The following is a 72,089-nucleotide window of genomic DNA, read 5'->3' on the forward strand; positions in this document are numbered from 1 at the left end:
TGGAAAAAGAGGAGGAGTTGGAGGAAGAGGAGGAGGAGAAGGAGGAGGAGGAGGGAAATAGGAGAAGGAGGAGAACCAAAAAAGGGGAAGGAGGGGGAAGAGGAGAAGAAAAAAGAATTAATGAGCAACAAAGGAATTCTCTTCCTCCTCCTTTTTCCCCTTTTTCCTCTCCTTCTTCTCTGTCCTCTTCATCCTCCTCCTCCTCTTCCTTCTCCTCATCTTCCTCTCCTCCTCCTCCTCTTCTTCTTCTTCTCCTTCTTCTTCTTCTTCTCCTTCTTCTTCTTCTTCTTCTTCTTCTTCTTCTTCTTCTTCTTCTCTTCCTCCTCCTCCTCCTCCTACTCTTCCTCTTCTCCTTCTTCTTCTTCCCTCTTCTCCTTCTCCTTCTTCTTCCCTCTCCTTCTCCTTCTTCTTCCCTCTTCTTCTCCTTCTTCTTCTTCTTCTTCTTCTTCTTCTTCTTCTTCTTCTTCTTCTTCTTCTTCTTCTTCTTCTCCTTGTCCTCCTCCTCTTCTCCTTCTCCTTCTCCTCTTCTTCTTCCTCTTCTTCTTCCTCCCTCTTTTCCTCCTCCTCCTTCTTCTTCCCTCTTCTTCTTCTTTTTCCTCCTCCTCTTCTTCTTCTTCCCTCTTCTCCTTCTTCTTCCTCTTCCCTCTTCTCCTTCTTCCCTCTTCTCCTTCTTCTTCCTCTTCTTCTTCCCTCTTCTTCTTCTTCTTCTCCTTCTTCTTCTCCTTCTTCTTCTCCTTCTTCTTCTTCTTCTTCTTCTTCTTCTTCTTCTTCTTCTTCTTCTTCTTCTTCTTCTTCTTCTTCTTCCTTCTTCTTCTTCTTCTTCTCCTTGTCCTCCTCCTCTTCTCCTTCTCCTCCTCCTTCTCCTCTTCTTCTTCCTCCCTCTTTTCCTCCTCCTCCTTCTTCTTCCCTCTTCTTCTTTTTCCTCCTCCTCTTCTTCTTCTTCCCTCTTCTCCTTCTTCTTCCTCTTCTTCTTCCCTCTTCTCCTTCTTCTTCCTCTTCTTCTTCCCTCTTCTTCTTCTTCTTCTCCTTCTTCTTCTCCTTCTTCTTCTTCTTCTTCTTCTTCTTCTTCTTCTTCTTCTTCTTCTTCTTCTTCTTCTTCTTCTTCTTCTTCCCTCTTTTCCTCCTCCTCCTTCTTCTTCCCTCTTCTTCTTTTTCCTCCTCCTCTTCTTCTTCTTCCCTCTTCTCCTTCTTCTTCCTCTTCTTCTTCCCTCTTCTCCTTCTCCTCCTTCTCCTCCTCCTCCTCCTCCTTCTCCTCCTCCTCCTCCTCCTCCTCCTCCTCCTCCTCCTTCTTCTTCTTCTTCTTCTTCTTCTTCTTCTTCTTCTTCTTCTTCTTCTTCTTCTTCTTCTTCTTCTTCTTCTTCTTCTTCTTCTGCTTCTTCTGCTTCTTCTCTTTTTACATTATTATTATTGCCCAACCGCTCCTCACCTTATGTCCCCTACTCAGATAAAAACCCTTCCCTTTAATAAAATACAAGTGTGAATAACCTGAATATAGTCAAGCAAAACAAATTCATAAATTGGTCATGTCTGAGAATAGATGCCTCATCCTGCACTTCTATTCCATTATTCTACTCCCAAGAGGTGGAAAACATAATTTATCTTCAGTCTTAGGAAGCTGAGATTTGTGATTGCTTTGATTGGCATTGTTAAGTTTAATCATCACATAAATTGCTCCTGTTAAATCTCTATCAGTTCACAAAAAGTATTTCTAGTTTTATTTGAATCCGTACCTTTCATTCCTCATGGAGCAATAATATCTCATTAAATTCACATACCATAATTTGTTTAGCCATTCATCAATTGCTAGACAAATGCATTGTTTGGATTTTTTACTAGAACAAGTGTTATTGTAAATATTTTTGGTAAATATGTGTTCTGTCGCCCTGTCTTTTACTCTTTTGGAATGCATTCCTAGAAGTAGTATTGCTGTTTCAAAAGGTGTGCATAGTTGAATGACTTTTTGGACATAATTACAAATTGCTTTCTAGAATGGTTTAACAAATAAGCCCACAAACACTTCATGACTATGCCTATGTTTCTGCGTCCTTTCCAACAATTGTCATTTTTTTGCCATCTGTGCCAATTTAATTGGTTTGACATGGAACTTCAGGTGTTTTCATTTCCATTTTTTGTTATTAGTGATGTTTAACTTTTTTCCCATTAGTGCTGGCAGCTCTCTTCTCCTTTTGAGAATTATCCATCCATATTTTTAAAACATTTTTCAATTAGAGACTTCTTTCATACAACTATACATTTGTATAAATTCCCGATATGTCTGAGATACTAGACCTTTATCAGAGAAACTTGTTGCAAAGATTTTCCCCAGTTAATTGTTTTTCTTCAAATTCTAATTGCATTAATTTTGTCTGAACAAAACTTTTTCAATCACATACAATTAAAATGGCCTATTTTAATTTTTGCCATAATTTTCCTCTTGATTCTTCAAAAGAAGGATCACTCTATCCATTATTGTAAAAAAAAAGTATAGCATTCTTTTTTCCTCTCATTTGTTTATAATATGACTTTTTATGCATGAGCCATATTTCCATTTGTGACTTATTGTGTTGTATGGTATGAAATGTCTGTCTAATGCTAATTTCTACCAAACTACTTTCCAATCTTTTCAGTGCTTTTGTTAAAGTTTCTCCAATAATAGGCAACCTTTGGCTTATGGAACACTGTGCTATACACTGTTTTATTACTATGCCTCCTCCCTAACAAATAAAAAGATAGTATAAGAAAAAAGGTATATGATTAATATTAGCAAGCTATCGTGCAATTGTTCCGATTCCACTCTGTTCCTGATTTCTTCACACATCTCACACTCTGATCACTGATTCTCATACTTGCCCTTTAGCCCACCTTCTAATATGTATAGATTTAAATCTTGTTTTGCTTATGATTACTCTATACCCCCTCCCTCCGTCCCTCCATTGAAATGTCTGTGTGTGTGTGTGTATGTGTGTGTGTGTGTGTGTGTGTGTATGTGTGTGTGTGTGTTCAACTCTTCTTTTTTCTGGTTCAAATAACTGAGGATTATTAGATGCCTTCTTTCCCTACCGCTCTTCCATGTTTGTCTATTCTGCTATGCCCCAAGACTAAAAAAATGATTCCATCTCCTTTTCCTCATTTTCCTGTAGTATATGCCAGTTCTCATCCATTTTCTTTTCTTTCTAAATCTAATACATAAAACAAAACCACCATGAGTCTCCATATTTGTTTTTTTTTTCTTTATTCTATCATTTACCTATGAAAATAATTCTCTTTTCTCTCTTTATAGGAATATAAACATTTCATCAACATGTAGCTTTTTTTCAGTTGCTGAAATGTATTTACTTTTCTAGGTTACTCTTTTCTATTGTGTTTGTGTTTCAAAATTCTATTCAGTTTTTGGTGTTTTCATTAAGAATGTTTGAAAGTCTCCGTTCTCTTAATGATTCATTTCCCCCCTACAATTTTTCAGGGCAAGTTATTAATATGGCAAGCTTTTTTCTCCTTTTTCTTTCTTTTTTTTTCTTTTGGAGTGTTATATTCTAATATTTCTGTACCTTCATAGTATTTTCAGCAGAGTGTTAGGTGTTCTTTGTTAATATTTCATGGAATTCAAACTTTGTTTAACTTCCTACACTATTTTTTCTTTGTCCTAAAATCTCCGGATGTTGGCTCTGACTGAATTTTTCCCCTTCAGGGTTTCAGGAAGTAACTGGTGGATTCTTTCTGAGTTAATTTTTTCTCTCTCCGGTTCTAATAGATCTGAGCAATTATCTTGAAATATGACATTCAAGTTTTGTTTGAACATGGTTTTCAGGGAATCCTATGATTCTTACGTTATCTTTCCCTGACTCATTTTACAGTTTGGTTGTTTTGATAGTAGATACACGTATTCTTGTGGTTTCTAATTTTTGTCTTCTGATTTTGTTTACATATTTTTTCCCTCATGATATCATTAAAATCTCTTTGCTCCATTCAGTTTTTTTTTTTTGAGAGTTCACTGCTCGGGGGAGATTTTTTTACTTTCTTTTTTAAAACTGTTTTCTTTCCAATTTTTTTCTCTGCAGCTAAAAACTCATAACATTTTTTAACCTTTTGTTTGATTTTTTGAGTCATACAAGCTTTTACTATCTCTAAACATCTATATGTACATATTATGGAGGTAGTCTCTTCTGAGTTTATTTAGGATCGTACAATCACAGATTTAGAGTTAGAGATTTCAGAGGCAATCAGGTCCAGCTCTCTAATTTTATAGGTGAGGAAATTGAGACTTAGGCAAAGTTAGAGATGTGACTAGGGTTACACAGTTAATAAGTATCTGAGGTAGAATTTTAACTCAGGTTTTTGACTCAGTGTCTAATGCTTTATCCATTACGTCACATAGTTGTCAACATTTTGTTTCTGTTAACCCATAGTTTTCTTTGTTGTATCTGGCAATTTTTTGTTTGTCTGTTTGGCCAAATCTTTGACTTCAGTTCCTAGATTAGGACTTTTGTCAGGGCAATGTTCTTCTCTCTCCCACACTCTTGAAGAGGTCAGAAGATCCTAATTTTTCTGTCCTTTCTTTTTTCTGTATGTTGCTTTTGCTGGAATTCTTTAGTAGAATAGCTAGGACACAGTTCTCAACCTCTGCCATAGTCACTGACTGCTACCTTTCTTTCCTGGTAGTACAACTTGTGTGTTGGATTTAGTCCTGCTTCCACCTAATTCTTGAACAATCCCTATTTGGAAGTTGAGTCCATCTCCTACCATGGCCCTGTCAAGCCATAGTCAGATATGAGAAATCTTGTTACTTGCAGGCTTAGTGCTGGGCTGTCCCTATTTCTTACTGTGATTTTGACAAGAACCCTGGTTTTAGGACTTTTGACAACACTGGGCCCTCTTTCTTTTAAGTGACCTATTGGACTCTGACTCACTGCTCCTTATGCAAGTCCAAGATCTCATTGGCTCTAGGACTGTCAGGAACTAGCTTCCACCTTTCCTGATAATTTCCTCTTTCATAGTGGTAATCCTTCTGGCCTTCTTGTGAGTCGTAGACTAGTTGGAGTCTCTCATTGCTATTTGTCTTTGTCTTGATCATTTTTATTTCCAGTGTCATTTAAATCTCTGCTGGGGTGTTTGTGGAAGAACTGGGATCCTCTTGGACTTTTTATGTCACCATCTTAACCAGAAGTGGCCCTTATTAATATATCTATATCTGAATTGGCTTCTCATTCCTTTTTCTCTTACAGATAGAGGACAACTTTGCTGTTCAGGGGTCCTAATTACCAATTTGGGCTCCTAAAGTGTCAGAAGACCTAAAGATTCTTGTTTCACTTTCTTCCTTTTGCTTTTCGATCATATCCTTTGGTTTTACATCTCTGGCACTTTGTGCCTCCAAACCACTCAAAAACATACGCCTTCTGTCTTTCATTATTTATTTTCAATCTGCCTTAGATCACTTCACCAGAGGCCTTCCTTCATCTGTCTTTTACTGCTGAAATGTGCACTCTGTATTCCCTCATATGGCACTCACAACTCATTCTTCACTTAAATGAGACAAAAGTACAACTGATGTCTTTCATCTTAAAAAGGCAAGATGCCATTCTGTTTGCCCTTCTTGCCTTTGCCATCTGAAACAGCTGATACTTCATATGGGTGGGTGTCTTATAGGAAGGGCAGATTTAAATGCCCAAATGAAAACATATAAGAATTTTGGCTAGCACAACTTCGAACAGTTAACGATCTCTAGTTGTCCATATGCTGGGAACACTGGCTTGTCCAAAGATAAAATTGATCATGTGTCTTGCACATTTCTTTGGTTCATCTGCTCCTTGGTCACTGCTTGCCTCATCATTCAATTGTGTAGGAAACAATACATATGTTTCATCAATCAGGACAGAGTCTTGTGGGGGAAAGATAGCTGAGGAGGCCTAGTTTAAATGTCAACTCTGACACTTTTTAGTTTTTTCAGATACATGCTATACACTTACTTAACCTGTCAGAGTCTCTATTTGCTTCTCTGTAAAATGAGGATAATTATAAATATATTACCAACCTCACAAGGAAGCTAGGTGGCTCAGTGGTTAGAGTGCTGGACTTAGAGTCAGGTAAACCTGAGTTCAAATGCTGTCTTACTTCCTAGCTATCTGACTTATGCACATGCATGATGTAACCTCTGTCTGCTGTAGTTTTTTCATCTGTAACATAGGAGTAATCATAACTCCTACCTCCCATGATTGATGGAAATATTAAATGAAAAATATTTCATGCAATTTGCAAACTATAAGTTCTATGTCAGAGTTAGTGATTGTTATGATTACGATGCTGATTACTGTAGAGCTGTCAGGGAGTGATGTTGCAAACATTAGTACATGGGCTCCATTGGGGTCCAAAGGTGTGTTATTGAAACACAATGTCTGCCACTTACTACTCGTGTCACCCTGGGCAAATTGAGACATCTATCTGGGCCTGGTTTCCTCATTGGTAAAATGGGAGAGAATTGGCCCAGAGCTTGCTAGGTGGCACAGTGGATTCAGAGTACGGGAATTGGTCTTAGGAACACCTGAGTTCAAAATCTACCTTAAATACTTACTAGCTATGTGACCCTAGGCAAATTATTTAACCTCTGTCAGCTTCAGTTTCATTATCTGCAAAATAGGAGAGCTAATAACACCTTTCTCCCGAGGATGCTGAGCAGCTAGTTGACACAACTTATAGAGTGCCAGGCCTGGAGTCACAAGTTAAAATCCAGCCTCAGACGCTTACTAGCTTTGTGACCCTGAGTAAGTCACTCAACTCTGTTTGCCTCGGTTTACTCATATCTAAAATAAGCTGGAGAAGGAAGTAGCAAATCATTCCAGTATTTCAGCCAAGAAAAGCCCAAATGTGGTCAAGGAGTTGGACACAACTGAAGTGACTGGACGACAGCAACCATACTAACCCAAGGGTGCTGGGAGGATCAAATGTGATAATATAAATGAAAATACTTTGCAAACCTTAAAGTTATATATAAATGCTAGCTATTATTAGCCGTTAAATGGCTTCTAAGTTCCCATCTAGTTTTAAATCTAGAGTGCTATGTTACTGTTTGCTTACTGAGTTGTTTCAGTCATGTCTGACTCTGTGACTCCATTGGGGTTTTCTTGGCAAAGATACTGGAGTGACTTGCCATTTCCTTCTCCAATTCATTTTACATATGAGGAAGTTGAGGCAAAGAAGGTTAAGAGACTTGTTCAAGGTCATACAACTACTAAGCGGCTGAGGCTGGAACTTTATCCACTGTGCTATATAGCTGCCCTATATTAGTGTAAGTTACTAATATCCAAACTACACTTAGGTCTGCTCTAAGAGTAAATATGTTTTAGGGAACATGACTACAACATAGGACCTGATCACCTTCCATTTTTCTTCCTATGTGCTTTTTGGTGGCATGTTGTTGTATTATGTATAATGGGACTCTTTCTGAAACTGTTTGTTTCTACTTTATCCAGTGTAAGTATACACACACACACACACACACACACACACACACACACACACACAATGTTTCCTTAGGCACTTCATTTATTTCATAGTTTAATGCCATGCTATCAAGACTATGGTCATACAAGAATCAACTTTGTGGGTAGAGAAGATTTGACTTTTGGTCTAATACAATGTCTAGCTGTGTTTGCATCCTTGGGTCTGTAAGAAACCACTTGGATGAGCATTAGAAAAGTAAGCAGAGATGTATACCCAAATCAGACAGAATTTCAGTTAGAATCCTTGTTCCCAGATCAACCAATACTATTGCAGAATAGAGTCCTCAGTCCTTTTTTTGAATTACTTTACTAAATATATTTCACCATTGTATTTTAGGGCCCAGAAAAGTACCTCTTGGAGTCAATTTTTATGCTAAAATTTGCTTTTTTGTGCAAATTATAAACATGGTTTAGTTTTCATTGTTTTCTGGTCTTAGTTGCTTTCATGAAATGCAATAAGCTTAGCTTTAATTAGGTGAAATAAGGCATTTCTGGATCAATGATATACGCACATTTAAAATTCATAAGGAGTTGTATTGGTGCTAATTCGTTAAATTGTCATGGAAATTTCCCACATCTGCAATAGTGTTTTTATTTTAGGTTGGAGTTTGCATAAGACTCCTGCTGTAAACCATTTTCTCTTCCTATTGTTCTCTTCTCCCAGTCCTGAATCCTAGAAATCCTCCCCACTCCCCCCATATAAGAATTTTCCTAATGCCAGGGTTGTTCAAACCTTAGCAGTGCTGGGGTTAATAATATGAGACTATTCCTGAGCCACACACATTTGTAATCCATCTTCACACTGGATTATTTCCTCTTGAGTGGTTTTTCCACTATGGTTTTAAATTTTATTATTATTAATTAGTATGCCATCTTAAGTCACTCCTTCCCCTTAATCATTTTTATTGCTCTCCTTTGACTTCCTGCCATGTAGTCTTATCTATCTGGTTAACTGAATTAAAGAGACCAAAACCCCAAAGATGTGGGCTCATAAAGTTTCCTGTTGGGCTACCTACCTGCCATCTTCTGCAATAGGTTTTTCCTGGTCTCTGTTCTCCCTCCCACAAACTGCTAGTGTGTTTCCTGTTTGGTCACCTACCAGCACCCTTGTATGTATATTCTTCTTTGTATATTGTCTCCTGCAATAAAATGTAGACCTTCTTGAGGGCAGTGTTTTTGTATCTATAGAGTTTAGAATGCTATCTGGCCTATCAGGAAGGCTGCATAAATACTTAGTGATTGATTGACCAATATATGACCTTTTTTTGCTCTTGTTTGGTTAATAATATGCTATATTCATACTTCTTCGCACATTTTCCATTGGGGCGACACAGAAACCTGGGGATTTTTGCAAATTCACAATTCTTTGTATAGACTCTGACACCATCTCTTACCAGGTGAAAGCACCATTAATTTAATTTTCTCGTTTGTATTTTAACACTGATCTTTCTTTTTTCCTAATACCCCATTCCCATTCTCCATGTAAAAAAAAAACATTTCCCAATTCCTGAATAAAAGGCCCCAACCTCCACCTCAATCAAAACATGATTTCTTCAGGTCGGCTATCAGGTATAGAACTCTTGGTAAACCGGAGTTTTTTATGCACTATGGTACAATTGAGGTAATAAGCCAGAGAGTGTAGGGAGCATTTTTCTCTCAATCACAAGAAGTGGTGGCCCTTGTTGGGGTATAACACCCCCACCCCCCAGAAAGACTTTCAACAATTCTCCTTTATTTCTACAGAGGAGAATGGACTTTGTTGTTGTCACAGGATAGCATATGGCTGTGGGATGGGGAGATGAGCTGGCATTTAGCTGCCAAGTGTACACAAGGGCATTGAAAACATACACACAAATAAATGAGCAAAATGAGCAGAAACAGTGTAGTTGGGGAAATGTTAGTTTGGCTGTTGAGGTAACAGCAGCTTGTTGCGCAGTTGGGAAATGAAATATGTGCCCAATGTGCATAAACATGGCTTTTTAAAAAGCCAAAGTAAAAGGAGGAATCATTTCTTCTCTTCTTGGTTATCTTCTATTTTTCTTTCTTCTTAAAGTATATCTTCATTAACTTTGGGTTAATGTAATGTGACTCTGTGGTCAGTGCCCCCTGTGGTAGTGTAATGGAATGAAAATTGGATGTGTCCCTTGTGTGACTGGCCAATAGGGGGTAGTGAACTGCTAAGCCTGCCCTCAGGCTGAATCAAGTATCCTAGCACAGAAAAAAGCTCTCATTTAAAATATACAGGTTCACAAGTCAGAGAGTTTCCTGTTTTTTCTTGAAAACTGGCAATTCATATAGCAGTTCTTATGTCATTGGCTGTGCCAGATACTTGAAGCAACTCCATCATTCAAGACCACTAAGTTGGGATTATGAACCTTTCTTCTTACTGCCAAAGCTGCTCTCTAGGGTGTGATACAGAAAAGGTACACATTGTCACAAGGGATTTAATTTGGTTCCTTTGAATAAATGGCCTATTGTCCTTCCTGGAGTTAGGAAGGACATGGATTTTTGTCCATTGCCCAACAGAGAACTTAGGGATAGATGAAGGTAGTGATGGCATGTATAACACTCTAGCCTCTGAGAGTTGGAAAGAACCTTAGAGGTCATTGAGTCTAGATCTTTCATTTTATGGATAAAGAAAATGAGGCTCAGATTAAAGAAAAAGCAAATATCTATTGCAGAAATTGAATCCAAGTCTTCTTAACACAAGTCAAGAGCTCTAACCACTATATCACACTACCAAAACATTTTAGGGCTGATGGTTAAGGAAGGTATTAGCTCTCCAGATCACCAAGGTTGGGATGAATCAGGAGAATGGGCTGGCCAATACACAGCTAGAATTAATATCCACATTTACTCGAGGAGTCCTTACCAAAGAAATGTGATCCAGCTGAAGAGATGTATTTCATATGGAGTAGAAACATCAGCTTCTGAGTTGGAAAGCCATGAAATGCAAAGCTACTGGTGCCTGATTCAGACGTGTTTAGGGATTAGAGAAGTCAGTTGTTAATAAAGTATTGAGGTATAAGGGACAACAAGAAACCAAGTCCAAGGTCAGCCTAGAGTTCAAAGAAACCGGAGGCTGTTCAAACAGATTTAAGCTTTAAGCTAAGAGAGTTCATGCACCATTTATCATTATCAACGAAGTGAGTGAACTCTTAAGTTCTCATGTGTGATGCTGACCCTGCCTTCCTTATTTAACGGAACAATTTTCAGCTGTAGACATCTGGCAAGTTAGCACTTTTGATAGGTCTTCCTAATGGATGGTGACAAATTTGAGTGAATGAACCAAAAGATGTAGGAGGCACATTTCTCTAAGTCAGGTTGATTGATGAGTCAGAAGAAACTGTATAACCTGTTGGAAAAGCCTTTTGTGGATGTAAAAGGAGATTGTTGGTATATTCAATCTTTTATTCTTACAATTCTTCCCACCCTTAACATGCTGCAGGTAGGTGGCCTAGTGAATTGAGTGTTGAACCTGGAGTCAGCAAGAACTGAGTTCAAATCCTGACTTAAACACTCACCATGTGACTCTGGGTGAGTCACAACCTCTCTCTATCTCAGTTTCCTCACCCGTAAAATGGAGATAATATCACCAACTTTGCTGGGTTACAATAAAGTTCAAATGAGATAACATGTATATAGTTCTTTGCCAAACTTACAATGCCATATAAATGCCAGTTGGTATCCTTAAGCAGTTTTTCCAGTGACTCATTTCTTCTAATTTCTATGTTCATTTGTATTTGTCATTGCCCTTTACAAAGGAGCTTATGGCCATGGATGGGAGACTATGGGGAAAGGTTTGGGCCTTGCTTTATTTACTAGATTGAAGACATGGGTACTTAGATGTTCTATAGCTTTCCGCAGAGTATATCACCTCTTTGAGGTTCAGGGCTGGACAATACAATTGGAGTCCCAACATCATCCATTCTCTCAAAAAGCTTTCACCTAGGAGGAATGAATAAATCCCCAGATTCTAAGAAATTAAAGCCTCCAGGGAGAGCCAAACTATTCTCTCCCTGCCCCAGAGTCGGGGCTCAAACTTTCTGCCTTTAGTTGTCCATTCCAAGTTTTATTTTTCATAGTTCTCAATTGGCCTATGTTAGACGGATAGCCCAACTCCTTTGCTCAGCCTAACCCCCAGAAAATTGTGACCATGACATCTCTCTTCTATCATCACTCCACCCCCAAACCTCATAAGGCATAAACTCTTCCCTCTCCAGTCTTTCCTGCCTCAGTTGGACTTCTACTCAGTTGTCTCTTGCCCCCATCCCTCAGTTGTTTTTGTCCCAAGCAAATGGATACCTAGTTATAATTCTTGTTACAGGAAAGCTTCCTCTCAAATGCTTCCCTTGAAAACCTGAACCTCCTTTAGCAAGAGACAAAGCCTTTTGCCTCATAATTCTAAATAAGGCTTAAATGCAGTTACTCCTGGGAGAAGCACCACATAGATTTAAAGTGTGACTGACTGATATTGGATCCTTTCCCAATAGCAAGTCATTGGGGAGGTAAAGCCTAGAGAGAACTCTAGGTCATTTAATGACTGAAAGCCAGAAGAGGGGAGGGGGTTGGAAATGGAAACAAAAAGCTGAGGGCACCTTAAACTGTACTTCTTTCATACTTTTCCTAGTCAGGCCCCTGACTGATGTGACTCCCCAGGAAGGCTGGTTTGTTCATCATTGCCATTTCTTACCAGTCTATACTTGCCCAAAGCTATGTTTTCAACATTTCTTTTGTTCATCTGTTCCTTGCTTACTGCTTTAACAACACATCATTGATTTCCGTGGGTGCTGGCTCTAGGGAAGACAGGTTGAGTCAGCATGATTATAATCTTGGTGACTTGGTTGTTTTCCAAGTTTCACTATGGATAGTTTTCCCTTAACTTCTGGTATGTAACATGTAGGTGGCCCAGGTCTGCCCAGTAAAATATGTCCAATAGTTGGACCAAGGAGTAGTCATATAAAAGTTTCTTTAGATGCCACATTTGTTTTGGAGTTTGATGCCATGTTGGGGCTGGAATCAAACAAGAAGCCCAAGGCATTCACAGGTATTTTTGTTTCAGTGTCAGTCAGTTTATTATATCACATGCTAGAGCAGCAAAATAGGGGGCAATTTCTCATTTTAGCCTAATAAAGGTGTAAGGGAGAGGCCATAGATATCATAATAGGAAAAATAAGGGCTCGAAGTCAGAACATCTGAGTTCAAACCCTGGTTCTGCTCTACTTAGTACTGATGTGGCTTTTGGCAAATTACTTCATTTCCATGAACCTCAATTTACTTATCTGTAAAGTGTGAGGGTTGAACCAGATGATATCAAAGGATGAAAATAAATCCCCTTGTTATGTCATTGGTTGTAGTTATGAAGTATAGAGTTGGTTAGCCATTAATCATCTTTCCTACTTCTTACTTCATGGATAGAAGTGGAGATAAACCATTCTTAGGCATTAACATCCCTCATTTTGTGGGATAGTTAAGAGTGTGATTGTTTCTTTGGACAACATCCTCCTCTCTCCATTCCACTTTTCCCTGGAGATTTAATAAGACACTTGGTTAGAAAAAAAAAAGTAGCTTACTCTTTAGCCTAGGGGAAATAAGCTGATTCTCAGATCCAAATGGTCCTCCCCTCTTGGTGTTTTATGGCATTTATACCAGAAAAAAGTTAACAGTATAATTATAATAGCTCAGAGCCCCCACTTAGGAAAATTCCTGACATTCAGACAGATGTGTAGTTCTTTGTCTTAATTTGAGTTTTTGTGTATCTCCAGCTAACTAAGTATTCTGGAAACATTTAGGTAAAACACAAGAACAGAATACATGATAGTATCTGTTTTTGGATGAGCACAATGATGGGAAGTTGAGGAAAGGGCAAAATTGTAACTTTTCAGTCGTTGAAGAGATGGATACACCTGGGGAGCTTCAATCCAACTCTTCCCTTTTGATATGCCTGTAGAGGTCTAATGATTCAACTAGCTTTCTCTTTTCTCTCCTGCAGCTCTTCTGTCCTTTCTGTTTCTCCCAATTTCTTCCTTTGAAAGGTGTTTTTTTTTTTTCTGTCAGTTGTTGTACTTCTCCTGCTGATAGCTATTAAGTCATTGTTGGGCTGGGAATGCTGTCTTCTTGCTCTTCCTGCTAGTTTACTCTCTTCCAGACTATATATGTCCTCTTTGAAAACATATCGTCCTGATTTGAGCCCAAACTCTTCCTCCCCTCTTTCCTTTTCTGCCTCACAGTTAGCAATACTTCAAATTGCTTTCCAGGCTCTGAGGAAATATTTTTTTTCCTCTGAACTTACAAATCCTAGGATGCTAATAAGTACCTTGTCATTTAAGAAACATGGTGAGTTAGGAGAGGGCCTGGAAGGTAGATTAATCAGCAGTAGTATTTGGCTATGAGAAAATTATAACCAGTACTTTGAATGGGAAAGAATATTGAAGTATAGTACCACTTTCAATTCCTTTTCCCTATTACTTGAAGTGCTGGGATAAATAATCATACTTCTGTATTCTCTGATCTGACCAGAGTGATCCACCACCTAATACAATTCTAATACAACTCCTTTTCATCCCATGTACCTTATGTAATTTATCCAGGGAAGTTCAGTAGCTACTTTTCTGCATGATATTTCTGTTAATAACAAAGTAACTTTACTTGGTTTGGTCCAGTATAATCCAAAAAGCATTCATTAGATGACCACTAGGAGTATGGTATTGGTCAGGCACCAGGAATACAAAGACAAAACATGAAAAAGTGCCTGACCTCAAAGAGCTTCATGTCACTGCTATAAGGGAAAACCATTAAGAACTAAGTATTAAAGATGCCTTACTTCATATACTCTGTTACTCGGATGCATACATAAGTATTGAAAACTGTACTAAGCAATACTCATTGAGTTTACTACCATCTCACCATTTTCTTCTGCCTTTGGATTGTCCTTGACACTTACTCTATAAGAAGACATCAACTTGCTATAGCTTATCATTTTGGATTAACCCTTGGCACCTGTGACCTTTGTGAATGATTACCTCTCCATTGCTCTGGGGCCTAATTGGGAGTTGATGTTGCAAAGAAAATGACTTTCTAAGAATCACAGAAATGGAAGGGACTTTAAAGGGCATTTGCAACCAAAAATGTGGATTATCTAAAGTTCTGTCATCAAAAGGAAAAGACGTTTGATTTGTTACATGTCCACCAACGGCAGAACTATGATCAATATGTGGCGGTTACAAACAGATGTTGGTTCTGACACATCTATGACAATTATTTATGAAAGCTATACTTAAAGACATTCAGTGACAGAAAATTCTGTCAGCTAGGTGGCACAGTAGACAGAACCCTGGGTCTGGAGTCAGGAAGACTTGAGTTCAAGCCCCACCTCAAACTTGATAGCCATGTGATCCTAGACAAGTCACTCAACTCCTTTGCTTCAGTTTCCTCATTTGTAAAAAGAGCTGGAGAAGGTAATGGCAAACCACTTTGGTATCTTCTCCAGGAAAACTCCAAATGGGGTCACTAAGAATGGATAAGATTGAAATAACTGAACAACAATGGTAGCCATCCCATTTTCTGATGGCTATGAACTTCTTACTCTTCGGCCACACTGGAATGAGTATGCCATTCAGTGCAGGTCACAATCCTTGTGTACCTTCTCATCGAATGTAATTCTTGCCCACATTTTCTTTCATAAAACCTCCAAAGATTAGATTTTCAATTCACTAAAGACTTTCCTTTTATTCTTTTAGGACTATCTACATATCATCTGAGTTGTTCCTTTACTTTCTCACATGAACGGCTCACTTTACTTTCTGTTTGTATACATCTCCTTCTATACATTGAGGAAGCAGTGTCGTACGGTAGACAGGATTTGGGCTTGAGAGTCAGTAAGATCTAAGCTTGAATCCTACATCAGACACTTACTAAGCTTGGTTTCTCCAGCTGAAAAATGGGAATGATAAAGGCATCATAGGGTTGTTGTAAGGATCAAATGACAAAATATGTAAATTTATAACATGTCAAGTCCTTTGAGAACCTTCAAATGCTAAGTAAATGCTTAGTATTATATTATCGTATAGTTTTTTGCATGCATGTTGGTAACAAATCATAACCTCTTCATGACCATCATAGATCTTTATTATTTTAAGTCTTCAGTTATTATGCTTTTTCATTTGTTTAAAAAAATTTAAGGGAGAATTCACGTCTGGCCCTTAAGTTTTCTCTTTTCTACCTTAAGTACCTCCAATTCTTTTAACGCATCCTCATATGACGTGGTTTTGAATATCGTCATCCTAGTCTCCCTTCTTTGTGTTCCAGTCCCTTCATATTCCTCCTGAAATGTGCCACTGAGAGCTGAATATAATATTCCCAATGTGTTCTGGCCAGGGCAGAGTACAATGCAGCTATCACTTCCTTCGTTCTGGACACATTCTGCTTCTAATAGCACAGCCTAGGATCCCATCAGCTTTTTGGGTTGCCATGTCATACCGATGACACACCTTGAACTTGTAGTTCTCTCAAATGCTCAGACCTCTTTCATGTGACTTGTCTTGCCATATCACCCATATCTTGTACTTTTTTCATTTCAAGAGACACAAATATAGAACTTTATGCTTATCTCTATATAGTTTCATCCTATTGGATTTGACCTGACTATAAACCCTGCCAAAATATTTTGGATCCCTAGTCTGTCTTTTAACATAGTTATATCCTCCTTTCAATTTCATACAGCCAACAGATTACATCAATTCATAAATCTACATTTATTAAGCATCTACTATATGCACCTACCATATGTTTGCTAAACACTGATAAAAAGAATTGATGTCTTCATCAAGGTCATGGATAAAAAATACAGAAAGCATGAACCGACACTCTCTTGATTCAGCAATTTAACCAATTCCAAATCCATCTACTTTTATCCAGTTGTCTTTTCCATGTAAAAATGTAATGAGAACTTCTGCCAAGAGTCTTCCTGCAATCCAGTTATACTATGTCTGAGGCCTTTCCCTCATCTACCAGATGACTTCATTCTTGTCATGGAAGACTTCACAAAGGAAGTGTGCTTTCTATCATCCCAGAGAATTGCTAAAAACTTATTAAGATGAACTTCAATACTGTTTGAATCTCTGAGCTCTTAAATGCTCTGCAAGTGAGGCAAGCAAAAGCTGTGAGACATCCATCAGGCTGGAAAGTTTCAAGTTCAAATTCAGTGACAGACTATGTCTGTCATCTGAGGACCAGCCAAGCTAAGTTCAGAGAGGCTCCTCACCAGAATGCTGGCCATCTGGAGATAATTTCTTTTAATTACATCAGCACATGAAGATCACTTACTAAGAAGCTAAAGAGTTGCAATCTGCATTAGTGGAGTACATATCCATATCTATGCAACTACTGACCTCTTATCAAAGTAAGCATCAAATAAAAATATACAGCTGCCTTTGTCATAGGAGAGGCAGCATGACATAGTGGTTAGAAAGCCAGCCTCACAACCAGATTTGAAGACCTGGTTTCAAATCTGCATCTCAAAAAAGCTACATTACCCCGGGCAAAGTCACAGCCCCTCAATGCTCTGAGAAAGGCTCTAAGACTATAAATTGCAGAAAAGATTCTTGCCTGCCTTGATAGGAGGATTATCCTCGTCTGAGAGTTCACAATACCAAGAAAATCACAGATCCAGTTCCTATCTAGCCACAGGTAGGATAAATATGGTCTCCACTCATTTGTGCAGGTATGTGGGAAAGGGTTTCTCCGTACTAATAAGCATTGTGGTTATCATGTCTTTTCAGTCATACCTGACTCTTTGTGACCCCATTTGGGGTTTTCTTGGCAAAGATACTGAAGTGGCTTGCCAGTTCCTTCTCCAGGTCATTTTACAGATGAGGAAACTGAGGAAAGCAGGGTTAAATGACTTGCCCAGGGTCACATAGCTAATAAGTATCTGAGGCTGGATTTGAACTCAGGAAGATGAATCTTCCTCACTCTAGGACCAGCACTCTGTCTATTGTTCCACCTGTCCCACCTCTCTCCAAAGTCCATTTAGCAGCTTCTCCTTTTAGGCTATCTTGATTCCCCATCCCTACAGCACCCTGGAACCAATTGAAAAAAATTTCAGGAATCAAGAGATCAAAGAAAGATGAAAAGGAACCATAGGTGGTAGCACAGGATTGGAAACTGAGGGGACACTTATCAATTGAGGAATGGCTGAATAAATTATGGCATATGAATGTAATGAAATACTATTTTGCTGTGAGAAATGATGAAGGGGATTATTTCAGAAAAGTCTGGGAAAATATGTGCAAATTGATGCAAAATGAAGTGAAGAGAGCCAGGAGAACAATTTATACAGTAACAGCAATATTGTAAAGATTCTTAACTTTGAAACTTAGTAACTCTGATCAACACAAGGACTAACCATAAATCCAAAGGCCTGAAGAAGAAACATGTTATCCATCTCCAGATAGTGATTCAGAGGGCAGATTAAAGTATATTTCCTATTCTTCCTTTCTTCCTTCCCTCCTTCCTTCCTTCCCTCATTCCTTCCCTCCTTCCTTGCCTCCTTCCTTCCTTTCTTCCTTGCTCCCTTCCCTCCTTCCCTCCTTCCTTCCCTGCTTCCTTCCTTCCTTCCTCCCTTCCTCCCTTCCCCCCTTCCTTACCTCCTCCCTCCTTCCCTTCCTTCCCTCCTTCCTTCCTTCCTTCTTTCCTTCCTTCCTTCCTTCCTTCCTTCCTTCCTCCCTTCCCTCCTTTCTTCCTTCCTTCCTTCTTTCCCTCCTTCATTCCTTCCTTCCTTCTTTCCTTCCCCTCTTCCTTCCTCCCTTCCTTCCTTTCCTTCCTTTCTTTCTTCCTAAGATGGATAATTCAGAAATTTGATTTGCATGATTATACATACTTGTAATGGGTTTTGTTTTTGTTGCCTTCTCAATGGGTAAGGGAGGGGGTCAGGAAAGGGAGATAATTTGGAAGTTAAAATTAAATTGAATTACAAAAAGAAAGAGAGAATAAGGAAGTTAATTTTGAACATTTTGAGATTGAGATACTTATGGGAAACCCAAGATACCATCTCTAGAAGATTGTTGGCAATTGAAGAATGGAGGTCAGAGGAAAGATTGGGGCTAGATATACAATATTTGGAAATTATTTCCAGTGATACTTGAAGCCACGAGATTAGATAAAATCACTAAGAAAAAATTAACATACGGAAAAAAACCAAAACCTAACAGGGAGTTTGGGATACACCCATGTGTAAATGGAAGAAAAAGAAAACAAACAAGGGAAGAACACTTAGAATGACAAATACCATGTAAATCAGGATGGGCTAACCTTACTGAAATTAAAGGCACCGAAAAACAATTTCTGCAAGTAAGGCATTTTTAGCCAACAGCAAATACCGAAGAAAAGTCAAGAAGTACAAAAGCCATTGGATTTGGAAATTAAGAGGTAGATGATGTTTCTTAGACAAACTAGGTAAAGGAGTTCTTTAATGACAGAAGTTATCTCCCTTTGGAAAATGGCCTGATGGAAGTATTCCCTTGCTATTCATGTTAGTCATTATTAATTGAAAACCCACTTTGCTGTATCTGCCAGTCCCTGGGGTCACACTTACAGAGTCCTATATGTGCTAGATTAGATCTATTCTCAACTGAGTAATGATTCTTCTAAGTTGTAAGTAAGAGAATCTGTCCTTCAAACCATGTCAGAACAGGAATCGCCTCTATTCACCTCACCAGGCTTCTGTCCTGGCTGGGCTATCACCTCAGGGTGAATGTTATCCTAAAGGAATTGTTGCAGTATAGATGTTTTCCATTATCTCTCTGCTTTACTTTCTTGCTTTTTTTCATCCATATTTTCAAGTTTACGACTTCGTTTTATGTGTTCAGTTCTTTGGAATATGAACACCCATATACTGGCTCTCTTGTTTATTCCTGGAGAGAAGATTTCAATATCTAATTAAATAGCTATAATAAGGACTGCAAAAACTATTTTCTATCAAAGCTGCCATAAGATTCTTACTTTTACTCCTAAATATGGGGATGCTTGGCCTGTTCCCACTGTGCTTTGTCGCCAGATGCCCTTTCTTTCCATGCCCTGTAGGTCCCCCAGCCTTGTGAGAAAGGCTATAAGCATAGCCCTGACTCCAGAAGGTTCCTCCACTAATTTCGCCTGGATACTTTCTGACCTAGACACTTTTGTCTGATACCTTTTCCAAGAGAATCAAGGAAATAGGCAGAGAGTTACATAGATAAATGTTTACTACAAGCTTATTTATCTAACATAGCAATATATGCATCCTAAGAAGTCAATTATTTATTAAGCACCTACTATGTGCCAAGTACTGTGCCAAACTCTGGATATACAAAGCAACTAAATAAATAAACAAACAAAAAATAGTGCTTGATATTAAAGAGCTCACATTCTAAGAGGGAGGCAACATACAAACAACTGTGTACAAGTAAGATACATACAGAATAAATTGGAGATAATTTCAGAGGGAAATCACTAGAATTTAGAAGGACTGGGAAAGACATTTTGCAGAAGGTGAGATCTGAGCTGAGCATTGAAGGAATCCAGGGAAGCCAGGAGGTGGAGAAGGAGAGAATTCTAGGCACAGGGGGAAGTCAGTAAAAATTCACCAGATGTATCTACGTTCAACATTTGAACGTACGCAAAAGAGCATAGAGAACTCCTTCCACCAATGAAAATCCACCATACATGACTTAGTACATAAGTTCTAGGCACTTGCTTGAAGCAAATAGATGTTATGCCATATGAAGCAACAATCTGCTAGCAGCTACTGTAGGGGAGTAAGACCCACCAACAACCAGCACACAGAAAGCTGCCAACACAGGTTCTTTGATCTGCTTTTCTAAAGAAAGCAACTTTAAGGGGTTAACAATCTCAGTTTAATCAAACACACAAATGTCATTCATTTAGTTCAGGGGAAAAAGCCAGCACCCTGAACTTCAGAGCAAATACAAACAGAAATTACAAACATCAACAGACAGACCTTGTCTGATTCAAATCACAATTCATAGTTACCAGAGAAGAACCAACATCTGGGTTGTAAAGCTGGGGGGCAGTTGCAGCTTACCCAGAGTCTCAACACTCCTTCCATGAGTGTGCCCCAAAAGTCAAATGCCAAGCTGTTCTCAATTATATCCTGTTTAGAGCCCTGAGGGATCTGATCTCACCCAGGCTGGGTATGGGAAAGTTCCCCATCCCCAGTATCATATCATATGCAAATCAATGACTCCCAATTGTCTCAAGGCTGAAAAATACTCCAAGACAAAAAGATCCCACTTTATCTACCCCATTCAAACAAAGGCCAGAATCATTAAAGGCACTTAAGAGAAGAACAGCAAAAACTCCCACCTTAATTACTACTACACAGAGTCCTGCAACTAGTAGGTGTCCAAGGCCAAATTTGAACTCTTTTCCCAAACTCTAGGTCTAACAATGCCATACTAGCTCTATGTTCACTCAATATTCAACAAATAATTATTGAACCTCTACCATATACAAAGAACTGTTCTAGGGAGTAAGAGAAATAAAAAAAAATTAATAAGATACAGCTCCTGTCCTCAAGAAGTCCCAGATCTAGTAAGGAAAGTAGGAAGAATGCAAAAATAACTGTGAAATTAAATAAAACATGATAATAATTATGGAAGTCTATGGCATTTATATGGTTGTTTGAAGTTGCCAATATACATCACATACATTATATTCACAAGCAATCTATTTAGTTATTAAAGGTATTACTGACCTATTTTATAAATAAGGAAATTGAAACTTAGAAAGATATTAACTGAAATGGATTACAGGAGCCATGTAGTGAAGCTCCTTAATTATATACATAAGGAAACAGAGGCCTGGAGAGATTAAGCCTGACCAACATCACACAGGTAGTTAGTGGTAGAGCTCTGAACCCAGGATCTCTGATTCCAAGTCTTATTGGTCACATGGCTGGTGTCATAGGCAAGATTCAAATCCAGTACACTATCCAGTATGCCACAGTGCTATAAGAGAGAATCAGAGAATGAGAGATTCAGAGACAGAAGAGAGAGAGAGAAAGAGAGACAGAGAGAGAAGATAGAGACAGAGAGAAAGACAGATAGAAGAGAGAGACAAGAAAGACAGAAAGAGAGAGAGACAGAGAGAGAAGATAGGGACAGAGAGAAAGAAAGAGACAGACAGAGAGTAGAGAGAGTAGAAACAGAGAGAGAGAGAGAGAGAGAGAAGTATTATTTTAGTTGGGTCTTATGGAGGGGAAGAAAAATGTTAATTTGAGAAAAAGACTTCTAGGTTGAGGGAATATGTTGAAAGCAAAAAATAATGGCAAATGAACAGCAAACAGAATTCTGCTGAAGCATAGAATCCCTGAAGCTGGACAGGAGGATAGGGCAAACTAACAGAGAAAAAGCAGGTTGGGCCAGATTATGAAAGTTATTAAATGTCAAGATAAAAAGACTGAACTTAATTTCATATGTAATAGAAAGTCATTGAAGATTTGGGTTCAGTAAAGTGACACATTTGGAATTATGCTCTAAGAAGATTTATTTGGTATAAATGTGAAGAATGGTTTAGACGTAGGAGAGAGTCTAAAGGCCAGAAGATCTATAACCCTTAAGTCAGGAACTGTTTCATTTTTGCCATTGTATACCTGGTACCTAGCATAGTATCTTAAATGGACCATCTATTTGCCCCTCTGGTCTCCTTACCTTAGAACATCCATGAGACATGTTGGCCCCCTTCTCCCACTGAAGATTTCCTTTCAGAGCCTCCACTTTGAAAAGGAGTGGCCAACTGTTCCTCCTAGCTATTCTAACTTTCTGGCTTGAGTACTGTGTTCCCAAGAAGGTCCCTTTATTATGTCCTACTTCTTATACAGTTTTTGGCTCCCTTTTGTCTGTTGTCTTCCCCCATCAGAATGTAAACTCCTCCAGGGGAAGGAGTGTCTTCTTTTTGCTCGTTTTTGTATCACCAGTGCTTAGCACAGTGCCAGGAATCTGATTAAGAAATGCCCCTTGATTTACTTTGCTTTGTAGAATTGAATTGAAGTAATGCTCCAGACAAGAGTCAATGTTGGCATAAAATAGAGTGGGTGGTAGCAGGATCTGAAAGGAGGGTATCCATGGTTAGCTGATCTTTCTAAATGTAAGCTTTAGAGTAGGTGGGGCACTTAAATGACTCACTGAAAGTAAGTGCCATTTAAAAAAATGATTATTTTCAGAAATTACTTCATTATACTAACTACCATGTATTAACTGGGAAACTTCTTCCCCAGAGGTGCCACTTTCCAAACCCAGAGGGCTCCTAACAATAATGGTGTTAACTGCTTTACCATTCTTTGGGGAAAGGTTCAAATATTGATTTTGCTGTGATTTATTTTTGGTCTCCATATAGGGCTTCCTGGAGAGGTCTTCTTCTGAAGAGATCATTTTACTATAGGCTTAACTTCAATGTTGTCCTTTTCTGGATCAGCCCATTCACATCGAAATGTTAGTCTGCACAGATCCATAAATAAAAGTAGCAAGTAAAATATAGTGAACGTCATTGAATGATGATGATGACGATGGTGATGGTGATGATGATGACGATGACGATGATGATGGTGATGATGATGATGATGATACCTAGCATCTATATTGTACCTATTATGTTTCAGGCACTGTGCTAAGCCCTTCATAGATATTATCTCTTTTCGGCACTATTATGATCCCCATTTTACAGTTGAGGAAATGAAGACAAACAGATTTTTAAATGACTCGACCAAGCGCACACAACTATCAGGTATCTGTGGCTGGAGTGGTGTATTTAGATCTTCTATTCACTGTGCCTTCTAGCTTCCTTTCCTGCTGGAGGAGAGAGAATAATGGAGTTATGAAAGGGGTCAAGGTTTTCTCTCTTTTTTTGAAAAACAGATTTTAAAAAGAGCATAGAGCATCTTTATTTCTGGGTTGCAATACCATTTATTGTAAATTAGAATTAAAGAAATTCAAGAAGAAGACAATACCATCATTTTAATAGGAAAATGATCACCAAAATAAATGTTTTCCTGGTGTATTTGTGAGGGTATAGGTTATCAAACATTTCAGTACTAGCTAAATCTACTTAGCAAAATTTCAATAAAGAAGAATGAAGATTTTTTTCACTTATGAAATTATTCACATCTTCATCATTCAATATAGCATTCTATTTGGTAGAGAAATGCAACAAATTATTTTAATATCTACCTATTTGTTTAGGAGAAAGAAGGCTCTTTGTTACCCTGACTCCTTCTACTAAAATTAAGAGAAGTGGACAGATAAAGTTCTTATCTGGGTAATTCAGATAAAATTTTACTCTTGAGAGAAGTGTTAGGGGTTAGGCTGTCCAGATGGTATGACTTCTGTGATGAAATTCACCAGGTAACTCCATTTTCCAGGCCACTTTTCTGTGTTGACACAGGTTTAAAGGCAGTCTTTTCACTGTTCACTTACCTGAAATTCAATATTTTCTTTCTTAATAGACTGCTTGTTAAAACATACTAGAAGTCACTTAGTCATTCACCTGATAGATCATCTCTCAAAATATGTATTTTTCATAAAATGGACTACCAGTTTTCTACAAATTGGCTATTGCATGCTTTCTGAAATATCCCTCTTATTGGAAAAGATGCTTGAAAGCTATTGAGATTTTATCGGTTTCTGGCTGAGAAAAAAATACCTTGGGTTAGTCATGAATGGAATGGGCCAATAACTTAGATAATCATCAGGTAATAAGCGAACCCTTAAGACTGCTTTTGAGATATGATAAAACATGTCAAGGTATGAAGGCAACTTATCTTTGTAACCTTGGAGTATTAGTTTGGGGAAGATTAAGTTTAATAGATTTTGGAATCAATTTATGCCATTATCACTCACAATAAAATGGTAAGGAACTCCTTTCAGCTCTATTTATACTCTGCAAAGGTTAACTTTGGAAATTGATGTGTGATTATCTTGGGCTTTGGGAAGTTGTCAGCTCTTTTCTGAGACTAGAAAACAGATTGGCCTTTGAGATTTCATTTCTTTATTCCCCCAGAAAGTTCATATTTAAACATCAAGGCAACTTTCATGTATAAAAAATGAAAAGAATTTTGTAGTGAACCCAGAATATCTTATTTTTTTAAGGTACATAAGATGAAAATGGGTCCAGGTTAAAAAAGTAGGAGGAAGACTAAGTCTTAAGAGATGTTGGGCTTTACTCAGAGTACCGATCAGATCTTAAACCGCATTCATTGATTAATTTTAAATAGAGGATTTTTAAACTTAGAAACATGTAGAAAAGATTTCCATGGACTCATTTTCATGAATCTTCTTGACTTCAGCATGCATGTTTTATGCATGAACATGCACATCAGAGAGCAGAAATGACTTATTGGAATGGATGTATTTTGTGTAAGCACCTGAGCATTTGGGTGATCGATGCTTCGATACAGAACTAGCTTAACTAGATGTGAGAAGGTTGGACATTTGGGGATGTGGGGTTATTAGCATAATGTGGGTCCTTGTGAATGGAGCAAATGTAGCATGTAGGCTCAAACTGATTAAGATTGCCAGACAGCTGCTTACCAAATCCAGTGATATCTTTTCTAAAAAATTATTATTACTTAGGCCATATTGATTGAATGATTTTGTTTTAAAGAATGTAAATTCACTATATACAATTATAGCGGGCAAATGATCATTGCTAAGGAAGATTTGCCACTGCATAGACTACATAGACTACCCAGTGAATGTTTGTATATTTCAAACTCATGCAATTAAGACACCAAAATAAGCCTCTTTAAAAAATCTCTCCCAGCACAGTATGAAGTCAATCTTCTTAGTTCATCAAATTACTTTCTGAGCAACGATCCTTTGCTTAATGGCAGTGGCTTGTAAACATTGCCCTCTTGATGTTGAGAGGGACTAGGGGAAGAATATGGTGACCTCAGGCATTATTTGTGAATTTTTCTCTTAGGAAACTTTTACAGTTAATAAATAGGCCTAATTATAACTCACCCAAAGTAAATTGTGACAATGGAGAGTTGATGATTGCTACCACTCAGCAGGTTTACAATGTTTTCTCTAAGCTATTTTGGGCTACTTTATGAAGGGAGAGAAACAAAGATCAGTCAATCAAACCAGGGTGGCATTCATTTGTGAGCATTTGAGAAGAATAGAGACGTGGTTTAAGAGTACTGTTCAATTATAAAACTGATTCAGGGAAAATGATGTGGGCTTGCCTATTCATTCTCACTCCACGTCTGCTTGATCAGTCCAAGTTGTTTGAAATTTCAAGTATTACTAATTTTTTTAACAGGCCTCTGAAAACTCCAGCTGCACATTTTTGCCTTCTGATATCATCAGGAAAAAAAAAAATCTGTGGACATTTGGGTCCTATCCCTGCTTCGAGGAAAGATGCAAGCATACCATCCCAGATAGTAATGGGTTTCCCATTTTTAAGCTTCAGAGAGAATGAGAGAAAGTAGCATAATGGATATAAAATCAGCATTAAATTTAGGAAGTCCTAGGAACAAGTCCTCTCTCTGGTTCAGATCAGCTGATGGATCTTGGGTAAATTACTTAATTTCCCAGTGCCCCCAGGAAACTCTCTTTGTGTAGAAGTTACAGAGTAGTTGCCGATATGCTTTGAAGGAGGTCATTTTCACCCTGAGAGTTTCACACACTGATGAAATTGCTGTTCTGGAAAGCATACCAAAACAAGAAGCAAACTTGGGAATAAAGTTCCCTAGTGCCCCCAAGTATGAGTATTCTAGTATTTCTTAAGGAGTCAAAGAGTTCTTCCTTCGATCTAATCTAGGTCTCTCTTGCTGTAATCTAAGTTGAGGTTCTCCTTTTCTGTCTTGTGTGGAGGGAGGGAGAAGATCAACATCATACTCTAACATAATGTAATACTTCATCTACATAAAGTGTCTTGTTAATCATCCCATAGTCTTCTTGTCTCCAGGCTAAAAAATCCCAATTCCTTTAACCTTTCCTCATAGGTCCTCATTTCCAACTTTTAATCATTTTCATTGCTCTATGCTGGACCCATTCCAAGTTCTCCACTCTTCTCTCAAGTTGTGGAGTCACAAGCACTAGCAGCCGTTTTCTTATGAACAAAGCTGAATGGAATCTCACTTTTCCCCTCCCTTTGCTGCATCAGTTCTGTGTTACTGTCAAGGAGAAAATAAATATTTGTTACTTTGGGTAATGAAAAAAAGATGTGACTCAGCAACACATGGGGAGCAGATGTGTTGAGTAAGGGCCTACTCCTGTGCATCAGACCTATCAATGATATAAATAGATGAAAGTTTCATGGAGAAGAATCAGGGCACAACTCCTGACTCTGCTCAAGTATATTCTAAGTGTAAATGCTACAACTTGGTCTTGGGAAACCGGAGTGTCTGCGCTCTGTGTAGGTGCTGGTGAGCACATGCTAAGTGAGCTGTGCTTCTAGACTGCTCTCCTGAAGGCGTTGGAACTTGGAGCTGTAGGGACCATGCAGAAGCCTAGATATGAGCCAACATATGCGTGAATATCTCCTGCAGAAAAAAAAAAAACAAACAAGAAAAATTAACCTTCATGAATTGGCATTTCTGTCCCACTTTCTGCACTTAATCAGGAAGAGTAGCTAATTTGAGGTCATTTTGTACCCCATTTGGTGGAACTGGAGTTTAATTGATGCTTCTCATAGCAGAAGGATGGTGAATTCCTAGGTGACAAGCTGACAGCTGACAGACTAGCCATTCCAGGATAGAAAAGAAATCTATTTCCTCTCAAAACTTGTTTCTCTAAGTTATAATCTTTAAGTGTCTTAAGAAATACCAGTGGGAAAAAAGACAAGGAAAAAAATCTGAGGCCCTTTTGGTGTCCTAGCCAATCCCCATCCTTGAGGGTTTGGATATAGAACTATGGAATATGAAGGGTATGCCACTTTTGCCCATGACTCCGTCATCTGCCCAGATAGTCCCTGTTTGTAGTTCTTTAGACCTCTAAGAGCAAGTGACTTGGTGAATGGACTCCAACAATTTTGTGACCATAACAGTGCATTGAGGCATATTCCATAATACTAGTTTGTAAATTTCCGTGGAAGAATTCTGCCTCACAATGCAAAGGGAGATAGAGGAAATTCATCTTAAGCTATGTTTAGGGAGACCCAAGAAGTTTCATTAAATTCTCTACTCAACTTTAAGCTTCTTGAAGGCAGGGATATATCTACAGAGGTTCCCAAACTTACTTGGCCTCCCACCCTTTAAAAAAAAAAAACAAAAAACAAAACTCAGTGCACACCTGGAAATCTACTTTCTTTAACCCTTTAATTTTTTTTTAAATTTTGCATCATTTCAAAAAATAAAAATATTCTTTCAATGACACATCTTAAATTTAATAATTTAATGTTAATTTGTGGGTTTTTTCCTGCATTAAAATTTTGATAATGCAACATTGCATTATGTAACCGTATGGCACTGTATTGTAAACAAATCATTACATGCACATATTCCTGTCAATTCATGCTGGACTTCCTGACAATGTGCAACAGGCTCACCTGCCAACACTTTCTTGTTAAGAACTGTCATGGATTTGACCACTGGTCAGTTATAACTTGCATTTTGCATGTTTATTTGAAAAAAATAATGTAATCGCTATGACTTTAACTCTGTTACACAACAGCTGAAACATGTAGAAACTTTTTTTCAAAATTTTCTCACCTTCTCTTCTTTCCTGATGATTCTACTGCCTCCTTCTTTTTATTCAATGCTCCCCCCTCCAAATGCAACGAAGGCTACTACCACCCCTCTGGATCATTCCAGTGCCTCCCCAGGGGCAGTATTGCCCACTTTGAGAGCTTATAGTGGGTGATACTACCCCCTGGAGGGCGCTGAAATGGGGAGGGTGCAATAGTAGCCTTGTTTGTGTGTGTGTGTGTGTGTGTGTTTCCCTTATAAGTCCTTATAGATTGTTTCACATCTAGTGGGTACTCAAGAAATAGTTTCTGGATTGTTTAGTTGAATGATCCAGAAGATCATAGAAACACATCTAAATGGCACTTCAGATGCCATCTAGCCCAATCCTCCCTACAAAAAGAAAGGAAAATCTTTCCTTAGGTGTAAGGAAACTGAGACCCAGAGAGATTTGCTTAAGGTCACACAAGTAGTTAGTCGACAGAGATAGAATTTGAATCTTGTCTTTTGACTCCAAAGATAATGATCTTAACGTACTATCTCAGTGCCTCTAGATCAGAGATTCTTAAATTTTCTATGTATTAAGGACCCATTTGGCAGTCTGGTGAAGCCTATAGATTCCTTCTCAGAAGGATGATGTTTAATGCATAAAATAAAATAAAATTCATAGCATTATGGAGGAAATACATTATATTTGAATATAGTTATATATATGTATGTGTATATATACATATATAATATATGTGGCTATATATGCATGCATATATACATACATACACATACACATGTGTTTATATGTGTATGTACATATATAGAGAGAGACAGATAGAAAGATAGAGGTATAGATATAAAAGTTCACAGACCCCAGGGTAAGAGCCCTTCTGCCAGTTAGTGCTGGAGTCAGGATTACAAACTAAGCCTTCTCCTATATGGTCTGGAGGACATTTAGCTTCTTTTTCTAAGCAAGCTGTGTTTAGTTATTAGGACAAATACTAAAATAATTTATTATTGACTTAGAAAAAATCTGAATGTAAGAGACTCAGATGAGATATTCATTCTACTTAATGAAACACAGATTTGAGGAGGTGATGCTTATAATGCATCTTCTAAAGCTGCATTTCCAGTCCTAGTCCTTGATATCACCAAGCATATTGAGGTGACTTCATTTTAGAATGAGAAAGTATGGGTGGCTATCTGGTCCAGGGATATAGGCCTGGGCTTCAAGTGCGGTAGATGTGCGGTTGAAGTGCGGTTCAAATATGGCCTCAGACACCGAATGTGCTGTGCGGCCCTAGGGAAGTCACAGAATCTCTATTTGTCTCAGTTTCCTCATCTGTCAAAACAGAATAGTAATTGGATCTACCTTGCAGGGATAAAAAGAGATAATATTTGTGGAGTGCTTTGCCAACCTTAGAGTGCTGTATAATGGCTAGCTATTATCATTTTGTTTGTTATTTCCACCTCCATGAGGTAGTTAGGGAGAAAATACTATGGAGATTTTCATTGCAGAAACCAGTCTAAAAGCAGAAAAAGCTTTGGTGCTTGTACTAAAAAAGAGTGACTGAGGACCTCTGCAGCTTGGTGTCCTTCCCATGTATTCTGACAATGTATAGGGCAGAGTCATTTCTTTAAGGAACAATTGATAATCTCCATTTTGATTTTCATATTTGTATCTAACACCTGATTGCAACGAATGCTTATACAATGAACAAAAGTAGCAGTTTGGGGTAAAATATCATTAATAGAGAAACACTTGTCCCAGGGAGCCATCTTTATTTTTTTGGAGGGGAAGGCAGGGTAATTGCGGTTAAGTGATGCACCCAAGGTCACACAGCCAGTAAGTGTGTCAAGTGTCTGAGGCTGGATTTGAACTCAGGTCCTCCTGACTCCAGGGCCTGTGCTCTACTCACTGTGCCACCTAGCTGCCCCAGGGAGCTATCTTTAACTCTGTAATCTTCAGCATTGCTTTCAATGACTTATCAGAGGTGGGGTACCTGCAGCCTTTAGGCCACAGGTTTCCCACCCCTGACTTAGATGAAGGCATAGCTGATATGTTTATATGTTCCAATGACATAAAGTTGAGAGTAGCAATTAGCTGACACTCAGGATATTGGTCTCTACAGGTTAGTATGTGTGGTTGAATCAAATAAGATGAGATTTACTAGGAATGGGCACGATCATCTACATTTATGTAAACACACACACAATTCACAAGTGCAAGGTTCAGGAGGAATGGGTACACACTGATTCCTATGAAAAAGATCTGGGAGTTTTAGCAAAAGCACAATATGAGTTACTAGTTTGATAAGAATTCCAAAAGAATTGATGTGATCTCAGGCTACATGAAGAGATATAGTGGCCAGAACAAATAAGGTAATTATCTTGATATGCTCTGCCTTAGTCAGTTTTTGTGCTGCTTTGGGAAGTTCTGGGCATTGAATTTTAGGAAAGACACTGAGAAGCTGGTGAACCTTCAAAGGAAAATGGCCACAATGATGAAAATTTCAAGACTGTGCTACAAACAAGTACTGGTTGGAGAAAATACAGATATTTATGTGAGAAAAGAGGAGACACAGGTGTGACACTATAGCTGCCTTCAATTATTTGAAGGCTTGTCATGTGCAAGAGTCATCACTTATTCTTAGAAGATCAAATTAGGAGTAATGGGTAGAAGTGGTAGATGTGCAGATTTCTTCTCTAATATATGGAAAAAACAAACACCTACCACAGTTAAATAAAAATGTTCGACATTAATACTGGGCCACCCATTGCAAGATATTATTAAGCAAGTGCTCAATGACCATTTGAGGGGGGATCTTTTAATGGTCATTATTAAATAATAATGGTGGTACAGTGGAGAGAGTGCTGGGCCTGGACACAGGAAGACTTATCTTCCTGAGATCAAATCAGTGCTTAGATACTTGCTAGCTGGGTCACCCTGGGCAAGTCAATTGACTCTGCCTCAGTTTTTTCATCTGTAAAATAAGCTGGAGAAGGAAATGGCAAACCACTTGAATAACTTTGCTAAGAAAACCCCCCATATGGTCACGCAGACTCGGACACAAATAAATGACTGAACAATAACAACAAAACTTTTTTAATCCTTGTGTAGATGGCATGTCCCCTGAGATCCATTCTAATTCTTAGACTTTGTGATTTAGGAGAAAAAAATGAAAACTAAATATTACCCAGTGGATCTTACTTCAGGAATACTTGGTATGTCATCTGGCAGTCAATGTTTATGAATATTTATGAAAACTACGTTGTTTTCCTATGATGTGAATCATGTACAAAGGTCATCAACAGTTTCATATCACAGTACTGCAGTAATGTCAAGATTAGCAGATTCTCAGAATCCAAACTAAACTATTTTCCTATATAAAAATAGGGAGAGATTCCTCTTTACTTCAAGTGCAGTATAAAAACTAACTTCTTATATTCAGTATTGGCTAGCATCCTTAACACATTGGCCCAGAATTGAATTTTGCTTCACTAAGTTTTATTAACAGATTCTTCTTTTAAACCATCCATCTCATACACCCTCCCCTACATCAGTTCTATCACCTTCCCCTTCCTTCTATCCATTGCCCATCATTTTAGCCCACCATATCCTGCTCCCCTTCACTCACTTATTCTACTACTTGTCCTGCCTATGATTTCTTAACCCTTTCTTTTGACATAAAATGTACATACATATATTACATTTACATATATATTAGTTTGTTAAGATGCATCTAATAGATCATGTAGTATGCATATAGGTTGCATATTATATACATATGCATAGGTGTTTATAGAAATATGTGCTACATAATAGTTTATTCATTATATACAATATACACACAAACACATATATACACAATGATGTTGCTTGTATCAAGAGAAACAGTTCAGAAATCTTGGGCAGGATAAGGAATAGTACCAGCAAATGAAGGGGAGTGTGTCACAGAGGGATAAAAATGATAGGAAATGGATAGGACCACAGAAGGATAGGAAATAGACAGAGGGACAAAGGATTAAATATATATTACATTCACATGCATGTATATACATATATGTATATGTGTTATACATACATACAGAGAGAGAGAAGGAGGGAGAGTCAGGGAGGGAGAGATGTATTTAACAATGACTATCAATTGAATGAGTTATCTGGGAAGGCTGCCTCCCCTCTCCTCAATTAAGGTCTTCAAGAAGAAATCATTTGTTGCAGTATTGTAGGAAGGATCCCAATTCTGGTAGGGATCAATTAAGATGACTGATAAAGTCTAATTTTGGTACTCTCATTCTTTTCTGTTAAATATATGCATATATAGTCTAGATGCTTTTTTTGCTCTTTTGGGAAAAGCCAATATATGTCAGAAGTGGCAGTAGAAAAATGAAAAGCTCATGTAAAACTGTCCACAGAATTAGGAAGACCTAGTTGCAAGACTTCCTCCTTACACATAATGGTCATTTTCTAAAACAATGAAACCACAGGTTCTTAAAACCACTTAAGAAAGATTGCGTCCATGTTTTTTTTTTCCCCTACCGTGTCAATCTTTTTGTCTCAAGAGCTCATAGCCCACTCAAATTCCCAGGAATTTGTTTTCACACGAACTAGCCACAATGACCATGAAATTTCAGTATGTATTTAGCAATTAGTTAAAGACAGTGGGAAAGCAATGGCACTGAAGCTCTTGTTGCCGTTGCTGTTGTGGGTGTTGTTGTTGTTGTTGTTGGTTTAAAAGAGCAGATGGCAGCTGGAAGTTTTATTTGAAACTCCTCCCACTTCCATTCCCTCTTTCCTCCCCATCTTGTCTCACCCTTCCCAACCAGAAGATGCTTTATGTCCTGCCTGACCACTCCTAGGTTGATTCTGTTTCTAGAGATTTGTGGCTTAGCTTGTTCTGTTGTGTGTATGTGCATGTGCATGTGTGTATGAGTGCGCATGTGTGCTTTTGTCTTTTTGCTGCAGTTCTCTCTGCTGCAGAAATTTGTAAGAACAAGTTCCCATCTGTCATCTTGCTTGTCCCAACCCTGGCCCCAGTCATGCTAAAAATTCTGTAGCAGCCATCATCTTCTAAATGTCATGACATTCACGGATCGATAAAATCCTTTCCTCAGAAGAGCTCAGGAAATATCTGAAGTCAGCTTCTAAAATTTAGAAGTGTTTTTTTTTTAAGTCTGGAAAATGGCTAAGACATGGGTGGGGGGAAGGTTGTGTGTAGCACAATTGGGGGTTGGGAGGGGAGTGAGATCTTAGCCCATGGATAAGCCAGTTCAGGATGCCTGGAGGACTCCCTTGAGCAATTGATTCTCAGCCTACAGATTATTTCCCTTACAGGGGTGCGAATGAAGGGGATGAAGGATTCTAGGGTTCATAACACAGATGTTTGACAGTTATCATCCAAAGCACACTCTAGCAGACCACACCAAGTTCTAATGAGGCACTATGTATGCACCCTGGGATAGAGGGAATCAGCCCACCAGCTCAAATTCTCCTGAATGCCTTATTCAGGCATAGTTCTATATAACTTATGGGGATATGAGGGAGTCAGGAAATAGCCCTGTGTGTCCAAGGAAGAGGAGGAATGTGCATTTTGATGTCCATACTCTCAATGTCACCCTGGAGCAAATAAGGCTTGAGAAATGAAGGGGCAAAGCTGTGACATCAGAAGGATGAGCAAAGTAATTTGAGAGTTACAGGAGGAAAATCATTAAAGCCTGCCATTTAAGAGGCTGCTGGAATGAAGAAGGTAAGCAGAATGTCAAGGTCCTTTATGGAGCTGGAAGATTAAAATACAAATCAAAGGGGCTGCCAACTCCTTTAACACATACAGGAAAGAGATCGTGTTGAGGCAACAGGCTGGGTTGCTTTCTTCCCTTCCTTTGAATGCAAACCAAAACCAAAAAAAAAAAAACCATAAATTAAAATCCCACCATTAACCGCATTTGCTTTTTTCGAGGGGGTGGGGTGGGGTGTAACACGTGAGGTGATGAAATCAGACATATGTGTGTGCCTGAAGAAACTTGTGGGTCCTTTATTAGGAGTTCACGCTGTTAAGGAGGCCCCAAATCAGGGGAAGAAATTAATATATCAGAGCAAGATTTAAAACAAATTCCAGGTAGATTTGTTTTTTCAAAGAAGTGCTTTAAGCTTCATGATCTCCCCCAAAAGTGGCATGATTTTCTACAAAAGAGAAAGACCTTACTGCAGAAAGCACTATAATTGGTAAAAAGTGCAAAAACCATAGAGATACATAATAGATTACATTTACATAGCACTTTGTGGCTGCAATTTAGCTACATTATCTCACTTGATTCTCATAACAACCTTGGGAGGTAGGTGGTGAAAGGATAATAATTCCCATTTTGCAGATGAGACAACAAGTTCAGAGAAAATTCAATACCTTGCTTAAGCTTACACATTGAAGAAACAGTAGATGTGGGATTTGATCAAAGGGATTTTGATTCCCAAGTTTAGTGCTCTTTCCACAAAAACAAGACACCTCTTTCAGATTTTACATATGGTTATTGTTACATACATGATTAGCTAAAGAAGTCTACAATAAAAGAAAGAAAATTAGAAAATTAATGAATTGCATTTCCACTTATGATGTGGAGTCAAGAAGACATAGGTTCAAATTCAACATGTGACATGTACTAGTTATGAGTCCACGAGAAAGTTACTTAACTTTTCTGACCTCTAAAAATCTAAGGTATAAATTAATTGTGATCTGTACTGTTGGGTGGAATTTTCCCACTTGGAGTTCCCACAGTAATTAATGGCAGGCCCTTGATATATTGACATGTCTATTTAGCTTCCATTTTCTAGGACAGTTTAAAATATGCATGCACAGACAGACATAATACGCAGATTCTATTTTGACTTTATCAATAATAAACAAGCATTTTTAAAAATACTTACTGTGTTTCAGGCACTGGCTTAAGCACTGAGGATGGAAGAAAGGGTCCCTTTTCTCGAAGAGCTCACGTTCAAATTCAGGAGACATGCAAGCAGCTATGTTCATATAAAATAAACACTGTAGGGAACACAAAAAGGAAGAACTGGGAGGAAAGAGGAGGTGGAAGAGGAGAGACAACTGGGAAAGGTCTACCTCAAATGATGGATTTGAACCGAGTTTTGAAGGAAGCTAGGAAAGCTAAGAGGCAAAGATGAGGAGGGAGCTTTTCTAGGCATGGGGAACACTACCATAGAAGGACCAGCAATTAGGTCATTGCAGATGGATTGTAGAGCACATGAAAAAGTGTAAGATTATAAAGATAGGAAAGGCTCAAGCTTTGAAGATCCTTAAATTCCAAACCTAGGATTTTATATTTTATCCTTGAGGTAATAGGTCAAGGGTGGGGAACCTGTGGCCTCAAGGCCACATGTGGCCCTCTAGGTCCTCAAGTGCAGCCCTTTGACTGATTCCAAACTTCACAGAATAAATGCCCTTAATAAAAGGATTTGTTCTGTAAAACTTGGATTCAAAGGGCTGCACTTGAGGACTTAGAGAGCCACATGTGGCCTCAAAGCCACAGGTTCTCCACCACTGTAATAAGGAGTCACAGCAATTTATTTAGTAGGCAGGGTGACATGATGAGATCTCCAGATAAGGAAAATCCCTTTGGCAGCCCAATAGACAAGAGATTTGAGGCAAGAATAATACCTGGAAAGGTACTGCAGTAAGGGCATTACAAGAGGAGATGAGGACTTGCCCTGGGATGGTGGGTTATGTGATTGGAGAGAAGGTAACACATTTAAGAGATGATGTGGAAGTAAAAAGGCCAATATTCAATGGACGATATCTGGGTGGGCTTGAGTGAAGACTTGAAGAAATTCCAAGGTTGCAAAATGTAAATAAGAGGGTGATGATACCCTAGATAGCAATAGGATAGTTGGGAAAGGAAAGTTGGGAAAGATAATAAGCAAAACAAATTTTGAACATGTTGAGTTTGAGATACTTATGGGACAACCAATTGAAGATGCTTATTTAAGAGGTTATGTTGTACTCCAGCTTAGGACAGAGATTAGGGCTGAATAGTATATAGATCTGAGAATCGTCTACTTAGAGACGATGCTGATGCTAGGATGTAGGCCCAGGCCTGGTGTTGGGCTGCACTTTTCAAGCCTAGATTCCTCCTGCCAGATTTCCCAACCTGGACTTCAGAGGTCTGAGGAGCCTCCATGGCTGACCGGGGTGCAAAAATACTGTATAAGTTTAAATGTCAGTCACCGCTTCTTTCTAGGAGCCCTGGTCAAGCTAATGTAGTCCTGGTTGCCACTTCATCCAAGTAGGGAGATGCAATCAAGCCTTAGTGCAGCCCTACCTATATTCACCTGCTGTCTTGCCTTTGTTATTGTTCAATTGTTCCAGTCATATCTGACATTTCATGACTCTGTTTGGGATTTTCTTGGCAAAAAACTGGAGTGGTGTGTAATTTCCTTCTCCAACTCATCATACAGATGAAGAAAGTGAGGCAAACAGAGTTAATAACTTGCCCAGGGTCACACAGCTAGTAAGTATCTGAGGTCGAATTTGAACTCAGATTTCCTCTACTCCGGGTCTGGTATTCTATTCACTCTGCCACCTAGCTGGACCATTTACCTACTAATGGAAACTTTTCTTTCATTTTCCCAGCTGAGACTAAATTCTTAGCATAGTGTCTTCATTTCTTTCAGGGCTTCACTTCTGAACTTTCTGCACTATGCTACAGCCCCATTCTCACTTTGGAAGTTTGTCCCAGTCCTGGGCAACCCCCACTCACTTTGAAATTGACTCTGTTGCTTGTCCTCTCACCCTAGAAGTTCACCCCACCCCACTGGCCCCTTTGGAGTTTTGTTTTGTTTTGTTTTTTGAACAATACATTTAATCCTGCCTGGTTGGTTCCTCCTAGAGATGCCATTCTAAGGAAAGTGCCCAGGCCAACCATGCCTTCATTCCTCTCTGGACTCCATTCCTGACTGATGAGATCAGTAAATGATAGAGTATAAAGAAGAATATGTTTAAATTTGAAAATTGTTTGAATTTTTCAGGTCTTGTATTTCACATCAATAAGCCAGGATACACGTATGCACACAATTTTAGCATATGCTAGATACCCCTGCTTAAAAATATAATATGAGTCTGGCCAGTGGAGGCTACAAAGCACAATCCATGAATTTGTTTAGTGCAAAAATTAATTGGAATTAAGCCTATTTACACATAGAAATTTTTCTTTAAAACTCTACAGTCAACTTTTAATTATGTGCATAATTTTCCTTGTAAATTATATTTAGTTTTCACATACTAACTGATAGGAGGAAGAATTTGATCTTCTCACTTGGCATCTGCTGCCCTGCCTGGTTTCAACTTTACCATGCTGCATGCCCCTCCCAGGTGAAGCTCATTATCTCTAATCTCACTATTAGGGTACTAACTCAAGCCTTAACTGACATAACCTCCTTCAGCCTCTTGTTTCAGATGATTAGATAGCTGGAGGGTGGAGTACCAGGTAGATTAAGCATTGTGCTTGGAATCAGGAAGAATCATCTTCCAGAGGTCAAACCTAGCCTTAGACATTTACTAGCTGTGTGACCCTATGCAAGTCACTTACATCTGTTTGGCTCAATTTCCTCATTAACAAAATGAGTTGGAGAAAGAAATGGCAAACCATTCTAGTACCTTTGCCAAATGGAGTCACAAAGAATTGGGCATGACTGAACAAGAGTACCAAACTAGACTTTTATACTCGTTCCATCTGCATCTGCTGCTCTGCCTTCACTAGAAGAGAGGATATACATAGTTCAGTGAATTTGGGCAGAGTTCTTACAAAATGGCTGAACCAATTTTATTAACAGTTTATTAATATGCCTGCTTTCCCATAGCTCTTCCAACATTTATTATTTTCCTATCTTTCCTATCTGATGAATGTGAGTTCAAAGCACAGAGTTGCATTTCTCAAATTATTAATGATTAAGAAGATAGTGTCACATGTTTTTTTGAGAGCTTGTCTTCCTTCTTTTGAAAACTTCCAGTTCATATCTTTTGACCATTTAACTATTGGATAATAGCTCTTACTCTTTTAAATTTAATTCTGTTCCTTATATATCATGAAAATGAGAAACTTGCTAAAAAGATTTTTAGCTAGTCACTTTTTCCCTAAAAGAAATTTCTTAAGAAGTTATATTCACTTATAGGTTCTAAACTTTCAAGACCTTTGATCAATCTAGCATTTACCTTTAGCAGGTATGCCCATATGTATGCAAGCACTGAATGTCATTGTACCACTGAATGTCTTCACAAAGGTCTCAGAGGCCAAACCACTGTACACAATCATTCAAGTTATCTCTCAGCCCTTCCCTGAAGAAATTATGAGAAGCTCTGAATTTGTAGGGAAAACAAAACAAAAAGACAGGATAAATGTTAGAAACAGGAATTTTGGGCTTGATATTTTGAGGGAAGAGGAGAAAATCTTGTGAGGGTAGGATCTAGAGTAGTGGTATCAAATTCAAATAAATACTGGAACCACTGAACCCTACATAAGCGTCCTACTGGCAAGCATATTGACTTAGAAAACTGCATGTTAACATTACCGATGTACTATTGTATTTTTCTTTATTTTGTCAACTACTTCTCAATTATGTCTCAATCTAGTTCTCACCATACTCAAGAATGTTATTGGCCTCCTACCTGTTTACCACTTCTTATCTAGAGGAACTGTGTCATTAGTGGTAGGAGAAAGAATGCGGTCATCAAGTCTCACTAGGTCTCTGCTTAGGAATGTATATGACTTAGCATTGGAGACCTTCCACTTATTACTTGTAAAATGTCAAGTAAGTCACTGAACTTTTCTGAGCCTCTTTCTTTACCTATAAAATAAGAGACTTAACAACTGACATTTAAGATCCCTTCCAACTCCAAGTCTATGATACTATGTTCTTTTATCCTGTAATTTTGTTTTGCCAGGTCAACATGGATGATAATCATTTTAAAGATATGCAATTAGAGGTCTAAGTCCCTATTTTGCACTGACCAAGATCTCCTTTAAAGGATATGGAATGAAAATTAAATGAGTAAAAATGACAAGTCAGTATAATACAGTGGAAAAGGGCTAGACTGGAATCAGAGGAGCTGGGTTCAAATCCTGTCTCTATTATTCCCTCTGTCTTTGGTCACGTAATTCTGCCACTTTGGGTCTCAATTTCTAATCTATAAAGTAAACGTGTCAGAATAAGTGATCTCCAAAATTCCTTCCACCTCTGATTTTATGAATTCTACTCTTTTATGATAAGTATATATCATCAATGGTTAAACGGCTCGAGAATGTTGGCCTATTTAAGGAAGATCCAAATGTCAATGTTGTGTTGCACTTGAATGGGCTGTACAGAACATGGTCACTTATATAATTGTTTTATTCTGGAGAATCTAAAGGATATGGTATCAAAACCATTTGCTATGTGTTTTAAAAACAAGGATGTAAGAACAAGGAACACAATCAATGCCTTATGTCTGTATTATCCTCTTGAAGAAGATTTTGGCAGCTAGGTGGCACAGTAGATAACACACTAGGCCTACAGCCAGGAAGACCTGAGTTCAAACATGGCCTCAGACACTAATTAGCTGTGTGACCCTGGGCAAGTCACCTAACTCTGTTTGCCTCATTTTCCTCATCTGTAAGATGAGCTGGAGAAGGAAATAGCAAATCCCTTCAGTACCTTTGCCAACAAAACCCAAAATGGGGTCATGAAGAGTTGGACATAACTAAAAGGGCAGAACAACAAAAATCTTCTTGATTTTTCACTAAAACGTGAATTTCATGAATGAACATAATGGTTTGGAGCTACCATCAATAGAAGCAGTCATTTAAGTTGCTCATCCTGTATCTATCCGAGCATCATGAGCTCATAAACCTAACTGAAGAACAGCAAGACCAAAATAGTACAGGCATATTGAGACTGTCTAGAAAGTATTTTATTGACTTTTTTCCCCCTCAGGTCTGAACCAGTGTTTTAAAAATGCAAGATTGCAAGTTTTATATAGCTGCAATATGCTGACATGAATGAAGATCTGCCACAAGCAGATAATAACTATAAAAACTGTGAAATTACGATTCTGATGTGAGCTAAAATAACAAACCACAAAATATAGGAATTTCTCTATATTACCTTCCCTTCCCACCCAGGAGTTGTTGTGCAGTCGTTTTCAGTTGTGTCTGACTCTTTGTGACCCCATTTGGGGTTTTCTTGGCAAAGACACTGGAGTGGTTTTCCATTTCCTTCTCCAGCTCATTTTACAGATGAGGAACTGAGGCAAACAGGGTCACCCAGCTGGTAAGTGTCTGAGGCCAGATTTGAAATCTGGAAGATAAGTCTCCCTGATTCCAAGCCCAGCACCCTATCCACTGTGCCACCTAGCCCATTTATCAAAGGAGAGAGGGTGGTAAAGGGGGAAGAATGTAGAAGTGGAAAACTTCAAGTGAAGACTTTGTCTTAATGTTTGGTAATGATCAGTCCAATAATCAGTAGAATAATTGTTGGACTTGGAGTCATGGCACCTGAGTTCAAGACTAGACTCTGTGATTTGCTTCCTTACTGTGTGACCCTGGGAAAATCTCTTTATTGTTCTGTACTTTAGTTTAGGCATCTATAAAGTGATTGGGCTAGAGCTGAGATTGTTAATTTGGGATCCATGAACTTGTTTTTGCAAATATTTTGACAACTGTATTTGAATATAATTGGTTTCCTTTGTAATACTATGTATTTTGTTTCATGAATTTAAAAACACTTTTCTGAGAAGGCATCCATAGGCTTCACCGGATTGCCAAAGGGTTCTATCTCACACACATACACACACACACACACACACACACACACACACACACACTACACCATACTACAGTTGAAGAACCTCATGGCTCTCTAAGCTGTCTCCAAGCTCTAAATGATAATATTTTATTTTTGAGCATGTTAGTTTGCATTTAGCACTCTATTCTGATGATTGTCACATATTCTTAACCTGACATAACCTTTCTTCTAACCTCTAGACTAGTCTTTCCAACTGACTATGAGACATCTCAAAATGGATTGTGTATCCTGAAGACATCTTAAACTCAACCGGTCCAAAATGGAATTCATTATATCCCCCCAACCTCAACTCTAAAAATCAAAGAAGGAAAGAAAGAAAAAAGAAAGGAAGGAAGGAAGAAAGAAAGAAAGGAAGGAAGGAAGGAAGGAAGACAGACAGAAAGGAAAGAAAGGAAAGAAAGAAGGAAGGAGGGAAGGAAGGAAGGAAGGAAGGAAGGAAGGAAGGAAGGAAGGAAGGAAGGAAGGAAGGAAATGAAGGAAGGAAGGAAGCAAAGGAAGGAAGAAGGAAGGAAAGAAAGAGAGAGAGAAAAAGAAAGAAAACCTTTTGGAGCTTCTTTATAACTATTGAAGGTACCGCCATCCTCCCAGTCACTCAGGCACTCAACCAAAGTGTCCTCTTTGGCTCTTCCCTCTCCCTCATCCTCCCTATCCAATCTGTTGCCAAATCTTTTAGATTTCTTTTGTGACAACATCTTTCCTCTGACACTACAATTACCCTGATATAGAAGGAAAGAAAGGAGGACAAGAAGCATTTATACAGTGCCTACCATGTGTTAGGCAATTTATACATAACTATCTCACTGAGCCTCCCAACAGCCCTGGGAGGTAGGTATTGTTATCTCCATTTTACAATCGAGGAAACTCAGGCAAACAGAAGTGAAATAACTTGCTCAGCATCACACAATTAGTCTACATGTCTACATATCTGAGACCACATTTGAACTTTTGTATTCCAGGTGTGGGCAGCTAGGATAGGGTGCTGGAACTGGAGTCAGGAAGACCTGAGTTCAAATCTGGCCTCAGACACTTACTAGCTGTTTGCCTCAATTTCCTTATCTGTAAAATGAGCTAGAGAAGGAAATGGAAAACCACTTCAGTATCTTTGCCAAGAAAACCCCAAAAGGGGTCATGAAGAGTCAGACATGACTGAAAATGACTGAACAATAACCACAGCTCCAGACTCAGAGCACCATCCACAGTGTCACAATCACCTCATACCTAGACTGCGGCAAAAGCCTTTTGCTTGATCTCTTGTCTTAAGTTTCCCTCCTTCAGTCAGCTGTCTAACTAATCTTCCTAAAGCACAGATATGACTATGTTACTCATCTATTTAATAAACTCCAATGATCCCCTATCACCTTCAGTATCAAATATAAAATACCTTGGCTTTCAAAACTCTTCACACCTTGCTACTTCCTCTCTTTCCAATCTTCTTACATCTTCCTTCCTTCCACACATGCAATGATGTAGTGAAACTTGTCTTCTTATTGTTCCTTGCACAAGACACTCCATGTTTGAACAAAGCATTCACAGTGACCACCCTCCATGCCTAGAATTCTCTCCATCCTCATCTCTGTCTCCCAGAATACCTAGTTTCCTTGGCTTTCTTCAAGTCTCAGCTAAAATTATACTTAACTACGTATGCATCTACACCTATGTATATATATACACACAAATGCATATAGACACATACAGATAGTCTTTTATGAAGAAATGTTTGAACAAGCCAGTAGCCTATAATAAATAGTTTTACATTTCAAATGTTTTCTGGGTATTCGTGTCACTATTTTGAAACATATTCCATTGGGAGTAAATTTGGGGCTTTCTGATCTTAAGTACCTTATGTAAGAATTACTAACAACAGTTTAGCTTCTGAAACCTTTCAGATAAAAGGGATTGGATGAATAGAATCTTTTTTTTCGGGATAAATATGTATCTCCAATGACAAAGGGTTGAATCAGTTCAAGCTTGCCAGTTTTATCAGCTGGCCTTCTTATGCTTTACCTCACTTGCTGTGTTCTCTCTAAAAACATGGATCATACTGAGACAGTGAGGGTTGTGGAACCCTATCTTTTGATGGTTACTATTCTATTAAGCTATTGTTGGCTTGGTTGGCTGTGCTTGACAATATAATAATTATTAGCTAACATTTTGGTAGCTTCTGGCAAGTTCAACTATACGGGCATAATAATTTGCCTTTCTCCTATTGATTTCCATACAAAAGAATAGCTCTTGGAAAATGGATCAACAACAAAAACCACAAAAAACAACTATGTGATTGAGAAGAAAGTTTTCTGTTGTTAAGGGGATTGTACCTACTTGATCTGAAATCAGTTTGTGTATTCAAAGGGATGATACGTCCACTGGCAAAGAATTTGGGAAAGCAAAAAGCAGGATTTTGCCTCTAAACCTAAGCAGTGCTAGGGATCAGTGCCCTCCTTCCCTCTCATGCCATGTACGCATTTTTATATACCCTCTACATACTTATAAAGGTGAATGTTTATCCTGTTAGAAGGCTTCTTGAGGACAGGGACTTTTTAATTTTTGTCTTTGTATCTCTAGCACTTCACATGGTGCCTAGCATGTAGTCATCAAATAAATGCTGGTTCAGTGACTCTAGCTAGAAAGTAGGTAATCACTTGTCGATTAAATAGAGCAGAAATAGAAAGGGTTTACAGACCCCAAGTGTCCTGAGTTCTTGAGTCAATCTCTTTCTGGTGAGGACAGAAGTAGGTTGTGTTCTTCCACATTGGGACAAGTGGAAGAACAGTCAGCCACAGTACTCTTATAGCATGCAGAGGGCAAACTGATCATAACTTCTTTCTCCCAGTTCAAGAGAGGTAATCTAATTCCATGCCATATATAGGAAAGTTTGTGTGTCTTGTAGCTCATGTTAAGAACTTTATGCTCAATTTATAGAAGTCACTTCTGATGGATTTGTATGTTTATACTGAGCTAGAAAATTTCCCCAAAGTCCATACACAGTTAAATCCTCATTAATTATCTCTATCCCTCTTGGGAAGTAGGAGGAGGAACCTGCTTATTCAGTGCAGTTCAGTCAGTCAGGCATAATATTGGTTATTACTTAAAGATGCAGAACTGCTTGTAGGGAGTGGGAGGTCAGTTGTGCCTCCCAAATACTGTCCCAGGGTAGTGACTTTAATTTGGCCATGATCAATCATTCTCCTCAGTTGTGACCCTGTTTACCTGTTGCTTTAGACTCTGGCTCTTAGATCTGGCTTGCTGATAAATCAGACTCAAATACCTGTCTCTCTAAGTACAAGTTTCACCCTCAAGCTTGAATGTGTTGAGCCTTCTATCCTTTTCCCTATGGGAAAGGCAGTGACAGGATACCTTAGGTAAATGTGTGTGATGTCAACAGGACTCCTATATTTTCATTGTCTACTAGGTAAAGATAAATTCTATTACACTGGATAGAAAATTTATTTCTATAGAAATGTTCTTTCTTTATACAAAGTATATTTTTACCTTTTATCTCAGATATTTCTCTCTACTCCTGAGAAGCTAGATTTTGGGAGATGAGATTTAACCTTATCTTGTTCAGAATTGGGCCTCTACTTCATTTACCAGCCATTTCCTCACCATGACACAGCATGATGCTTTCCAGTTTTCCAGGACCCCCTTTATAGGTCTTTCCCTATTAGAATGTAAGCTCCTTGAGGGCAAGGACTATCTTATGTGTTTGTGTTTGTATCTCTAGCACTTAGCACAGTGCCTGACATATAATATGAATTTAATGGATGTTCTCTCTGTCTCTTTCTGTCTGACTGTCTCTATGTCTCTCTCTGTCTCTCTACTGACTTGTGATGTGGTCAGATTTGCACTTTTGACAAACTACCTTTGAGGGGAGTGCAGAGGGGAGGGAATAAGTATTTCTATAGTGCCAGGCATTATGCTAAGTTCTTTCCAAATATCTAATTTGATAGTTATGATGAGGATTGATCATAGAGGAGACAAGACTAGAAGAGAAATTCTGTATCAATGGAGAGGACTCCCAAACCACTAAAATCACAGAAATATTTGTGAATTTTGTAAATGAGGAAAGTGAGGCTTAACAAGATGAAGTGACTTACCCATGGTCATAACTAGTGAGTAGGTATTTCCAACCACCCAGTGCTGCCTATATGTCCACAGATGAAAGTTTTACTTTTGTTCAAAATTGGACTATTTTCCCTTTTTGTCACATGACATGCACATCCACTGTACTCCATGAACTTTCAAAGATCACCATTAGTGACTCAAATATCATACTTTCCAGTTGTCTCAGTATCCTGTGGCATAGTTCATCTGGGCCTAGTGATGGTGACCTGAAATTGTGGAAGAGATCTAGATGTTCTCATACAGTGTTCTTAATTATCTTGGTTTTAAACTTCCCATTAACCATTTTTATTCTGTCACTTTTGGTCTCTGCAGAGAAAGAAGAAGCAAAATCGTAGATATACCTTCTAATCGGAGTGAAATTTCTATCCCTTGTTGATCACTCTTTTGCCCAACATAGAAATAAACTCTACTTCTTGACCTTAGCATTCATTATGTGATTAAGCTCATTCTCAGCTTTAGCAATCCGGATACTATGCTAATAAGACCGTGCCATGCTTCCATATTTATGATCTATGACCTACCTGTGCTTCTATCCTCTACTGTATCTAGTGTGTGAGGGTAGTTTGTGATCTTTGATCTGTTCAAATTTCAATTTATAACATCTCTTTCAAAAGGCTTTCCCTGGTCTTCCAATTATTAATAATACCAAATTGGTCAGGGAATTCCTTTTGGAGGCTTATCCCTTTAAAAATTTTATTCTTTTCAGAGCTTCATTTCCATATATTTAAGGATGGTTTCCCCCATAAAATTTAAGGCCATGGTGTCCTACTATTCTTCCCTGAATCTTTAAAAATCCACTCTATGCATCCAAGGCGCATCACTCCATGCCTAGTCTTTTCTTCTAAGTTCTAAGATACTGTGATCATTTTTCCTTTCTCTAACCCCCCAAGTTTCCATTAATTCTGCTTTAGCAATGACATCATTTGTGTTTTCAGAATCACATTACGAATAGCAGTTTTCCCAGTTGCCCAGTTTGGGGGGTGGAGGGGAGATGGAAGAGGAAAAAAAGAGACAAAGAGACATAGAGAAACAGAGACAGAGGGACAGACAGAGACAGAGAGGAAATAGAGACAGAGACAGAGTCAGGCAGATAGAGACAAAGACAGACAGATACAGATAGAAAGACAGACACAGACAAGAAACACAGACACAAAGAAAAAGAGAGAAGAGGAGGGGAGAGGAGAGAGAAGAAGGAAACTTGAAAGGGGAGAGGAAAGAGGATGAGTGAGCATATGATCAGATAATTTAAGTCCCTCATCATTAGGGTGTGGGTAAACTGCTTGAGTGCTGTAGTGGCCATATTACTTGTTTACTCATATTTTAGGCCATCTTGTTATGCATTCCTAGATAGGACAGAGGGCAACTAGGTGGCACAGTGGATAAAGTGCCAGGCCTGGAGTCAGGAAGACTTGTCTTTCTGAGTTCAAATCTGGCCTTAGACACTTACTAGCTGGGTGACCCTTGGCAAGTCACTTAACCCTGTTTACCTCAGTTTCTTCATCTGTAAAATGAGCTAGACAATGAAATGGCAAACCAATCCCATATCTTTGCTAAGAAAACCCCAAATGGAGTCAGAAGAATCAGACACAACTGAACAACAACATAAGATGGAAGTTTCACTTTTCACTTTGTTTTTCTTTTCATTGGCCTTTCTATGCTTTTTAGGACCATACCAGAATATTTGTGGGAGACATGGGCTCAGATGAAGAAATTGAGGTGCAGTGAGGTCACGTGGCTTTTCCATGGTCTTACAGCTAGTAAATATAAGGAAATATTTTAACCCAGTTCTCAATTTCAAATCTCACTCACTCTCTACTGCACCATGGGCTATAATGGACTATAGTTCACTCCACTGATAAATAACATTTCAATTGACCAATAATAAACCAAGAAGCACTTATTAAGTTTTGATTATGTGCCAAGAATTGTCCTAAGGTGCTAGAGATAAAAATGTACAAGGACATACTTCTTGTCCTGAAAGAGATTACGTTTAAAAAGAGGTATTAGGTCATGTTCACAGATGAGTACATTCAAATATATACAAAATAAATATATGAGTTGGGGGAGGAGGTATTATTCATAATTGGAAGACCAGGGAAAGCCTTTTGAAAGACATGTTATAAATTGAAATTTGAATATATCAAAGATCACAAACTACCCTCACACACTAGGAATTCATTCCCCATTTATCATAAAGAAATATGAGTACTTTGGGTCTTTAAATTGGAAGGGACCTAAGATATTACCAAGTTTAAGCCTCTCATTTTGTAGCAGATAAAAGTAAAGTCAGGGAAGTTTAAGGATTTCCTCAAGGTTACACAACTAATGAACAGAAGAACCAAGAGCACAACCCAGGTCTCCTGACTTTCAGTGCTCTTGTTACTGGAGCACATCTATATTGCTCCTAGAGGTGGGTATAATGAAGAGTTATGAAATGATTGTGCTGTACTATGCTGTGTTACATTGATTGTTTATAATTTCATCTTTAGTAGTGGTACACTACCTATCATTGTTTAATAAATTATTTTCTTAATTGATCAAATATACTATCTTACGAAGTAAAGTATAACAAGACTTGGTTGCCATAGAATAGTTTACTCAACAGATCATTGGATAAGGGAAAAATTTAGGACCAAATAAGATATAGAGAGCATTACACTATGTAAAGTGGATAATTTTAATTATATAATGTTTGAAAGTTTTTGCACAAACATAACCAATGTAACCAAAATTAGAAGGAAAGCAGAAAACTGGGAAAAAAATTTGTAGCAAGTGTCTTTGATAAAGGTATCATTTTTTTCAATTATATACAGAACTGAGTCAAACTAATAAGAGTACAAGTGATTCCTCAATTGATAGGTAATCAAAGGATATGAACAGGTGGTTTTCAGACAAAGAAATCAAGAATATCTATAGTCATCAGAAAAATGCTCTAAATAACTATTGATTGGAGAAATGCAAATTAAAACAGCTCTGAGGTACCACCTTATACCTATCAAATTGGCTAATATGACAAAAAAGGAAAATGATAAATTTTGAAGAGGATGTGGGAAACCTGGGACACTAATACATTATTAATGGAGTTGTGAACTGATTTAGTCATTCTGGAGAGCAATTTGGAACTATGACCAAAGGGCTCTAAAATGGTGGATACCCTTTGATCCAATGATACCCTTGCTTGGTCTGTATCTATAACAACAATGTGGCTTGCTGCTACCATGGTGGTGTAAGACCAATAACACCAGCACACAGAATGGCTGCTAGCATAGATTCTTTGATTTGCTTTTCCAAGGAAAGCAAACTTAAGAGGTTAACAATTTCATTTTAATCAAACATACATATACCATTCACTTAGTTCAGGGGGAAAAGCCAGCACCTTAAACTTCAGAGCAAATAGAAACAGAAATTACTAACAGAAAATATCAACAGATCAAATAACACAAACCAGCAGACAGACTTCTAGCTTTCTGTCCAACATCTCAGCATGTACTTACTAGGGAAGCACCACCATCTGGGTTTTCTAGCTGGGGGTCTCCTCAACAATGGCTACCCAGAGTCTTGTCCGGTTAAATCACAAAACACTCTTCTAGTGAGTGAGAGCCCCAAGCAAAATGCTAACCTCTGAGTTTATGTAAGAGCATCGCAGCCATGTGACTCAAAACCATGTGAGGCTTCTTCAGGCATCACAACCATGTGACTCAAACCTATGGGAACTAGGCTTTCTTGTTTCCTAAGGACTTCATCAAAGACTCTTGGATTTAATCAAAGAAATGAAGGCACTTGATTACTTCAGTGCTCCAAAAGGGAAAGCAGTAAAAAAAGTCCCCACTTAGTTACCAGTAGAGTATCTTAAGAGATTTTTTTTAAAAGGAAAAGGTCTATCTGTACAAAAATATTTCTAGCAGCTCTTTTTGTGGTGGCAAAAATTGGAAATTAAGAGGATGCCCATTAATTGGGGAATGGCTCAAAAAGTTGTGATATATGATTGTGATGGAATATTATTGTGCTATATGAAATGATAAACAGGATGATTTCAGAAAAACCTGGAAAGAATTACATGAACTGATGCAAAATGAAGTAAGTAGAACCAGAAGAATGTTCAACACAGCAACAGTGATATCACACAATAAAGAACCATGAATGACTTACCTATTCTCAATAACACAGTGATCCAAGACAATCTCAAAGGACTCATGATGAAAAAAGCTCTCCACCTTCAGAGAAACAACTGATATTGTCTGAATACATACTGAAGAGTAGTATTTTCTCTTCCTTCCTTCCTTCCTTCCTTGCTTCCTTCCTTCCTTCCTTCCTTCCTTCCTTCCTTCCTTCCTTCCTTCCTTTCTTCCTTCCTTCCTTCCTTCCCTTTTCTTTTTCTAGTCTTCTTGCAAAATGACTAATATGGAAATGTTTTACATGATAGCACATGTATAACCTACATCTCATTGCTTACCATCTCAGGGGGGTAAGGGAAGGATGGTGGGAGGGATAGAATTTGGAACTCCACTTAAAAAATGTTAAAAACTCTTTTAATGTAATTGGGCAAAAATTAAATATTATTTAAAAAGATTTGGTTGCACATACATGTTTTGAAATAACTTTTAGAGATGTGGAGTTCTGCCTTGGTTGATTCTTTCCTCATGGGGAAATCTCTCTCCTCTCTTTCTCTAAGAGTGACAGTCATAGTCTCTTTCACTTTCCACAGTTCTCTTCCAATCAGAAAGCTTTGTATTTACCCCTTGGCTAGAAAGATCAAATAGAAATGCTGTTTGCAGGCTCTTGCAATGTGAGTAGCCTACAGGATATATTCAGCCTTGCGATGGAGAACAGGCCTATCAAGCATGCGGCAGAAAACCTTAAGAGGGTTGGTTGTTGGATGGGCTTGCCCAGTGCAATGAGCAACTTGCCTCATCCCTTGTAAGCATGTTAATTCAGGCTTAGCTCCTCTAAAACCTTAAAGGCCTGAGCAAATCTCTCTCTCCACCCTTCTCCCTCTTAAAAAAAGTTTCTGTTTTCACACATCCACTGGCAGGATTTAAATGATACAGGGGTCCTTGCTAAATCTTTGCCACAGCTGTGAGAACAGTTAAGCATACATCAGCTAACTCACACTGAAAACCTGCCTGTGGCATAAATGTGGTAGGACTCTGTTCACATGTGTTTTGCTTTGCAGTATGTCAAATTAGCATTAGGACAAAATATAGCATTTAAGATGTTGGTCTTTTTAGAGCTGTGGGCCTCTGTTACATGGGCTTTGAGCCACCTGTAAACCAGCTTCTCAGATTCAGCTACAGAAGTTAATAATACCCTATCTAGTGGCCCAAACCCTGTTGTGCAGTTGTCCAGAATCATATGGATGCTCATGTCTTACACAACACACAGGAAGGATATATCATGTCCTCTGGAGCATTTCATTTATGGCAGGAGTCAGTGCCGGGTAGCTGTCTATGTCACTTAGGTTATTTTTAAAATCCCTTCATTGGGTTTCATTTAAACCAGTCTTTGTGTTAAGTTCATTCTGTTTCTCAACAAAATGCCAAGTACTGGTGATAAGGAGTCTTACACGGGGCAGCCCCAGGAAACCCTGCTTGGGTTAGTGGTCAGTTATTCAGTCAACAAGCATTTATTAATCATTCATTATGTTTCACACACTGTGCTAAGCTCCAGGGATACAAAGAAAGGCTGAACACACACATACACACACACCTATGTATGTATATGTTTGTGTGCACGTATATATGTATACATATATTTGTATACATGTGTGGATATATACACACATCTATGTACGTATGTATGTATACATACACACATATAACTATATATTTATACAGTTACATGTACATGTGTATATATACACATATACATGCACACACACACATACACATATATGCATATACACATACAGATATATGTATATAGACACGTATGTGTATGTGTGTATAGATAGACAGATAGATATATAGATGATAGATAGATAGGCAGACAGATAGAAAGACAGATAGATATGCCATGGGAACTCCTCTAAAGAGGGAATTTCCACCCTGCCCTTATTCTTAGCCATAGGGGGCCAGAGTGATGGACTTCTTGTTTTTGTGACATACCTCACCTTTATTTTCTTCTGAGAGTAAGTCTTCTGCACCTGCATTCTTTTCCATAGTTAAACATTTTTCCTTTCACCATGTGAACTGACCTATCCCAACTGATCTAAGAAGTTTACACTGAGGCAGTTCAGCATAGAGCAAATGGATCACTGAACTTGATGCCCCCAAAACCTGACGTTTTAAATTAAATTTTTATTGTTTTATTTTGTTTTTTTTTATCATGGAAATTTCTCTAAAGTATCCTAAGCACTTGCACAGAGCCATCACAAATAATTAATATTCATAAGGAAAAATAAATAAAACAAAACCAATTAATACCTTGAAAAAATCTGAAAAGATATGTGATGTACCACACCCTTGGACACCGCACCTCTACAAAGAGGTAGCGTATGGTTGTCTTCCCACATTTTTTCTTTGAGATCATGCTTGTTCTTTGGAATTTTTCCAAATTAACAGATGGGTTCGTGGTGTTTTTTTTAAATTTACAATATTTTAGTCATTATGTATATAGTTTTCTTGGCTTTGCTTCATTCTTTGTCACATCATTTAAATCTTTCCTGGCTTTACTGTAGTCATTGTATTCATCATGCCTCACAGCAGAGCATTATTCCATTATATTCATGTACCACAATTTCTTTATCCATTCCTCAATCAATGAACATCCACTTCCTTTCCAATTTCTTGCTAATAAAAAAGTGCTGGTATAAATATTTTGACATATATTCTTCTGTTTTCTTATCAATAGCCTCCTGGGAGTATAAGCCTAGGGGTGGACTCTCTTGTTCAAGGAATATGAACTTTTTAGTTGCTCTATTTGCACAATTGCAAATTGCTTTCCAAAAAAGTTGTATTGGCTACAAGGAAATAATAAACTACCAACATTGACTCTTCCTATTTTTTGTTATCTTCACCAATTTGCGAGTACTGAGATGCAACCTCAGGGTTGTTTTAACTTGCATTTCTCTTACTATTAGTGATTTGGAGCATTCTTTCATAAGGTTGTTAATAGTGAGCAATTTTTCTTCTGACAACCAATTGTTCATACTTTTGTTCCCTTATTTATGGTGAATAGAATATGAAGACCAACTTTTGAATTGCACTTTGGAAATTTACTAGTCAGGGGACCTTGTAGAATTTACTTACAGGCTTTGAGCCTTGATTTCCTCATCTGTAAAACTGGGAGCATAATAGCATCTACTAACAGAGTGGTTGTGAAATCTCAAGAGAATGTAGGTAAAGATCTTTTTAGACCACAAGATACTATACGTGTTAGCATTTGTATTTGTTTTTATTATGTGTGGCTTGATTTAATAGAGAGAATATAACTTTAGTGTCAAAAGGGTAAAAGTGTTAGCTTACTAGCTATGTACGCTTGGGTTGAATTTAAACTTCTTTGTGCCTTAATTTGCTCACCTGTAAAAGAAAAATCATTCCTGTATTAATCACTTCACATAGTTCTTGTAAAGATCAAATGAAGTCATGAAAAGCTTATTGTGTCTAAATTGTTGTATCACCACTTTGAGAATGATTCCTTGGAGCCTATGTAGTGTTAAATTGGTCTTTTCATTTCAAACCAATCAAATTCAACCAAAAATTTGTCAAGAATCCATAAGGCAGGTCAGTAATTTTTAACCACCTAAAAACTCTGGGAGTAAGCCAACTTCCAAAATTCATGCATAAGGTGAAGAGTCATTCCTCAATACTAAGTTTTAAGGTTAAAGGATAATAAATAATATTCAAAAGAAGAAATGCAAAGTATCCACAGCTATGTAAAAATGATTGTTGTCTTACCATTTGACTTCAAAGGCTCTGAAGGAGAGAGTGAGGCTGGCAACTTTGCATAGCTCTGCCTCACTTAAACTCAATTCATGTGCAAGTCAAGCCATCACCCTCTTTTTGTCATAGGTCCTCTTTGAGAATGAAAGAGCAGCAGCAACAGTTGCAATGTCAACAGCAATGTTTTAAATCACTTAAAATCAGAAAGTGCAAGTCAGAACAACTCTGAAGGCTTACTTCATTTTCAAGGTGGTAAACTTGGTAAACATGGCAAAGAGTGAAATGTTGGAAAAGCCAAAAGAAGAAAGACACACAAATATTCTGTTGATGGAACTATGAATTTGTCCAAGTCTTCTGGGAAAAAAATTTGAAATAATGTAAGAAAACTCATTAAAATATTCATTGCCTTTCACCTAGCAATCTCACTACTGAATATACATCCTTAGGTCAAAAACACAAAGCAAGGTCTTTTGGCACCTTTTAGGAAGAAGAGTTAGTCAAATTTAGCAACTAAGTGCATAAGAAAAACAGCAGAGAAAGGATTCTGAGTAGATATCGAGGCTGTGCCCTTGAATGAGTGGGGGTTGAAGGGGGAAGATGTTGCAGTGATAAAAATAGAGAAGTCAGGAAGAATAATAAATTTTGAGCATATGAATTAAGCTTGGGGCATGTTGAGTTTGATATGTTGTTAATATATACAATTCGATATAGCCATCAGAAAGTTGGAAGTTATCAGCCTGGAGCTTAGAAGAGAAATTAAGTCTATACATATTTTTGATACTTATTTTCAAAGACTTAATAGCCCAAACCAAGAATAAGGGATTGGAGAAACAAAAGAAGAGTGCTGAGACTTCATGCCAGAAAGAATGGCAACATTTAGATGACTTGAGGAGCCAGGGCAGGAAAAGACATAGAGAAGAACAATTAGAAGAGACTATGGTGTCAATGGAAGCTAAAGAAGCAGAAAATTTTGAGAGGCTGCTAGGAGAAGTGAACAACATTATCAAATGCATCAAAGATGTCAATGATGATAGCACTAAAGAAGTGTCCAGAGAATTACCTAGTAGGAGGTTACCGATAACATTAGAGAGTGTAATTTCAGTGGAATACTGGATACAAAAGCCAGATTTTTAAATTTAATTTTTTTTCAAGTCTGGAAGTACTCATCAGGAAGTAAAGCTGAAAATTTATTATCAAAAATTCATTGTCTAGGAGACACTTCCAATGACTTGATTGCTGTTAAATCAGACAGGGAAGTATAGTTTTTCTTTTATTTAATTTAAATTAGATTTTTTCTTTTTTAGTTTACAACACTTGGTTCTACATGTTCTTGAGTTTCAAATTTTCTAGATTCTACATAAACCTTTGCATTAATCTTATTTACGCAACAGTCAAGTTGCAAAGAAGAATTATGACCAGTGAAATGAATCATGAGAGAGAAGAAACAAAGCCGAAAAAGAAGAGAAAAAAAGAGAGAGCAAATAGTTTGCCTCAATCTGCATTCCTACTCCACAGTTCTTTCTGTGAATATAGCTAGCTTTTTCCATCATGAATCCTTTGGTGCTGTCTTTGAGCCTTGTATTGCTGAGGGGACCCAAATCTATCAAAGTTAGTCATCACAGAATCAATATGTCTGTGGTTGTGTACAATATTCTCCTGGTTCTGCTCCTCTCACTCAGCATCATGTCATGTAGGTCTATCCACGTTATTATGAAATCTGTATCTTCCCCATTTCCTATAGCACACTATTACATTACATACCACAACTTGTTCAGCCATTCCCCAATTGACAGATATTCCCTTGATTTACAATTCTTTGCCACCACAAAAAGAGCTGCTATCAATATTTTTGAACATACAAGTCCCTTTCTGTTGTGGGTTTATTTTATATCCTGCGACTTTACTAAAGTTTTTTATTATTTCAAGTTTTCACTTGATTCTCTAGGATTCTCTAAGTAAATCATCATATTATCTGTTTCTTCTTTGCCTATTCTAATTCCTTCAATTTCTTTTTCTTCTCTTAATGCTACAGCTAATATTTCTAGTACCAGATTGAATAATAGGGGTAGTAATGGAAATCCTTGTTTCACCCTTGATCTTACTGGGAATACATCTAGCTTATCCCCATTACATATAATGCTTGATGATAGTTTTAGGTAAATGCTATTTATAATTTTAAGGAAGACTCCATTTATTCCCATGCTTTCTAGTGTTTTTAATAGGAATGGGTGTTGTATTTTGTCAAAAGCTTTTTCTGCATCTATTGAGATAATCATATGGTTTCTGCTAGTTTTGTTATTGATATGATCAATTACGCTGATAGTTTTCCTAATATTAAACCAGCCTTGTATTCCTGGAATAAATCCCACCCGGTCATAGTGTGTTATTCTCCTGATAAGTTGCTGCAGTCTTTTTGCTAATATTTTATTAAAATTTTTTGCATCAATATTCATTAGGGAAATTGGTCTATAATTTTCTTTCTCTGTTTTTACTCTTCCTGGTTTAGGTATTAGTACCATATTTGTGTCATAAAAAGAATTCGGTAGGACTCCTTCTTCACCTACTTTCCCAAATAATCTATAAAGGATGAGAATTAATTGTTATTTAAATGTTTGATAGAAATCACATGAAAAATCAACTGGCCCTGGAGATTTTTTCCTAGGGAGCTCATTGATGGCTTGCTCAATTTCTTTTTCTGGGTTGGGGTAATTTATTTAGGTAATTTATTTCCTTTTCTGTTAACCTGGGCAATTTGCATTTTTGTAAATATTCATCCATTTCCCTAAGGTTATCAAATTTATGGGCATACAATTGGTCAAAATAATTCCTAATTATTGTTTTAATTTCCTCTTCATTGGAGGTGAATTCACCCTTTTCATTTTTGATACTGGCAATTTGGTTTTCTTCTTTCTTTTTTGTAATAAAATTTTCCCAAGGTTTATCAATTTTATTGTTTTTTTTTCATAAAACCAGCTCTTACTTTTATTTATTAGTTCAATAGTTTTCTTGATTTCAATTTTATTAATCTCTTCTTTGATTTTCAGTATTTCTAATTTGGTATCTAATTGGGGATTTTCAATTTGTTCTTTTTCTAGCTTTTTCAGTGGCATGCCCATTTCATTCATCTTCTTTTTATCCATTTTATTCATGTAAGCATTTAGAGATATAAAACTTCCCCTAAGAACTGCTTTTGCTGCATCCCATAAGTTTTGGTATGTTTTCTCATTGTAGTTATTCTCTTGAATGAAGTTATTAATTGTTTCTACAGTTTGTTGTTTGTCCCACTCATTCTTTAGAATTAGATTGTTTAGTTTCCAATTAATTTTTAGTTTATTTTTCCATGGTTCTTTATGACAAATAATTTTTACTGCATTATGATCTGAAAAGGATGTTTTGACTACTTCTGCCTTTCTGCACTGGATTGCGAGGTTTTTATGCCCCAGTACATGGTCAATTTTGAATATGTGCCATGTACCACTGAGAAAAATGTATATTCCTTTCTTCCCCATTCAATTTTCTCCAGAGGTCTACCATATCTGCCTTTTATAAAATTCTGTTCACCTCCTTAATTTCTTTGTTGTTTATTTTGAGGTTAGATTTATCTATTTTGGAGAGGGGGAGGTTGAGATGTCCCATTATTATAGTTTTGCTGTCTGTTTCTTCCTATAATTCCCTTAGCCTCTCCTCTAGGAATTTGCATGCCATACCACTTGGTGCTTATGTTAAATAATGATATTGCTTCATTGTTTATGGTGCCTTTTAGCAGGATGTAGTGTCCTTCCTTATCTCTTTTAATTATATCTGTCTTGCTTTTGCTTTGTCTGAGATTAGGATTACTACTCCTGCTTTTTTTTTACTTTAGTTGAAGCACAATATATTCTACTCCAGCCTTTTTCTTTTACTGTGTGTGTATCCCCCTGTTTCAAATGTGTTTCTTGTAAACAGCATATTGTAGTATTACAGTTTTTAATCCATTCTGCTATCTGCCTCCATTTAATGGGAGAGTTTATCCCATTCACTTTCACAATTATTATTACAAGCTGTCTCTTTTTCTCCATCTTGTTTCCCCTCCTCATTTATTCTTCTATTTCTCCCTTCTCCCTTCCACTCCTCAAACGTTTTGCTTTGGACCATTGCCTTCCTCAATTTTCCCTCCCCCTTGATTCCCCTCCCTTATCTTATCCTTTTCCCCTTGCTACTTCTTCCTTCCCTTCTGACCACTCCCTGTTTTCTTTCCACTTTCCACTCCTATTGCCTGTAGGACAAGTTTGATTTCTATACTTATCAAAGTATGTTATTCTCTTCTTGAACCAAATCTGATGAAAGCAAAACTCATACACTACTCTTCTCCCTCCCTTCTTTCCCTCTACTATAATATGTTTTTGTCCCCCTTCATGTGATGTAATTTACCCTTTTCTATTATCTCCTTACCTCTTCTCCCAGAGCCATCCCTTTACATCTCTTAATTATGTTTTTTATCATTTTATCACCCTCAGTCTATGTGTATCCCTCTCAATTGTCATAATAACTCTACTATTCTCAAGATTGACATATATATATATATATATATATATATATATATATATATATATGTCATATATATATGTGTATACACACACACACACACACACACACACATAATCCTGTATAAGGATGTAAATAATTTGCCCTTATTGATTAACAAAGTTGTGGGGTTTTCCCTGTTTACCTTTTTATGTCTCTCTTGAGTTTTCTATTTGAAGATCAAATTTTCCATTGAGCTCTGGCCTTTTCATCAGGAAGGTCTGGAATTCCCTTATTTCATTGAATGTCCATCTCCTTGCCTGAAAAATTATGCTCAGTTTTGCTGGGTAGTTCATCCTTGGTTGCAGTCCAAGCTCTTTTGCCTTTTGGAATATTGTATTCCAATTCCTCCTGTCATTTAATGCAGAAGCTGAAAGACCCTGTGTGATCCTGACTGTAGTTCCATGATATTTGAATTGTTTCTTTTTGGCTGCTTGCAATATTTTCTCCTTGACTTGATAATTCTGAAATTTGGCTATAATATTCCTTGGAGCTTTCAATTGGGGATCTCTTTCAGAGGGTGATCAGTGGATTTTTTCGATGACTATTTTCCCCTATGTTTCTAGGACCTCTGGGCAGTTATCTTTGATAATTTTTTGGACGATACTGTCCATGCTCTTTGTTTTCATTGTGGCTTTCCAGTAGACCAATAATCCTTAAATTATCTTTCCTGGATATATTTTCCAGGTAAGTTGTTTGTCCAATCAGATATTTCCCACTTTCTTCTATTTTTTCATTCTTTACATTTTGTCTGACTACTTCTTGGTGCCTCATAGTCATTAGCTTCCACTTGCTCAATTCTGATTTTTAATGAATTGCTGCCTTCATTTTGCTTTTGAGTCTCCTTTTCGAATAGGTTGATTTTACCTTTCAGGGTGTCATTTTCTCTAATTAGATTCTGAATCTCCTCAGCCATTTTGCCAATTTTACTTTTGAAAAATTTGTCTCATCAGAGATTTTTTTTCCATTTTTTCTTTTACCTCCCTAATTTGGTTTTTAAAATCCTCCTTTAGCTTTTCCTGGAATGCTTTTTGGGCTTGATACCACTTTGCATTCCCCTTTTGAGGTATCAGATGTGGGTATAATGCCATTGCTGTCCTCTTCTGAATTGGTATTTTGATCTTCCTTGTCTCCATAAAAAGAATCAATGGTACTCAGTTTTTTCATGTTCCTCTTCATATTGGTTAGCTTTTCCCTGGGTTTGGAGTGGATTTCTGCTTTTGGGGCCTAGGGAGCTCTGTTCCAGGTTTCTTGTTCTGGAAATTGTGAGCCTAGGTACTGGCTTTGTGTGTTATAGCCTCTGATTTCCTGAGGGGTGGGGGAGGGGTTGTCTTGCTTCCAGAAGTCTCCTCCTCCCCTGGAGCTGCTCTCCAGCATGGGTGGTCTCAACTGTGGTCTGTGTCTGCCACTTCCTCTGGCACATCTGGCTTCCTGGTGTTGACTCTTGCTGGCTCCACCCTTCTGGGACTCAGGAATTCCTACTGTTTGGCTACTGAAGTCCCACTTCGGGGTCCTCTATTCCAGGGTTTTTCCCAAGGTATTCTCTGGGTCAGGGAGGGAAGGAGGGATAAGAGCCATTATGAATCCTGGAAGTTCAAGAAAGCACATTTCGAACCTTTGGGCTGCAAGCCTCAGCAGTAGATGTCTTGTGGCCACAGGTGTTGTGCTGCTGCCTCCTGTCTCTTCGACAGACTCCCATCCTTTGCTGGGAGGCCTGGGGATCCCCACCGGTTCTGGTTGCCCAGCTTTCTCCCAGCCTGGATCGCTGGCTTATTTCCTCAGCTGCTTCCACTTTGGTGTGGTCAGGTGCAGCTCCAGGCACTGGGCTCTCTCCCAGCCTACAGATCCATCCTGTTGACCTTGCAGACTCTCCTGGCTTGGAAATTTGCCCCACTCAGTCTACTAGTGGCTTCTAACTTTCTCAAATCTGCTCAAATTCACTTTTTTAGAAGTATCTGATAGAACTTGTGAGAGAGCTCTGGTAAGACACTGTTTTCACATATCCATCTTAGCTCCACCTCCCTGAACTATAGTTTTTCCATTGATCTGTTGTTCAAAGGTGATTCTACCCAAGTGATTGTGCATTCCGTATCCTGCCTGATATAGATCCTGGGAAGTCATTTATAGGAACGTCACTCCTATAAACCATTCAAAAATTGCCTTTCTTTAGAGCAAAGAATAGGAGTACACAGGACAGTATTCAGATTGTCCCTATAGGATCATAGCAATATAGATTTTGAATAGGAAGGACCCTAGGAGTCATCTAGTTCAATGTCCTTATTTTTAGATGAATAAACTGAGGCCCAGGGAGTGTAACAACTTGTATTACCTCATATAGGTAGTAATTTGCAAAGCTATTTTTTATTCCTTAGTCTTTCTGGCTCCAAATCTATCACTCCTCTATTTTACTGTAAGTTTCCATGGAGATAATTGGATTAAGCCTTAAAAAAATCACCTCAGTAATAATTCAATGGCTTGACACCTGTTTGAAGTCCTGTTGAATAGCTCTCTTGAACAATTTGATTCAGAGCATCCTTAGTGAGTTAGCATCATCTGTTTTAGCTTGACCATTTCTTTGAGGATGATTAGGCAGTATGGTGATAGAACAGATGCGTTTCCTTCCCAAAATGTTCTTATATTCAACTGAGGAAAAATATACCATTTGTCAGAAATAAGAGTATCTGGCAATCTGTCCCAGGCAAATAATTGGTATATGGTTGTGTTTTAGTGAAGAACTGAGAAAGAAATATGTATTTTTCGCTTTTGAAACATACTTCAAGCCTTCAATGGGTCTCCCTCCAGCAATTTGAATTGCAACCCCATCTATTTTGCCCTGTAAATCTTGGAGGGGGGAGGGCATGCTGAGTGGTGGGGTAAAACAAACATTGGAGAATTGGATTCTATTAGTGTTGTTCATAAGTTGTCTCCTCTCTCTGCAACAACACCCCCATTTAATCTATTTCCCTTCATTCTGTTAAAATGGTGCTGACTCCAGGGAAGCACACAGATTTTCCAGTGCTTATCCCTTGTTCTTGCCACATGGATGTCTTACATTCATTTCTGGTAATATATCTTTCTGGTCACATTGTTTCTCTGGTTCAAAGCAAAAAGAGTTCGCAGAAGGTGCATTTGCCTGGCAATTGGGAGTTATGACTTCTCAGCTATTCTTACCCTCCACCTTAAATGAGATGTACCTCTTAGTTGGCAATGAGCTACAGAATATTCATACATGCCATATGCCTCTCCACTGCCCTTTGAGGCAAGCAATGTACTTCTCTCCACTACCTTCAAATTTAATTCTTTAGAGACAGCTCTCAGCTCTACAGTATCATTAGAAAACTCTTGTTAATAAGATGAGCCTTTTGTTTTCCCCAGAGAGAAGCAAGGGGACATAAAAAAATCCATGATTTCAAATGAAAGTCAGTATGCTATAGTGAAGACAAAGTAGACACGGAGCCAGAATGACCTGAGTTTGGCTCCTACACTTGACATATATTCTTGGTGTGACCCTGGGAAAATCACAACCTCTCAGTTCTCTAGGTAGCCCTCTAAGTCTCTAAGTTGTAGATAAGGTCCTGAGCTGTACTGCTAGAGAAGTTTCTTTACCCAGGAATTCCTTATACTAATGAAATCACCAGTTAAGCCTATCATATACACTGTTTAATGTGGCTTCACACAGCTTTGTAGGATGTTCTAGATTATACTGGATAGCTGAAAATTAGTGATTGGGATGGCACCGATTCTCTGGCTTTTTAAATAATGTGACATTTTCTTCATGATCTTAACTGACCTCTTCAGTTCTTAAATACCATAAACACTTAAATACTAGCAACACTACCAGCTGACTTGAAGCAAATTTTCTTTGCTTGCATTTCTTAAATTTAACAACTTCCACAAGAGATTGGAGAAAATATCTGAGAAATTTTGGCTCCCAGTATCCAGCCCAGTGTTCCTTCTATGGAATCTTGATGTTGTAATCCTTGGGAAGAAATTAAAAGAATCAGTTTTCCATCCCAGTATTTGTGCTGCACTTACACATGTTGTAACTGCCTAAGGTAGGCTCTGACCTCACTTGGGTTTTTGTACTTGGTGTCACCATGACACAGAGTTGAAGGATTGTAAGTTCCTTCAGAGGCAGATGTATTTCTTTTGAAATTTATAAGGTTAGATGCTTGCTCGTTAAATGAATTATGAAACCTAATGCTTTCTGCACAGCTAATGGAAGGGATACTGAAGCTGGAACTGAGATTTTGTTCAAGACATATAGGAAACACAATTAAATTTGATTGATAAGCACATTTCAAGAAAATACTTAGATAAATATAGTTATTCACATAAAATTTTCTGTGATTGAGTTGATTGTATGAAAGTATACTTAATAATACTTAGCAAAGAATTAGATGTGGACTATTTAACACTTTTTCTCCATATCTTGGGTCAAGATATAATGAATAGAGTACAATTCTTGTAAGAAAGACCCAGAAATTAGCTATGAGTGAATGATGTCATAGGGCAGCCTCTCGTGCCCAAAACATCCCCCATCCACCCACCCCCTGCTTCCCTGGAAACAAATTTGACACAAGGATGGGTCAATGGAAGTGTAATATTCGAAACAAGGAAGGCAACCGTTTCCTGGCCAGAACATATCTAGTATGGTGAATTATGTTTGAGGTGCCACCTTTTAGAAAAGATGTTGAGAAACTGAAGTATGTCCAGAGGAAGATGACAATATCAAGGAGACTTGAAAACATGCCACACACAGATTACTTCAAGTAAGTGGGGGTGGTTTGCTGGGGAAAGGGGAGATGCTGCACATGAGGATTTTCTTTAAGCATTTAAATGGTTAGCATGTGGGAAAAAATTAGGGACTTGTTACCTTGGTCCCAGAAGACCTTGAGGGTAAAATGGAAAAAAATATAGAGAGATTTTAGTTAGGTATAAGGGAAGAAAAACAACCACAACAACTAGGACAACCAGAAAACTTTCTGATGATTGGAGCTGTCTAAAAATGCAAGGTGCTGTACCAGGAGATAATGAGTTTATCCTTGGAGGTTTTTAAATGGAGAGGGAAGGCCACTTGCCAGGTATCCTGCCAAGATTTTGGGTCCGGTATACATTGGACTAATGTACCAAGCTCCATTTCAAACTCCAATTCCCAGATTCTATGAGCATTCATTTTCATTTGTAACCATTGTTTTGTCAAAGTAACTAAGATAAATGGCAACAAAACCCCTAAGATTCCTGCCTAAGAACCATGGCTTATTTTCAAGTCGATGCCTTGAAGCTTTTTAATATTGTCAAATGACCACAAACTTGTCTCAATCATTTGCTGTTATCTTTGTGGCAAAGTACTTCTTTGCATTTGGCTTTTTGTGTTTTCAAGGAACAAGACTGTTCTATAATTCCTTTCATCCATTACTAGTCTTTGATCCCAGGAAATATCAGCTTTGCTGCTCCCAGTTTGTCAATGAGGACTTTGAGATAATTTGTGACTTATGTAAAATGATTTCATATAGCCCATTTACTGATTTTGAAGTTGTGGGAAAGTTTTGAGTCATTCTATTTTGCAATTTTTAGATTGTTTCAAATACTATAGTTAAAAATATAAACCTGGCTACTTGATAAATGATCTGATTCATTTTGTTATTCTTTCCTCCTTTTTAGACTACTGAAACTTCACCAAGTTATTTCTAGCAGCACTTGGGGGCAAAGAATTGTACATATAGTACATGGCCATAAAATAGACAATGGCTAAACAAACTCTGATAAGTAATGGCATATTATTGTGCTGTAAGAAATGATGAATATGGGGAACAAATGGAAGATATAGGAAGGGATGTCAAATAAGGTAAATAGAACCAGGAAAACAATATACACAGTGACTACAACTATTTAATGAAAAATAATGGCTCCCTCCTTTCCTTGAAGATGTGGGTGACTATGGATATAAAGCATAGACTTGGTAGATATGTTGGTTAGTTTTGCTGAACTGCTTCCCCCTCCCCCATTTATATTTTTAATTTCATTAAAAGGCCTGGTATGATGGGCAGGAGGAAGGGTAGGAAGAGTACATCCATAAAGGTCAGGTAAAAACAATACAAAACAAAATACAAGTAAACGTTTTTAAAATGAAATGAATATATAGGGAAGAAAAACAAGGGAACTGAGTCAACTCAAAGTCTGAGAATGTTCAATTTTTGGTGTATAGTTTATAAGACCTAGGACTCAAACTAATTACTAGTTGGCATTCTAGCTAATTTCCTAAACTTTAGATCATTCAGTATAGGCAAGCTTTGCTCAGATGAAGCTATGGACTGAAACCACTGAGGTGTACTCTAAACATCTGGATTAAGGTGAAAAGAGAGATGAACCTCCACCGATCACCAATTTCCACTACGGCATGAATCCCCCAAATAGCCTGTTCTCATTATCTTACTTAAATTTAACAGGCAGAAACAGTAAAGAAACTAAATGGTAGTTAAAGTAGAGACCATAAAGCTCAGGAAACTGACAGGGAATTTAGCTTAAAATGACCTCACAGATCCCAGTGAGGTGACAATAATTTCATCAAGTTGCATTAGAATAAGAAAAATAAATCAAATTTGTGAGTAAGACACTTCAGCAGGAATACATGCAAAGATCATATTAAGTGACCTTCCCATTGAACTCAGCATAAATCAGAATTTTATTGAAGTTATGATGTATCCAGTTCTAGGTTTTATAAATTTAGAGTTTCCCATTCTACATTACCAACTGACTACTGGACATTTATAGAAAGATATCTTGTGAGTATTTTGAACTCAACCTGTCCCCAAACAGGCCAATTATTGTTTTCTCCCAAATGCTCCCCTCTTCTTAACATCCCAATTTCTGCTAAAAGCATCACTACCCTTAAGTTACCCAGGTTACTTAGGAGTCATCTTCAACTCTTCACTCTTCCTCATAACTCATTTATCATCAAATTCCAAGTCTTGTCGATTTTTCCTCCACAATAGTTTTCCTTTCCTTTCCTTTCCTTTCCTTTCCTTTCCTTTCCTTTCCTTTCCTTTCCTTTCCTTTCCTTTCCTTTCCTTTCCTTTCCTTTCCTTTCCTTTCCTTTCCTTTCCTTTCCTTTCCTTCCCTTTCCTTTCCTTTCCTTTCCTTTCCTTCCCTTTCCTTCCCTTCCCTTTCCTTACCTTTCCTTACCTTTCCTTCCATTACCTTACCTTTCCTTTCCTTTCATTTCCTTTCATTTCCTTTCCTTTCCTTTCCTTTCCTTTCCTTTCCTTTCCTTTCCTTTCCTTTCCTTTCCTTTCCTTTCCTTTCCTTTCCTTTCCTTTCCTTTCCTTTCCTTTCCTTCCCTTTCCTTCCCTTTCCTTCCCTTTCCTTTCCTTCCCTTTCCTTCCCTTTCCTTCCCTTTCCTTTCCTTCCTCTTCTTTTCTCTTCTTTTCTTTTCCCTCCTCTTTAGTCGCAATGCCACTAACCTGGTTTAGAACATCAATCTCTTACGTGATCTTCCCAGTTCTTTCTTACTCCAGGTTATTTCATATTGCTTTTTCAAGTAACAAGTCTAATGTCACCCTTCCACATACTTTCTCCATCCATGTGCCTATAAGTTCTTTTAATCTTTTCCTCACTGGAAATCTGTGTAAGATTTGCATTATTAATTATAATCTCGAATGTTCAACATTCTGATCTGCTTTCTGTTCCCAATATGTAACATTCCATCTCCTGCTTCTTTCTATACCTTTGAATATGACTCAAATATATACTCCCTCTCATCTCAACCTCTTGGAATCTCAGGATTTTTTTTCAAGCTCAGATCAATTATTCCTTCCAATAGGAAGCTCATCTTGAGTCCTAGTTTTGGATGCCCTTCCCAATAAAAGGGCCTTTAAATTTATTTGGTATATAAATATTTACTTCTATTGTATTTACTTTTTTGTGTGAGAGTGGCAGATGCAAAACAAAGGTAGATGGTGGATGAGAACAATTTGTTCCACTGTCCATGAAGGCAGCTAAAGTAGATACTGTGAAGCTCTTAGAGTTTGATCAGACATCAAATACAACAAGGTCATCCACTGCATCCCAGGCCATTGCCAGTCATCTTGACTTCTTTCTTGGCACTGGACTTCAATGAGTTTGGAAGAGAGAATGAGGTTGACTACTTATGCAACTCTGCCTCAACTTAAATTTAATTCACACAGGAGTCAAGATAGTTCCCCATGATGTCATGGGTCCTCTTTGAAAATGAAGATTAAACAACAACAATAACAACTTTTTTGCATGTACACCTTGTTTCACAGCCTTCTCAGTAAATAAGTTCCTTGAGAACAACAACTATTTGGGTTTTTTTGTCTTTGTAGTCCCAGCAATTAACAAAATCTTTGGTACATAATAACGGCTTAATAATTGAGCAAATGAACGAATGAAGAATTGAAAGCTGCACAGAGGAGAATCCTGGGATCATTGAATGTGGTCACGTAAAGTTCCTCAGATATCACCTAGTCCAACTTCACTTTATTGATAAGGAATATTGACCCAGAGAGGTCACACACTAGTAGTAACCTAGGTCGTCTGATTCTAAATCCAATTAAAAGCTTTAAAACCAGAATTAAAAACTTTGAAAAAGAAAAAACCTGTGAGGAAAAGCTAAAGGAAAAGAAATCATCATGTCCTGATTTTCTACGAGCAAGGACTGAACAAAAAGGGAAAAAAGGCTGAACTTATAAAATGAAAAAGAGAGGTGGACTAGAGTGGGGAAAAATGTCTTGAGGCACTTAAAACTTGAAATGGTTTTCTGGGGCTGCTGGTAGACAATCCACTTGAGGCAGATGTCATCTCTGTGAGATAATCCAATTGTGTTTCTCTTTAAAGGTAGGAAGAATTGGTTCATTCCATCAAAATCCTCCTTAACCTTTGTTCCCACATATATTTCATAGTTGTTCAGTCATTTTCAGTAGTGCCCAACCCTTCATGACCCCATGAGTGGTTTACACATTCTTCTCTAGATCATTTTACAGATGAGGAAACTGAAGCCAATAGAGTTAAGTGACTTGCCCAGGGCCACACGGCTAGTAAGTGTCTGAGGCCCAATTCGAACTCAGGAACATGAACCTTCCTGACTCCAGGTCCAGCACTTCATCTACTGCACCACCTAGCTGACCGTAACATACACAATATACATACATACATACATATATATATATATATATATATATATATATATATAATTAGGGCAAGATTGGGATGGTGAGCCTATAAAATGATGATACTGACAAAAAATTATCATTTTTTACTGCAAGTAATATATTACAATCAATGTATAAAGCAGTACTCTTGTGAGATTATGCACAGTTTCATTTATGAATTTGTAATAGGATCACTATGTGGTTTTCCCTTCTTGCCATATGTGAATTAGTTAGCTTGCCCCACCCCCCAAATAAAATCCCAGAAGCTGTGTCCTGACTTGATTATCCCCAGGATCAAAGGCTCCACCAACATAGGTTGCTGGTGATTTCTGACAGTATTGGCATGAATTTATGATTGCCTAAAGCAAAAAGGGGCCCACTCATTTGGAGCTGGAGCTCTTCACACTTGGAGGATATCTAAAGGTACCTTTAGTTACCACACCCTGCCTTACTGACCAAATGTGTTTCATACGAAGGCAAGGGGAGACATTTTCTACCAAAGTAAAAGTTACATTACCTTTGTTGGCCATTCTTTCTATGTTATTACTAAATAAAACTCCGTTATTTAACTATATGATACACAGGTATCTCATTGGTTCCAACGCCAAACCTAAACAACTAAATGAACTTCTATAGCTGCCTTGGCTTAAAACACTGAAAATTCCTCTTTTGGAATTGGCTTCAGAGCCAATTAACAAGTTGTAAAAGGAACAAAAGTTGGTTCCCTCAACCCTCAACCACAGGTTTTTTTACCCTGTATAGTATTATCTAATTTGATTCCCCACCTTATTGACCAGACTTGCCATTGGATCATGCTTGGGTGTTTCCTATACTCAAATAATTAGAATTTGTTACCATTGAAGCCATGGAAGCTCTGACAGCAGTTCCAAAAGGGAGTTCCCAAAATGCTTTGAGCAACATCAGGAAGTGTCATTGGAATAAATGTCTAGCTTCCCAAGGTGAGGACAATACTATTTGCAATACATAAATTCTAATGTTTTTATTTTTAAAAATCAGGGTCTAGATACTCATTCTTATTGGCGAATACATTTTGCGATATACATCTTCACTTTTTTTACTTTCATCTTAGGCTTGTCTTATCCCCAAGGTTCTTTTAATAAGTTCCTTAATGGTAAAAAGGAGTGGTTTAGCGTAGCCTTTAATAGATTTAATGTTCCAATGGTGGTAACTACAAAGACAAAGGAAATAATGCATAAGAACCACCTTCTCTCTACTCACATGGCCACTAACCCAGTTCAACACAGTTGGCACTTAATAAATGCTAGTAGAATTAACTTGTTCTTTTAGTAAAAAAAAAAAAAACCACAAAAACAAAAAGAAACTTTATGCTTGATTTATTGATTAGCAATGACCTTTATTTTTGTATTTAAAAATCACTGATACATTTCATTATCATAGAACAGACACTTTTCAACATATACCCAAATGACATTCTCCCTACACAGTACAAAATACAGTATTTGCAAACAATAAGTTTAATGATTGTTTATAGAAGACAAGCAGTTTGTTGTCTTTCAAGATTGATTTCACTTGATTCAGTCATGTGGACTATCATTCCTTTATCTCTACTCTCTTGACTGAATTACTTTAGAGAATTCCTCCATGTTATGAATTTTCTTTTAATTTTGTCATTTACCAAAATTAAAAGTCTAGACCTATGATGGCAACAGTGCAAAGGAATTCCTTCTCCTGGTGCAAACTGGTTACTGTAATTTGTAGCTTTTGGTAGTTGTCTGGAGCACTGAGTAGTTAAATCATTTGTCTACAATCATGCAACCCTTAGTATGTGTAAGAAGCATGGCTCCAACCTAGGCTTTTCTGAAGTCCGCTATCCACTAAACCACATTATGTGTTTGATATTTATTTATAGTATAAAATATTATGTTACATTCACATACAGGAGTTCATTTGATCATTTTCCATTGTAAAAATCTTTAGCCATTATCAACCATTTATCATATTTCTCATGCTAATTGAAATTTACTCAGTGCCATACAAAGAATATTAAAAAAGTTCTCTGACTTCTAAGAAATTTCATTATAAAACCAGTTTTATAAGATTAATAATCCTCATGCCAGCTATATTTTGTCTTCTCAATAGAAGTCAAAGGATTCCCAGTTCTAGATATCTGAAGGTTCAAATACTGCCCTTTACGTTTTAGTTTTTAGATTCTACTGTAGATGGTCATGTTAAGTCTTTTCCACCTGAAAATTGAAAAATAAATTATCCAACATTCTCTCACGGAAAGATGAGAATGTTCAGAATTATAAAAAATGTCAGCCTTATGTGGCATAGTGGTTAGAGTACCAGACTTTGAGTCAGGAAGACCTGAGTTATAATACTGCCTCAGATAATAACTTAGCTGACCCTAGAAATTATATTGAACTTCTCTCAGCCTGACTTTCTTCATCTGTAAAATGGAAATGGCACTACCACCTACCTTTTGCATTTGTGTGTGTGAAGTGCTTTGCAGATTTTAAGGCGCTATTGATAACTTAGGGTGGTCAAATGTCTGTAAGTGCCTTCTATATATTAGATGTATAGAATATTTTGAATACATGGTCTCTTCCTTCATCCTTGTTATCATTATCATCATGTTTTCACCATCACTAGTATTTTGATTACTTATATTTAATGAGTACTTGCTACATTTAATGAGAACCAGCTATGGGAGAAGCATTTGACATGACCTCTAAGCAGAATTCATATAGTCTCCAAGAGGAAACTAATGAAACAGGTGATTGAATTGTTATGAGGTCAGAAGAATTACTTCAGTTGATAGAGCTTGAACGTGGTTTTAACTAGCTTCTGAAGAAATAACTTTAGAGAGATGACATGACAGAAAAGAAAACAGATGTCTGTGTGTGTGTGTGTGTGTATGTGTGTGTGCGCGTGTGAGCACGTGCGCACAAATGCACGCATGGATGTGTGTTCACCTCTTTGCATTCTGGTCTCTACTTATTTTTCCAGTTTATTTCCACCTGTATCCCCACCATGAACATTCTGCTCTCTTTAAACACATACTAATTCTACATCTTTTACATATAATTTGCGCTGTCCTATCTTTGAATCTCTTTTTTTTCCTCTAACCTTCCTTCTCTGTTGGGAAGCTTTCTTCTCTTGCTCTTCTCTACTCATCTTGGTCAATCAAAATGCCACCTCCTAAAATCTTAAATCATCATAATTTTTAAATCTTAAATATTTTAATTATGTTTAAATCTTAATAATTTTCTTTGATTATTTGAACTACTTAAAATACTTCTCCAACTAAATAATAATACAAGAAATACAAATAAAAACAACTCTGAGGTTTTAACTCACATTCTGCAAATTCACAAAGATGATGAAAGATGGGAATAGTTAATGTAGATACAGTTATGATTACACGGGAACTCTAATGTACTGATGTTGAAGCTATGAATTATTGGCCCAACCATTCTGCAAAACAGTTTGGAATTATATGAAAAAGGGGGCTAAAATGTTCATACACTGTCAGCTAGAGATCCCATTGTTAAGTACATACCACAAAGGTACTCAATAAAAATTAATATATAAGCCTTATATATACCAAAATATTTATGACAGCACTTGGCTGTCATAGCAAAGAACTGGAAACAAAGTAAATACCTGTTGATTGGGAAATTGCTAAACAAGTATAGTACATTAAGGTAATGGAATATTAATCTTCTATAAGACAATTGCTAATGATGGAAACAGAAGCATGAAAAGACATATGAGCTGATTCAAAGTGAAATGAGTAGGATGGGGAAAATAATGTATACAATGACTACAACAATGCAAATGGAAAGAACAAAGACAACAAATTAACTAAGTGACTGTTGAAATTAATGACCTAGTTTGGTTCAAATAAGAGCTTTAAAAAGGTAATCTTTCTATTAAGCATCTTTCTGTCTTTGCAGAGGGGATTATATGTGCTAGGCCCTGGGATACTAATACAAATGATTAGACAATCCCTCCTCACAAGGTGTTTTTAGTTGTGGAACATAGACTATACCAGATCTTTTCTGATGTATTGGTGAGTTTTACAGAACATTTGGGGGGGGAGTCTTTTTTTGTTCATGTGGGTCATTACAAGTGGTTACTCTGGTTGTGGGTAAGAGGGGTATATTGGTAAATGTAAGTGATATAATAATAAGACATAGTAATTTTTAAAGAGATTAATAGTTAAAGGGAAAATATTCACTGGGAGAAGAATATAGAAAAAAAACGACAGAATCTGTCCTTTGGTTATTTCTCTGTTTCTGTTTTCTGTCTCTGTGTCTCTCTTTCTATCTCTGTCTCTCTTTCTGTTCCTGTCTCTGCTCTCTTCCCCATCATTTATATATATGGTGTCATTATAAAATATTAGGTTGAGATGAAGCTTGGAGGAATAGCTAATACCTTGTCTTACAACACCGTAGCCAAAAAGCTCTGGACAGGCTGTAACAGTGACTGCAGTATTTTAAAACTCTGTTGAACAATCCAATGCGATAATGCTTCTACAAGCACCCAACATATGCAAGCCACTGTGTTAGTTAGTAGGGACTCAAATATTTTTTAAAAATGGAGTATTTACCCTTAGTGTGCTTGCAATGTAAGGAGAAATAATGGGCACATAATAAGATAATAGCACTTAGCACACAGCCTGGCACACAGTAGGCATTTAATAAATGTTTACTGACTGATGTGATTTGTTAGAGACAAAGGAAATATTCAGATAAAGAACTCAAACAAAATGAGGAGTGAATGATCACTTTTAACTGGGGAAGGGGAAATCAAGGAAGGCTCATAATGGTGTTGACAACTTACCTAGGCCTTGGGAACAGATACAAATTTCAACAGCTAGAGATGGATAGGAACTATGTCTCAGGTATTGGGGAATTATATGAATGCATAGAAATAAGAAAATGCAGGCTCAGTTCAGTCTGTCTGGGACATAGACTCTTGAAAGATGAAAATTTTAATAGAGATAAAGGTAAAATTTTATACTTGGGTTGAAAAAAAATTAAGCTGTGCACTGCAGTATGGAAGGCATAGGGTTATAAAGCAGTTTATGCAGAATATCTGGAAGTTGTACTATTTTGCAAATTTGATAGCATGGCTGCTGAAAAAGTGGCCAGAGAGGGGAAAGTGATAATTCTGTTATGTATTGCTCCAGTGAGAACACATCTGAAAGATGTGTCTAACTCTTGATGTCACAACAATGCAAAAAAAAAACATAAAACAACAAAAAACTTTTGTGGGTTGTAGTGTGTCTTGCTAGAGATAAAAAGGATGATGAGAATTTTGGAAGTATGATATTGAATTGGTTGAAGGAAATTGGGATGCTAA

The sequence above is a fragment of the Trichosurus vulpecula genome, chromosome 8, assembly GCF_011100635.1.
Source record: "Trichosurus vulpecula isolate mTriVul1 chromosome 8, mTriVul1.pri, whole genome shotgun sequence".
Taxonomy (NCBI): domain Eukaryota; kingdom Metazoa; phylum Chordata; class Mammalia; order Diprotodontia; family Phalangeridae; genus Trichosurus; species Trichosurus vulpecula.